The sequence below is a fragment of the Canis lupus genome, chromosome 26 (assembly GCF_048164855.1).
Source record: "Canis lupus baileyi chromosome 26, mCanLup2.hap1, whole genome shotgun sequence".
In the NCBI taxonomy this organism is placed as follows: Eukaryota; Metazoa; Chordata; class Mammalia; order Carnivora; family Canidae; genus Canis; species Canis lupus.
In genome coordinates this window covers 13,278,434-13,350,522 of record NC_132863.1, presented here as the reverse complement: position 1 = coordinate 13,350,522, position 72,089 = coordinate 13,278,434, and the positions used below count along the sequence as shown (strand labels likewise).

Sequence of the window (72,089 nt, the reverse complement as noted above, 5' to 3'; positions counted from 1 at the left end):
CACTTGGAGCAGCTGAGGGCAGGAGTAACAGTCTGATAAAGGTCATTGACTTGGATAGCAATAGTATCCATTAAAAGGCTCAGTAAATGGTTGTTAAAATTAGTTTAAGTCTTAGTTGTCAGATGTCCAGCTCAAGTCCTCTGCTGTGGAGGGTCAGTATATTCTGTTGCAGTGGTTTATGGCCCTCTCCAAATATAAGAGGGTAGATTAGTTATTTTAAAAGTCTATATTATTCTCTATAGCTCCCCTGTCCACCCAGGTTGAATTCATGGTCAGTTATGTGTGTGATTATTCACTGATGGGTATAAAAGCCATTCACTACAACTTACTGAAGGTTTCCGTAACTGGGAATAGGTAGGAGTCAATTCTCTAATCACTGTGTCTATACAGAGGTTTATGATTTAAATATCATAGTTAAAACTTCTTGGGGTACCTAGTTGACATTTTTAATCAACCCACCTTAGTGATCATGTATAGGACGGGTGGGGATTCACAGAAGATATTGTCTGAGTTTAGTTTTTATTCTATAAGCGTTAGCCATGTCAAAATATAAAACAAGAATCAGAAGAGCAATGACAACAGTAGTAAAAGCCTTTATAGTTCAACTATACCCATGACTATATCATCTAGTTCTACTAGTTTTTACAGAACCAGGGGTTAATTCTTCCCATCAGGGTTCTTTCCTTGGGGTTCTTCACAGCACTTTTATCAGTGCAATGTTATCTTTGCTCACATAAGATCCTAGCTGGTTCTTTTTAAAACTGGAAACACACTTAAGTTTGAGAAATATTTGTGCGAACATCCTTATTCTCTTTCCCATCAAATGCTAGTTTCTTCTGTTCCTCAAAATGGTGAATCAGTCTTTTCCCACTTAATGATAGAATTGTAAGATTGTATTTATTTTCCTCCTAACAAAACAGGTACCTATAATATAGCTTTTCTATGTATCACTCTTTACATCAAATTCTATTAAATGAAGAAAACATGAATTAAACTTCTACAAACAAAAATTATATCACACACTGCTATCTTACAAAATGTACATCTCTAAAGGAGACATAAGTGATTAATTAGCCTTATAGAAAATGAAAATGATTCTATGGTTAATTAACACCTAATGTTAGCATATGTGAAACATCCCAGCAACTTCAGATATGCCTCCTTCCTACATAAGACAATCAATTTTCCTTTGCCTTTTTGGAAGTTAGAATGATAGTTGATCCTAAAAATATTAAAATGTTGTCCCAAAGAAATGGCCTGAATTTGGTTTGTTACATAGTGCAATTCATGGAATAAATAAATTACATTGTCCTGTGATTCAGAATTCTATCTTGGCAAGATGGCTATTTTTTTCTGGAAATTGGGCAAAAGTAATGCTATCTTTTTGTTTGGGTGGTTCGAGAACAACCAAAGGCACTCTAACTATCTCTGGCTTGTTCTCCTTACATAAGTGAAATTAGTTAATGACAAAGTAATGTCAAAAAAAAAAAAGAATGATGACAAAGCCAAGAGCATGAAATGACTAAGGTTTTGTTGGTTGTGGCTTGAGGGGGTGGGAGGCACCACCCTCTGAGGTGTCCGAGTGGGTCACCCAGCAGACTTGCCAAGGACTGGGAGGGAAAAAATAAGTTGGACAATTCTTCTCTAGGGATGAGGCCTAAAGTTCCATTATCTGTAGTGATAAAAATATGTGTGGGAATTAGGGTATGTATTTAAGAGGAAAAGAAAGAAAGTAATGGATTGGAGTAGAAAAGAGGTAGAGAAGAAGATGTTTTATATGTGATGAGTCTTTGGCGTCCACTCTAATTAATACTTCTTATTTTTATAAAGATTCAAGATCCACTTTTCTGTTGGATAGTCTTCTAAGATGCCCACATATTAATGGAAAACTGAATTATTAGAATAAACCTACAGTTTTCTTCTTTGACACAAAATATATTCATAAACAAATTAAGCCACAAGTCATCTCACGGATTGATTTTGTCCTAAAAACTTAAAAGTTTTTTTTCTTTTTAGGGTTATGCTGAAAACTGGGAGAAAGCTTGGGGAAAAATACAAATTTCTAAGGCCACAGGTCAATTTAATTTTGGTTCTTGCATCCAGCATTGCAAACTATGTGAGGCTAAAACTATAGCCATTTTACAGATAAGAAAACTGACCCTAGTATAGTGAAGATCAATACTCTGGCACTCAGTAGAGCAGAGTTTTGACTCTGGGTAATGCTAATCAAGAAACTACACTGATAAGTATTGCTGTAAGCATTATAATAGGCCCTTAGCCTTCATCAGGCCTAGGTCTTGCCCTTGCCAATCTTTTCTTCAGGCTGTCTGTAGCCAACATAACTTACCAGTAATACGAATCTAGTTGTTTATCTCCCCTGCTTAAAATCCGGTATTGTCGTGGGTTAAATTGTGTGCTTCCCCCTACCTGCCCCCCCCCCCCCCCCCCCCGCCCCATATTGGTATGTTGAAGTCCTAGCCCTCAGGACTTCAGAATGTGATCTTATTTGGAAACAAGATCATTGCAGATGTAATTAGTTAAGATGAGGTCATTAGGGTGGGCCCTAATTCAATATGACTGGTGTCCTTATAAAAAGGGGAAATTTGGATACAGAGATGCATATAGTGAGAATGCCATGTAAATGTGAAAATGGTCATCTACAAGCCAAGGAGAGAGGCCTGGAACAGATGTTTCCTCACAGCCCTTAGAAGGACCTGACCCCACTGACACCCTGCTTTGAGATTTCTAGCTTCCAGAACTGTGAAGCAATACATTTCTGTTGTTTAAGCCACCCAGTTTGTGTATTTTGTTATAGCAGCCCTAGAAAACTAATATAGATACCTTTCCATTATTCTTAAGATGATGTTCAACATCCTATAAATGGAAACCAGTAGTAGAATATAAAAGCAAAAAGCAAATGTAACCCAAGCTAAATTTAATTACATTTTTGGAATTATCAAGAGTCGGTAAAAATTCATTTGAGTAATGACCATAATCTTACTTGCCAGGCATTGTTGTAGGTGGTGGGTATTTAGCTGTGAATTAAATTGACACAGTACCTGTTCTCAGGGAGCTTATACTGAGACAGGCAACTAATTGCACAGATATTTATTTATTTATTTATTTATTTATTTATTTATTTATTTATTTATGAATGATAGTCACAGAGAGAGAGAGAGAGAGAGAGAGAGGCAGAGACAGAAGCAGGCTCCATGCACTGGGAGCCCGATGTGGGATTCGATCCTAGGTGTCCAGGATCGCGCCCTGGGCCAAAGGCAGGCGCCAAACCGCTGCGCCACCCAGGGATCCCCTGCACAGATATTTTGTTAGAATCATAATAAAAGTTAGGAGCTTTGATGAGATTTCCTAAGAATGGAATATTAGGGGAACTAACCCTTTTCTTGGAGCAATCAGGAAAAGCAGGAATGGCTTCTTTGAGGCAGTTGTGTTTAAGCTTTTCTTTGAAGGATGAACAGAAATTAGTTAATGGAAGGACATGGTGGACAAAGTGGCTTTAAGGTTAAGAGGAGAGCAGTTATTAGTCCAGTGTCAGAGGCATCATGGCATTTTCCAGAACAAAAAAAGAGATAAGCATATGTGGAAAAAGAAAGGCTAGGTAGAAAGTATTGCTGGATGGGACAGGAGAGGCAGACAAGAGCCAGATCCCATGGGCTGTGACAATCTAAGTTGCATTGTTAAAAGCTCCCTCAGGCTATACTGTGAAGAACAGATCTGAGAAAACCACTTGGGTGCCATAGTAAGAGGTAAGAATGGGCCAGGAAATGGACAGGAATGGATGGATTTAAGGGATAAATCATTAATGGGATCCAATTGATAAGGTCCAATAATTAAATGAGGATTGCAGTGGCAGAAGAGAGAAAAGCATGTATCAAGGTTGACTGCTAGTTTTCCAGCTTGCCCAAATGAATGAAAGGCATTACTCACTGAGCTAGGAAATGTCAGATGAGGGCCATTTTTTTTCTTCTACAGGAAAAGAGGAACAGAAGATGAAGTTTGATGCCTGCCTAATCACTGTATTTGAGGCAACTGGGAGACGTCAGATATCATGTAGGCCATCAGCCTCATTGGTCAGGGTGTCTGAGCCACCAGATATAAATTTGTAAGTTGTTGGGATATAAATAGTAAGTGAAGCCTTAGGAATGGATGTGCTTACCCAGCAAGAGGGACTAAGATGAGAAGAGGAAAGGAAAGCACAACTGAGGGACCAAACATTTTTTTTTTTTTAAATCAAGAAACACTAATGCTTTTTAGTGTGGTGCCAATTTGGTGACACACAGAGGAGTCTCTTTCTCCACTTCCTTGTCAGAAGTGGAATTCATTTTCTTTCTTATTTATTTTTATTTTTTTATTGAAGTTCATTTTGCCAACATATAGTATAACACCCAGTGCTTATCCCATCAAGCACCTTCCTCAGTACCCCTCACCCAGTTACCCCATCTCCCGGGGGTAGCGGGGGACCACTTCCCCTTACACAACCCTTTGTTCATTTTCCAGAGTTAGGAATCTCTCATGGTTTAAGTTTGGGTGGAAGAAGATATGTCAGCAAGAATGAAAAGAAATGGCAGGAAAGAAAGGAGAATACTCAGATCAATGTGTTGTCATGGAGCTTCAAGAAGGAAGCAGCAGCTGATAGTCTTAAATTACTGGCTAACACATGAAGCAGTATAATTTCTGAAATAAGTTTAGACATTTTAGCCACACTGGCACTTCGTAAAAGCTCTTGCAGGGGCTTGAGAGGAAAAATGAACAGAAGTTGTAGTAGGTTTAATGTCCTGCCCATATCCCTTTGGTAGTTACTTCTGTATTCCAAAGGCTACTTTGCTTGAGGTCTTTTGTTCACATGTTCGTTCATTCATTCATTCATTCATTCATTCATCTATTACTTTGGCTAAAGAGCACTCTTAACCTAAACACAGAGCTCCAAAATGACAGAGTTAATGCCCCCCAAAATAGACCTCAATGATAGAGATTTGATAAACTAAATACCCTAGTCCTTTGCCCTTCAGTTGAGGTAACTCTATGCTGTCTCTCAGAGCTCCCCATGAAGGCTGAGCTCTAGCTGCCTACAGTGGTGACTGGTTGGATAACACCCTCTTCATGAACTTTCTGCCCTTCCTCACACTCTTTTACTCCCCTATCACTGTTTCTGGCATCATATGCTTGAATCCGTGTCTTAGAGGCTGCTTCGGGAGTACCTACACCATATAGAAGGTGAAGAGGTGGAGCAGTAAATGTAAACATAATGAAGATAGCTTAAGGGGGCATAGCAGAAGGAGAAACAGAGTCAAAGGTGGTTTATCATAATTGTGAGACTCCTGAGCTTGTTTGAATGTTGGTGGAAAGAATGTAGGAGAGAGAGAGAGAACTTTTAGGAACCCATGACAAATACTTTTTTTTTCTGATGCTGTTGGCTAAAATATGAAAGAAGAAGAGAATAAAAGGAAAGAAGAATATGATAAGGTTTGCATTATGAAACTTAGGAGACTCTTTGTACTATTTATAGGTGTTACTGAGACATAGAAGTTTCCTCTTTAAAAGAATAAAACAAGCTCTGATGTACTTGGACTTTTGTGGGTTTAGGAATTTCCAGCATCTCTAGAATCCACTTAACTACTCCATGACATATTTTTCCTTCCAGATGTGAACACTAAAGAGTCAGTTGTCAGTTGAACACTCTTGCATTATTTTCTCAGCAATTATTTTAAGGAATGCATTTGAATAAAATGCACTTTTGGCATCATTTTTAAGAATGGATGATGATTTATGCTTTTCTTACAGGGACAAGATGGCTATGGGCATGAGTCATGACTGTTTGCTGGGAAGATTCCGATGGGAACCTTGCTTTTTGCTGGTTGATCCATACCTTACATGGACTTGAAGCTGTGCGTGGCTTTTATTAACATGTGCATTTTGCTTGTTAAGGCTCAAGCTTCAGCCTTTTCTTCCCAATTCAAATCCTGTTTGTATTTCACGTGCACCTGATTCAGAGTCTATGCTTCAGACTCAGAGCAGCTTGTGAATTGTAATTTGGAAAATTTCTGATAATTTGTCAGCTGAGATCGATGATATGTTCCTAGCTATAGCTGGGAAATGGGCTATTTCTCTGCAAGGGAGTAGATTCAAATAACAGAAAAAGTTCTAATTCTTTCAGCATCTCTTATATGCATGGGGCAGATCTGATGCAAATCAAAACTGCCCATAGGCCAAAAAAGATACAAACCATAGCATAAATCGGGGCTTTTCTCAATTGTACAAAGATTTGCTTCCCATAGCCTTCAGATACAGTTTTTGTAGTGAAAACTCCTTATCTGAGAGCAGGTGTTCTTTGGAAATAATACCAGTTTTTTTTCAGAAGCCAGGGTGAATGAACCATAAAACTGATTCTTAAAGTTTCCCAGGTTAAAACCATTTCTGTCATTGTCTTTGACACTGGTTTTCAAAGTGTGTTTGCTTGCCTTGCTTCTCAGACTTTTATATATGAAAATCTCTTGAAGATTCTGTTAAAATTCAGACTCTGTTTCAGTAGTTCTGGAATTAAGGTTTGAGATTCTGCATTTCTGACCAGCTCTTGGGGGATGCTGATGTGGATCTGTATTGATTTTTGAATCCTACTTTGAGTATCTTTGAGACACAGAAAGTTGGGCTTAGAAGATGCTGTTCAACAGTCTCTGGTCCAATAAGTTCAGAAAAAAGACACTTGCATTTTTAGCTTCCTCTTCAAAACTCTGAAAACTAATAAAGACTAAGAAAATCTGCTCTGAAGAAGTCAGATACAAAATTAATGGGCTATAGAATCATATTTTAGTATACCATCTCTTAACAACCTGGGAATTTGATATTTGTGAAAGGAAAGGATGGTCTGAGGTGTGGTCTCCATTCAAATATTTGTTCAGGCACTTGAGCAGGTTGAAAGGGGGTTTTAGATCTTCTTTGACCTTCTTTTTGGTGACCCTGATAATCCTTCTTAGGTAAGTGTTACTGCTTCTTCAGCTGAGGAGGCTAGAAGTCAAAGTCAGGCTCTTAGTATTTCCAGTAGAATACTAAACTTCCCACCTAGAGTTTTGGTATTCAAAATGTATGGTGCTCTTTTCATTCAGCTCTAAAAATTGTTAGTGTTTTCGCTGCACCATGATCTTGCAAAGAGTCCAGCGGAGGAAAGCAATATACAGGAAAGCTAGACTCAGAGAATTTAAATCCTTCCAACCATCTTACATTGTTTGCAACTTTTAGTGTGTTTATCAATTCTCTTTTAAGTTCCTATAAAAATTCCTGGGCCACTGCCCTGGAAATGATCATCGTTTGGGGCATGAATATATTCTAAAAATCTTCACCTTAATAAGCACTCCCAGGGTTTTCTGATGCAGGTGCTCTGAGGAACACATTTTGAGATTAAGTTGTTTCCTTAAGAGTGAGAACACAGGCAACCTGGCCAAAAACAAGCTTCCCTGTTTTGCTTCTTGTAATATTCACCTTCATGAGTCATGTTTTAGTGTTCTGTCCTGGATTTTTATGGAGAATATATATGTTAGCATTTTCTCTAAAACTGTTATTTAGGAAATTGTCATTCAATCAGAACCTCAGAAAATTCTGCAAAAGTACCACACTGGCAGAGGAGTACAGCTTTGCTCCTGCAATTTGGGGTGTAGTCTATCTAGAACAGAACATTTCTAGACATGTTTTTATTGTAAAAGCAAATGAAAATTTTGCTCCTATTTAATAAGGCACATATTTCTGTTAATATAAACAGGTGAATTTTACCCCAGACTGTACACACATACACGCACATCTACTTTATCCATTCATATATCGATGGGATCCTTGGCCTGCTTCTGTAATTTGGCTCTTGTAAATAATGCTGCAATAAATGTAGGGGTGCATATATTTTTTAAAATTAGTGTTTTCATATTCTTTGGGTAAATACTCAGTAGTGGCATTACTAGATTACGTGGCAATTCTATTTTAAAATTTTTGAGAAACGCTCATTCTGTTTTACACAATAGCTGCGCCAGTTTGCATTCTGACCAATAGTGTAGGAGGGCCCCTTTTTCTTCACATCCTTGCCAACACTTGTTTCTTGTGTTTTTAATTTTAGCCATTCTGACAGGTGTGAGGTGATATCTCATTGTGGTTTTGATTTGCATGTCCCTATTTAGTGATGTAGTGATATTAAACATCTTTTCATGTATGTCTTTAAGTGTATGTCTTCTTTGGAGAAATGCCTGTTAATGTCTTCTGCCTGTTTTAAAATTGGATGATGGGGGGTGGGTGGTGTTGAGTTGTATCACTTTTTTTAAATATAGTCTGGTTACTAAACCCTAATCACATATATTATTTGCAAATATCTTCTCCCACTCAGTAAGATTGTCTTTTTGTTTTGATTATTTCCTTTGCTGTGCAGATTTCTATTTTGATGTAGATCCAATAGTTTATTTTTGCTTTTGTTTTTCTTGTATTGAAAGAACATATACAAAAATATGTTGCTACAGCCAATGTCAGAGAAATTGCTGCCTATGCTTTCTTCTAGGATTTTAATTATTTCAGGTCTCACATTTAGATCTTTAATCCATTTTGAGATTGTGTGTATGGTGAAAGAAAGTGGTCCAGTTTCATTTTTTTGCATGTAAATGTCCAGTTTTCCCAACACCACTTGAAGGGACTATTTTCCATTGCATATTGTTGCCTCTCTTGTCATAGGTTAATTGACCATATAATTATGGGTTAATTTTTGAGTTCTATCCTATTCTATTGATCCATGTGCCAGTACCATACTGGTTTAATCACTGCAGCTTTGTAGTATATCTTGAAATCTGGGATTATGATACCTCTAGTTTTGTTGTTCTTTTACAAGATTACTTTGCAGTTCAGGGTCTTTTGTTGTTGCATACAAGTTTTAGGACTGTTTGTTCTAGTTATGTGAAAAAAAATGCTTTTGGTCTTTTGATAAGGATTGCATTAAGTCTGTAGATTGCTTTCAGTAGCATAGACTTTTTAACAATGTTTGTTCTCCAAATCCATGAACATGGACTATCTTTCCATTTATTTGTATCATCTTCAATTTATTTTGTTGATATTTTATAGTTTTCAGAATAAAGGGTTTTCACCTCTTTGGTTAAGTTTATTCCTAGATATTTTATTATTTTTGGCCCAACTGTTAATGGGATTGTTTTCTTAATTTCTCCTTCTGCTGCTTCATTATGTGTGTATAGATATGCAAATGATTTTGATATGTTGATTTTGTATCCTATGACTTTACTGAGTTCATTTATTATTTCTAGTATTTTTTTGATACAGTCTGTAGGGTTTTCTATATATAGTATCACGTCATCTGCAAAGAGTGAAAGTTTTACTTCCTCCTTACTGATTCGGATGCTTTCTATTTCTTTATGTTGTCTAGTTGGCTATGACTTCTAGTACTAGGTTGAATAAAAATGGTGAGAGTGAAATCCTTGTCTTTTCCTGACCTTAGGAGGAAAACTCTCAGTTTTTCCCCATTGGGTGTTGTTGACTGTGGGTTTTTCGTATAAGGCCTTTGTTATGTTGAGGTATGTTCTTTCTAGACCTACCTTGCAGAAGGTTTTCATTGTGAATGGATATTGTACTTTGTTAAATGCTTTTTTTGCATCTGCTGAAATGACCATATGGTTTTTGTCCTTTCTCTTGTTGATGTGATATATAATGTTGATTGATTTGTAAATATTGAATCACCCTTGCATCCTGGGAATAAATCCCACTTGATCATAGTGAATGATCTTCTTAAATGTATTATTGGATTCAGCTTGCTAGTAATTTATTGAGGATTTTTGCATTTATGTTCATCAGAGATATTGGCTTGTGTTGTCTTTTTTAGTGGTGTCTTTATCTGGTTTTGGTATCAGAGTAATGCTGGCCTCATAGAATGAATTTGGAAACTTGCCGTCCTCTTCTATTTTTTGGAATAATTTGAGGTGAATAGGTATTAAATCTTCTTTAAGTGTTTGGTAGAATTCACCTGCAAAGGCCTCATTCCTGGACTTTTGTTTGTTGGAAGTTTTTTGATTATTGATATAATTTAATTGCTGGTAATTGGTCTATTCAAATTTTCTACTTCTTCCTGATTCAATTTTGGAAGATTATATGTTTCTAGGAATCTTTTTCTTCTAGATTGCCCAGTTTGTTGACATGTAAATTTTCATGATATTCTGTTACATTTGTTTTAATTCTGTGGTGCTTGTCATTTCTCTTCTTTCATTTCTGATTTTGTTTCAGTGCTATATGTATAGTGATTTTTATTAGTTTACTTGTTTAGTATACTTGCTAAAAAATTCCACCTTTTCTATGAACACTTAATTTCAGCCTTTCATGTTATTCCCTTATTATATATGTAATTTTAAAAATAAGGCACCTGGTAGTTTTAAGCTCATAGAGAGAATACTTATTGGTTTTTTTATTGATTTAAATTCTCTCAACCATCAATATTTTCATACTTTTTTAAAATCAGTAATACTCTTCAATTTTATTGTGATAGATATATGCTTTTCTTGAGGGTTTAGCAATAAAATTCCAAATGGTTCTGTCATTAGGGCAACTACAAGGTGAAGTGACTGACCAAGAACTAGCCATTAAGAGAGAACAAGGTTACTCTGAGTGATATCTTCAGAAGGCTTCTTGGGTGGTTCTACCCTCTTTTTATAGAGTTACAGAAGCCATAATGCAGTAGTATAGTATATAAAGCATTTCTTCATATCTTCTCTCATTAAACCCTCCTCATAACACTGCAAGCTTTATGTATCACCTTTATCTGAAAGACTGAATATTGATGCCCAGAAGACATTGAAAGGCCTATCCAATATCAATCAGGCAAGAAGCAGAACTGATATTGGAACTTGGTCTTAGATGTCAAATCCACAAGTGTTCTTCATAGACCTCAGCTGCCAACTCTCACTCACTTGAAGCCATACTGTAGGTGTGAATAGCCACATTTGTCAAAGTCTCTTGGTCCTGCAATCTGTTCAAATGGAAAAGTACTTGGGTGTATAAAACTAAGAGATGTGTATAAGAAAACAAAGTAAAAAACATGTTAGTTTTAACAAATCAACATTCTAGAGTTTGAAAAAGTACTGACTGAATGCTTCTCTTTGGTTCAAGAAATTTGATTGGTTTTGAAATGAGATACAGCGATGATTTTAGCACAAAGGAATTTTTTTAATTCCAATTCATTAGCTGAATAAAGCATCTTATTTTATTTAATTATTTATTTATTTATTTATTTATTTATTTATTTATTTATTTTTTTAAAGCATCTTATTTTAACAGGAATGAAGTCCACATGAGTATTGCACACAGATAAGTTTTGCATCAAAAACCACATTCTCTCCATGCCTAAGTGACATCCTGTACTGGGAATTAAATGACATCCATAGAATATTGTGACAACCAGTTAACACTGGAAAACAAAACTGAGCAAAACAAGTAACAACAAAAGTCAATTAACCTGTTGTTTGTTCAATGTTGTATCAAACATCCACTCTGATTTTTAATCCCTTAATTGTCCCCTTCCTTTGGTGAAGGAGACACCCAGTTATGGATCATTTGGGTGCTGTGCTGACCCTTTCAGATTACTATTATTAAGGTTCATGTTGAAGCTTTTTAAGTTAAATTTATCCCTTTTTCTTTCTTATGTGTGCGCACACACACAACACACTCAAGATAAAACAATTATTGATATACTGATGTTTGCAGTAGGACATGATGAGCACTTAATAAATAATTATTTAAAAAAGATAGATGAGATTACCCTGTATCTCAGTGTTTCTCACCATAGAAATCCAATAGGATCCACATTGACTATTGGCCACCATATGGCCAAGTGGGAGATTTTGATATAAATGACAAAATCTCAAGGCAGAGCCATTGTGGAGATGTGGACTATAAGCTGCTATAGATCAGGGACATGTCTTACACTTGCTTTTGATCTTCCATTCTATGTAGCACAGTGCAGAGCACTCAGAAGATGCCTACCAAAGACTTCTTAATTGGCAGAGTGAAAAAAAAAAAAAAAAAAAACAGTGTCTGCTTCTCTCATTGCCTGACTATGGGTTGGAAAAGGGAGAAAAGCTGTGTGGGAGATAATTATGGACTGAATAGAAGCCAGAAAAAGACAATCAATATTCCGTCTTTTTTAAAAATTTCAAATTGGTTGGTAGGAAGTTCAGAGAAAAATTAAATGTTTAATTACATATCCTTAAGACAATTATGTTTCCATAAGTTATACATATTAAGTTTTTAACTTAGAAACAAGCATTCTATAATATAAGGAGTTTTATCAAATGTAATATTGCAGGTCAGTATCAATAAAGAATATAACACAGTGTTGATCGTCTTTTAGAGGGAACTTTCTCTCTCTCCCTAGTGGAAGTAAAAGCTCTGACCTAATGAAAATGGTTAAAGAAACCCATGCTCACATCCATGTGCCAATAAGAAGGCCTACAATCTCAACACAGGAAGCTCAGTATTTACTTTGCATTATAAGGATATTTAAGCCATAAAGATTTTTTAAAATTTTTGATTATTAAAGACTCAAACAATGTTTACATACAAGATACCAGTCTGTATGACACTATATACTGGCACGGAGCCAGCCATACACATACAGCCCCTATTGTGTGCAGCAGACAGCAGCCATTGGGCTTTGGCTTTTATAAATTAAATTAACAAACATTTAATGGGAACCAGCTTTAACAGATAGTTTAGCCAAATTTAGGAGGAAGTTTTATGTTGATATTTTTTTTTAAATTCCTTCCCACTGACAGCTATTGATAGAATCTTTTATATTTAACTTTTTACTTTTTTTTTTTTTTTTTTTAACAATATTGGATTCTCTCAACCAGCCATTTGCTTCCTTTCTTCACAAACAGTGGGTTCTGATATTGGGGTTGCAGGCATTGTGTCTGGAGTCCCTAGAGAGAAATTCATCAATGGGAATCTACTCAGTGATGTCTCCTTGCCAGTATACACTAAAAGGCATTGAGAAAAAAATTACTGAAGCCACTGAATTCATATCTCCTTATTACATTCATTTTGGGGCAGCCTCTTTAACAGTGATTATGGAATCTAGAGAGTTCCTTCTCTGTGTTTTCACTTTTATACCCCATGAACAGTACAGCAAAAACTCCAGAATCTTAATTAACTTATTGTTCATTGATGAGTTTCAATTCCTTTGCATTCAAACCCTATCATGGAATCAACTGTCATATATGCATATGAAATCTTGATATGTATTCTTATTTATGTAATTTTATGGAAAAGCTTGTTTTAGAGGATATTAATATGCCAAATATGATAATTTTAATTACAAAGGTACCTTTATTATGAATACTTATAGTAATTCTCCTCTGAAAAAACTTTAGTAATGTTAGTAATGAATTCTTATTAACATATATGCATGTATATTACTCATTGTTACTTACGATTTGTGTCTACCTTTAATCTGCCAGTAGATTAACAATTTTTAGATAAAGTAGGGGATATTAAGTTAAATCTGAATTTTAGATAATTATTTATGCATAAGACATACTTATCTTAAAACATTAGTCATTGTTTATAAAATTCTTATTTAACCTAACATCTTGTATTTTTCTTTCCTAAATCTGGCAACTCTTAATAGGGTATGTTTCCAGCCTTCATAGTTTGTTTTTCCTTTTATTTTTTTAAAGATTTTATTCATTCATTTATTTACTTATTTATTTACTTTAGAGTGAGAAAGAATAATAAGGGAGGCACAGAGGGAGAGGGAAAGAATCTAAAGTAGACTCCGTGCTGAATATGGAACATGACAGGGGGCTTAATCCCATGACCCTGAGATCATGAATTGAGTTGAAATCAAGAATCTGATACTCAAAGGATTGAGCCACCAGGTGCCCCTATGTTTCTCTCCAATAGTTGCTTTGACTGCAATCTAATAGCATAAGATGTTAACTCCTAAAACAGGGAAATAAAGTTTTTCATATTTGGTTAATATATATTTCATAAATACAATATTCTTAAATATATATTCTTAGGTACTATTTTAGAGAGTATGGGTTTTATTTGATAATACTGAAACTGATTATGCAATACCTTTATCAGTCTTTCCTTGCTTTATAATAAAATAAAGGCAGTAAGTATCATAAAAAGAGGAGTAAGCCATAAGTTGAGAGACCTGGGTTCTGGTTTCATTTCTCTTTTTTTTCCATTTGTTTTTATTGAAGTTCAATTTGCCAACATATAGTATAACACCAGTGCTCATCCCATCAAGTGTCCACCCCAGTGCCCATTACTGAGTTACCCCAACCCTCGCCTACCTCCCCTTACATAACCTTTTGTTCATTTGCCAGAGTTAGAAGTCTCTCATGGTTTGTCTCCCTCTAATTTTTTCCACTCTGTTCCCCTCTTTCCCTTATAATCCCTTTCACTATATCTTCTTATATTCCTTGTATGAGTGAAACTATAGGATGAACGTCCTTCTCCGATTGACTTACTTCACTCAGCATAATACTCTCCAGTTCCATCCATGTCGAAGAAAATGGTGGGTATTTGTCCTTTCTGATAGCTGAGTAATATTCCATTGTGTCTTCTTTATCCATTCATCTGTCGAAGGACAATGTGGCTCCTTCCACAGTTTGGCTATTGTGGACATTGCTATGAATATTGGGGTGCAGGTGTCCCAGCGTTTCAATATATCTGTATCTTTGGGGTAAATCCCCAGTAGTGCAACTGCTAGGCCATAGGGTAGCTCTATTTTTAACATTTTGAGGAACCTCCACACTGTTCTCCAGAGTGGCTGCACAAGTTCACATTCCCACCAACAGTGCAAGAGGGTTCCCCTTTCTCCACATCCTCTCCAACATTTGTTGTTTTCTGTCTTCTTAATTTTTGCCATTCTCACTGGTATGAGGTGGGTATCTCATTATAGTTTTGATTTGTATTTCCCTCATGGCCAGTGTTGCAGAGTATTTTCTCATGTGCTTGTTGGCCATGTGTATGTCTTCTTCAGAGAAATTTCTGTTCATGTCTTCTGCCTGTTTCATGATCGAATTGTTTGTTTCTTTGTGTTGAGATTAATAAGTTCTTTATAGATCTTGGACACTAACCCTTTATCTGATATGTCATTTACAAATATCTTCTCCCAATGTGTAGGCTGCCTTTTAGTTTTGTTGTTTCTGTTGCTGTGCAGAAGGTTTTATCCTCATTAAGTCCCAATAGTTCATTTTTGCTTGTCTCCTTTGCCTTCATAGATGTATCGTGCAATAAGTTACTGTAGCCAAGTTCAAAAATATTGTTGCCTATGTTCTCCTCTAGGATTTTGATGGGTTCTTGTCTCACATTTAGACCATTTTGAGTTGATCTTTGTGTATGGTGTAAGATAATGGTCTAATTTCATTCTTCTGCACATGGCTGTCCAATTTTCCCAGCACCATTTATTGAAGAGACTGTCCTTTTTCCAATGGATAGTCTTTCCTGCTTTGTTTCCTGCTTTGTGAATTTTAGTTGACCATAGATTTGAGTGTCCATTTCTGGGTTCTCTATTTTGTTCCATTGATCTATGTGTCTGTTTTTGTGCCAGTACCATAGTGTCTTGATGATCACAGCTTTGTAATACAGCTTGAAATCCGGTATTGTGATGCCCCCTGCACTGGTTTTCTTTTTCAATATTCCTCTGGCTATTCTGGGTCTTTTCTGGTTCCATACAAATCTTAGGATTATTTGTTCCAACTTTCTGAAGAAAGTCCATGGTATTTTGATAGGGATTGTATTAAAGGTGTAAATTGCCCTGGTAACATAGACATTATCACAATATTAATTCTTCCAATCCATGAGCATGGAATGTTTTCCCATCTTTTTGTGTCTTCCTCAATTTCTTTCAGAAATGTTCTGTAGTGTTTAGGGTATACATTTATTCCTAAGTGTCTTAGTGTTTTGGGTGCAATTGTAAATGGGATTGACTCCTTAATTTCTCTTTCTTCAGTTTCATTGTTAGTGTATAGAAATGCCACTGATTTCTGGGCATTGATTTTATATCCTGCCACGTTGCCTAATTCCTGTATGAGTTCTAGCAGTCTTGGGGTGGAGTCTTTTGGGTTTTCTATGTACAGTATCATGTCATGTGTGAAGAGGGAGAGTTTGACTTCTTCTTTGCCAATTTGAATGCCTTTTATTTCTTTTTGTTGTCTGATTGCTGAGGCTAGGACTTCTAGTACTATGTTGAATAACAGTGGTGAGAGTGGACCTGCTTGTGGTGTTCCTGATCTTAGGAGAAAGGCTCTCAGTGTTTCTCCATTGAGAATGATATTCGCTGTGAGCTTTTCATAGATGGCTTTTAAGATGCTGAGGAGGGATCCCTGGGTGGCACAGCAGTTTGGTGCCTGCCTTTGGCCCAGGGCGCGATCGTAGAGATCCGGGATCGAATCCCACATCGGGCTCCCGGTGCATGGAGCCTGCTTCTCCCTCTGCCTATGTCTCTGCCCCCACCCCTCTCTGTGACTATCATAAAATAAAAAAAATAAATAAAAATTAAAAATTAAAAAAAAAAAGATGCTGAGGAATGTTCCCTCTATCCCTACACTCTGAAGAGTTTTGATCAGGAATGGATGCTGTATTTTGTCAAATGCTTTCTCTGCATCTACTGAGAGAATCATATGGTTCTTGTTTTTTCTCTTGTTGATGTGATCTATCACATTGATTGCTTTACAAGTGTTGAACCAGTCTTGCATCCCAGGGATAAATCCCACTTGGTCATGGTGAATAATCTTCTTATTGTACTGTGGGATCCTATTGGCTGGTTATCTTGTTGAGAATTTTTGCATCCATGTTCATCAGGGATATTGATCTATAATTCTCCTTTTTGGTGGGGTCTTTGTCTGGTTTTGGAATCAAGGTAATGCTGGCCTCATCAAACAGGTTTGGAAGTATTCCTCCCATTCTATCCTTCAAAACAGCTTTAGTAGAATAGGTATTATTTCTTTTTTAAACATTTGATAGAATTCCCCTGGGAATCCACCTGGCTCTGGACTTTTGTGTCTTGGGAGGTTTTTGATGACTGCTTCAATTTCCTCCCTGGTTATTGGCCTGTTCAGGTTTTATTTCTTCCTTTTCCAGTTGTGGTAATTTGTGGTTTTCCAGAAATGCATCCATTTCTTCTAGATTGCCTAATTTGTTAGCCTAGAGCTTCTCATAATATGTTTTTAAAATAATTTGTATTTCCTTGGTATTGGTTGTGATCTCTCTTCTTTCATTCATGATTTTATTAATTTGAGTCATTTCTCTTTTATTTTTAATAAGACTGGCTAGGGGTTTATCTATCTTATTATTTCTTTCAAAGAACCAACTCCTGGTTTTGTTTATCTGTTCTACTTTTTATTTCATTGAATTGTGCTCAATTCTTTATTATCTCTCCTTTTATGCTTGGTGTATGTTTTACTTGCTGTTCTTTCTCCAGTTCCTTTAGGTGTGAGGTTAGCTTGTGTATTTGAGTTTTTTCCAATTTTTTGAGGGAGGCATGTATTGCGATGTACTTCACTCTTTGGGCCGCTTTTGCCATATCCCAGGGTATTTTGAATGGTCGTATCTTCATTTTCATTAGTTTCCATGAAACTTTTTAATTCTTCTCTAATTTTCTGGTTGACCCATTCATCTTTTAGTAGGATGCTCTTTAACCTCCATGTGTTTGAGTTTCTTCCAAATTTCTTCTTGTGACTTAGTTCTAGTTTCAAAGCATTGTGGCCTGAAAATATGCAGGGGACAATCCTTATCTTTTGGTATCAGTTGAGACCTGATTTGTGACCCAGTATTTGGTCTGTTCTGGAGAAAGTTCCATGTGCACTTGAGAAGAATGTGTATTCAGTTGCATTTGGATGGAAAGTTCCGTATATGTCTGTGAAATCTATTTGGTTCAGTCTATCATTTAGGGCCCTTGTTTCTTTGGTGATGTTATGCTTTGAAGATCTGTCATTTGCTGAGAGTGCCATGTTGAAGCCTCCCAGTATTAGTGTATTATTATCTAAGTATGTCTTTACTTTGGTTATGAATTGATTGATATACTTGGCAGCTCCCACATTAGGGGCATAAATATTCATGATTGTTAGGTCCTATTCTTGGATAGATCCTTTAAGTATGATATAGTGTCCCTCTTCATCTCTTACTACAGTCTTTGGGATAAACTTTAATTTATCTGATATGAGCATTGCTACCCCAGCTTTCTTTTGAGGACCATTTGAATGGAAAATGGTTCTCCACCCCTTCATTTTCAGGCTGGAGGTGCCCTTAGGTCTCAAATAAGTCTCTCATAGACAGAATATAGATGGGTCTAATACCCTGGGTCTTTTTATGGGGTCATTTAAGCCCATTTACGTTCAGAGTAACTATTAAAAGATATTATGTGTCATCGTATTACCTATTTAGTCCCTATTTTTGTGGATAGTTTTTTGGGCTCCCTCTTTCTTTTACAGGGTCCCCATTAATATTTCTTGTAGAGCTGGTTTGGTGTTCACATATTCTTTGTTTTTGCCTATCCTGGAATCTCTTTCTCTCCTTCCATGGTAAATGACAGCCTTGCTGGTTAAAATATTCATGGCTTCATGTTCTTCTCATTTAGTACTCTGTATATATCATTCCAGGCCTTTCTGGCCTGCCAGGTCTCTGTGGAGGGGTCTGCTGTTAATCTGATATTTCTTCCCATATAAGTTAAGATTGTCTTGGGCTGCTTTCAAAATTTTTCTTTATCTTTGAAATTTCAAGTTTCACTATTAAATGTTGAGGTGTTGAATGGTTTTTATTGATTTTTTTGGGGGGTCCTCTCTATCTCTTGGATCTGAATGCCTGTTTCCTTCCCCAGATTTGGGAAGTTCTCAGCTATGATTTGTTCAAATATACTTTGTTGTCCTCTCTCTCTCAGCCTCTTCTGGAATCCCAATTAGACGTATGTTCTTCCTTCTCAAGCTATCATTTATTTCCCTAAGCCTTTCCTCATGGACTCTTGTTTTTCTCTTTTTTCCTCAGCTTCCTTCCTTACCATAAACTTGTCTTCTGTGTCACTCACTCTCTTTTCCACCTCATTAACCCTAGCAGTTAGGATGTCCAGTTTGGATTACATCTCATTTAATCTATTTTTAATTTCAGCCTGATTAGATCTCAATTCTGTGGTAACAACGTCTCTAGAGTCCTTTATGCTCTTTTCCAGAGCCACCAGTAGCTTTATAATTGTACTTTTGAATTGAATTTCTTACATTGTACTTAAATCCAAATTCTGTAACTCTGTGGCAGAGAGTACCATTTCTGGTTCTATCTTTTGTGGTGAGTTCTTCCTTTTAGTCATTTTGTCCAGTGTAGAGTGGCTGTATGAGTGGGCTGAGGTGAAAATATCAACCACGACCTAAGTAAACACACCCTAGATGATTCTGAAGAGGTCAAAGACCAGAAAATTAAAAAAGAAAGAAGAAGAAGAAGAAGAAGAAGAAGAAGAAGAAGAAGAAGAAGAAGAAAAGAAAATAAAATAATAGGATCACTAAAATGAAAAATTTTAAAACAAAGTAGTAAAAATAAAAAGCCAAAAACCGAATACAAAGAAGAAGAAAAAAGAGAAAAAAAAAGGAAAGAGGGAAAAGAAAAAACAAAGGGGGGAGGGATGGTGGTGGTGAGGAAGTGATTGTGGACAGAGAATGTAGTAGTCTACCTGAGGGGTCCTAGAGGGTGGGGCATAATGGGAAGGAAGAGAGGATATAATCTCACAGAATGAACCAACACGGTGTTCTACTTGATTCTGGGTATATGTTGGTCATGTTTTAGAAGGTACTAACTTCCACCATTGTAAAACAAAATGAAGCAGAAAAAAAGAACAAAAAACAAAACCCCATATCTCATATATCTACCAAAATTTAATTGAATACATTGAAGGGAATCCAGAAGTGAAAAATATATCTATGACATGTAATTGTAGAAATATGAAAGTGGAAAAGGAAAAAACTTAAAAATGAAGAGCTGGTAAAATATTGTAGTTTAGGTGGGGTAAAAGGACCCTCTAGTTTTATATAGTATTTTCCCTCAGTCCTGGAGCTTTTCAGTGCTGCTTGGTCAAGAACTTCTTCTTCCCCTGTTCTTCCAGCTGGTCTTCTGTGGGAGGGTCTGCTGTGCTGATTCTCAAGTGTGTGCACCTGGGCAGAGATGCCCTGCCCCCTGCCAGGTGTGGGGCTCAGTGGGAGCTGTTGACCCCATGAGGCCTTTGTTCCCCAGCAGCCTGGCCTCACTTAGGCACAAGGTGACACAAGGAGGAACAACAACACTGGTGGCGGCCAGATTTCCTGCTCTGGAATTGAGCTCCCTGCATGTAACTAACCACAGTCTCCCCATCCGCACTGGCCTGGATGCTCCGGGGGCTGCAGGGGCGCTGATCTGCACAGCTTGGGGGCACCTGACAGCAGGAGAGTCCTCACTGTCCTGTGCCCTCCCCACCTCCACCTGTCCCGGGGTGGGGAGGGGGCGGGGGGTGGATGGGAAAGTCAGGATTGCTGGCTTTGTCTGCTTGGGCGCCCTGGGATCCGGGGCCCTGTGCTTCTGCTTCCATTGGTGCACATCTGCCTTCACCAAGAGAACATGCCTAGGCTAAACTGTTGGAAGGATAGGAAAGTAAGATGGAGAAGAATGTTTAGCTTCTATGTATTTCTGTCTTTCACTCAAGAGAGGAAATAATCAGATTGAAATATTTTACTTTTCTTAAAGAATTATCATTAATCATTCATACTTAGATATCAGCAAGTTTTTTGAGAAGACATATTCATACATGAATGTCTTAAGCAAAATTTGACTTGGCCCTAGAATTCTGAGCACACCAAATAACTTAAGATAAATTTTATTTTTCATATTGTATCATCCCTTCGATGTTTAAGAAAACTAAAGAAAATAAGATAAAAAGCAAATAAAAATGAAGGGTGAGTGCTGAAGGCTGGTTGGTCTATAATGGAAAGAGTTGTGTGGGCAACTTAAGTTGAACATGTGAAGACAAAGTTTAGGTGTTCATTAGTGCAGGCATGGCCTTGGCTGAGGCTGGAAGTAGATATTGCATGGAACTTATTTCATCCAGTTGCATTCCATCAGTTTCTCTGACAGTTTGACTTTTTCTTTATGGCTGTTGAACAGCATAGGATGACATGAGTGCTTTTCTGTTTGTGCCATGGATGGTTGACAGAATGCTGAATTTTTGTCTCATCTCCACATGTTACCGAATTGAACTTTTTTTCTGACTTACAGTGAAAAGATCTGGCTTGTGTTCCATTTTTGGGTTAATTAACAAAGGAGTGTCATCCAGATCAAATAGGGATGGATGTCTACTAGCTCCTCTTCACCAGTAGGCTCCTGAATTTTGAGGGGCTATGAGAGAGGGAAAAGAAAGGAAGTATTTTAGGGTATCCCATTTCAAGCCTGAGTCCTTACTATGTCTCCATATATTCTTGTGCCAGTAAGTAAACTGAACCCTTAAAAAACATCCAAGTGTTTAACCTGAGCTTAAATAAAACATGGAAAGCATCATGTATCAAAATTCTCACCGGACTTTGACAAGGGTACAACAGTTTATACCTAGAAACTTACACAAATACTATAACAGCTAAGCAACCCTAGTCTATATGCCAGTGGAACTCAGGATAATAAAAGCAGTATGTATTCTCTTCAAAGTTTCTAACCTCAGAAGGAATTCCTAGATATAATAGGTATGTGGGAAAAAAAAAATCTGTTGACAGGACAACAATTCATTCACTTCCTAACATGACTAGTCATGTACTGTACTTCAGTATAAACAATAAGGTTATTGTTTGGATGGGAAAACAAGCAATTTGCTGGAAGGCGAAAAGGTGAAAATGTTCTATAAGCTGATTTTGTTTTGGCAGGCTGCACGTCATTTTCTAGGTAGTTTTAGAAGCTATATTTAATAGATACACATTTAATGATTTGGCCACTTGTAAAAGTTAGAATTCCTTCTAGTTTTCTTATTGCTTTGGTTTAGGATATCTTTAATTGCTTGTTTTTATGTATCGAGAGCCAGTGGCTCAATGTTTTCATTGAGTTAGGACAGTAGAGCTTCAGATAACATTGTTTTCTTTCTCTTCATCATTGAAGCATTGGGGATTTATGGCTGTAAATCCTTCAAAAGTGACATGCTAATTAGTTAATGTGACCCAGCATTGTGATTAATGCAACTTGGTAAATTATGCTCTACCCAGAAGACTTTGCCAGAGCAGCCTCGAGGTTCAGGTACTCTCCTTCCTTTATTTTGCATCAATTTCTTGGTGGATGGTGAGTCAATCAGGAAGGTGTAGGGAGGAGAAGAGAAAGAACTCCACACTCTGAGAGAAAGAATAGAAATTTGGAAGGCCCTATTCAAGGTCCAATACTGCATTTCAGGGTTCTACAGATTTAGAGGTTTCTTTAGTGGTTAATGGTGTTTGGATATTTATAAGTTGGGCTTGGGGTTACATACTGATCCCCAAATAGATACCGCTCATACAGCATTTGAATCTATTTTTACAATTTTCTTAATTAAAACATACCTTAACTGGCTAGATGTTTTTCTCTGAAATTCTGAACCTAAGGACCTATTTTTGTTTAATTGACTTTTAATTAAAAAAATTAATAAATATGGCCCAATTTGTATTTTCTCTCTAAGCACAAAATGGCAGGGATCCAACTATCTTCAGTTTTTCCAGGAGAAAAGAGAAGTCTTTTGGACACACACAGTGAATAAGCTTTCCCCAACCTGCTCCTGTCACTTTCTATCCTTCCTTCCCTAAGTATCTTTCTTTTTTTTTTTTAAGATTTTTATTTATTTTAGAGAGAAAAAACAGTGGTGAGGGGTAGAGGGAGAGGGAGAGAGTGTATCTCAAGCAGATTCCCATGTGGAGCTCAATCTCAGGACCCTGAGATCATGACCTGAGCTGAAATCAAGAGTTAGACACTCAACTAACTGAGTCACCCAGGCGCCCCTGAAGTAACTAAGTTTCTGAGAAAGATTTAGGCAAGTTCTCAAGTGGTAGGTGTTGGGAATCCAGCCTCTTCTATTCTGTCTACAGAAACTTTTATGGGCGCCATGGTCAGACTGGATGCTTCTTCCTGCATTTGTTTATAGGTTCCTCCCAAGTATTTGGATCTCTCTGGTTTCTATTTGAATGTCTGCGGCTGAGAGCAACCATATGAGCAAAAATAGTCTAGGGGCAAAACAACCTCAGACAGACTGCAGTGAATAGAGGACTGCAGCCTGAAATATCTGCATTGTCATCAGTCAGTGCAAAAAGGAGGTCAGTGAATGTTTCTGGATTTGCAGCATAGGCAGGATATGGAATCTTGGAAGGTTTTTTATTGTATTGATATCCATGTGATTTGAGGGGGGTGGGGGGGTTTGCTAATAGTTCTTGCTGCTGACTTGGAGTGCCAGAGTAAACAGTAGTGGCTAGGGGGAAAAAAAAAGCCCTCTGGAACTTATTTAAAGAATGCTAAAAGGAGATTTTTTTCTGCCAACCTGGGCTTCATCTTTCAATCCACAACTGAGCGACATGGAGACAGAGACAGATAGGCTGTAGTCTGGCGGATAATTCATAAAAGAAGAATCACCATTTTCAATTTAATTTTTAAATTTTTACAATTTAATTAATTTTCAATTTAATTTTGGTTTGATTATTGATCTGCTTATCATTCTCTTTACTATGTGCTCATCATGAATTATGTCATTATATTCCCTTGAACAATATTTGAAGTATGTACTATTATGACCCCAGTTTATAGATGGGGAAACTGATGCACAGACAGTAGGTGATTTGCTTATGGATATATGTCTGACAAGTGGATATGAACTCAGGAAGACTAGTTCTGAGCACCATGTCATGTAATTACTCAATATTTTTATAATACTAACCTTTGTTTCTTTATATCACTTGATGTTTTCCTTTTTCATGTAGGCTACCTTTGAAAATGCCTGGAATCTAGATCAGAGGGTAGTAAGAGATCAATCATCTGGCTGATCAGAGTCAAGTTTGCGGGATATTGGAGAATTTTAGTACTCCTGCTAACACTTTCACTAATTAATACAGATAATCAGGAATTTGCTCTATTCCAATTTGTAAAGTTAATTTACTATTTCTAAGAAATAATTCCCTTTAATGCTTTTCAATTCATAAAAATAATTCCTGGAATTTAGAGGTATACTCTGTTCCAAAGAACTGAAAATCTTGTCTAACATTTTTTTTTTTTTTGGTATAATAGGTAAAATTTTGGCACCTGTTTGAACTTAGAAATTCCCTGTAGGTTGGGATAGAGGTGTGTGTGGGAGGGATCTCAGCATAGTGATGATACTGATGGGCTATAACAACAGGAACTAGGTCTTGGCTTTGACACTCTTTTTTGTATATAAATGACCTTTACATGCCTCATTTTCCTCATCTGTGAAATGGAATAACAGAGCCTATTTCATGAGGTTGCTTTGAGGTTCATATAAGGCATTTTAAGCTTTGGAAAGCATGTTTTGTATTAGAAAGCGCTCAATAAATGTTAGATGTTTTTACTCATTCTTAAAGGTTCTCCATGTAAAGTTAACCTAGTGCAAACTGTGTGCACTTTCCAAATAAAATATCCTAGAGGATTATATTCCTCAATGATATAAGATTGTCTAAGTTTCAGGCATTTAACTTCACATATTGTTGATACTACCTTCCTGCAGTCTGGCAGGCTAGAAACAGAAGTGTCACCTTTAGTATCTCTCTCTTTTTCATTCTGTATATAAAATCTGTTGCTCAAACTTATAAATCATTCCTCCCTTATGACTCTGAAATTGCCTGATTAAGTGTCTCAAGTTAGAACTACTTGGTACCCTGTGTATAGAAGTTCTTCCAAACTCCCACCTCCCACCTCTACCTGGACCCACCCCTCACTCACAGCATCCCTGGCAGCTGTTCTATAGAAGGTTCCTTTTCAGGCAGCCCAGGTGGCTCAGTGGTTTAGCGCCGCTTTCAGCCCAGGGCCTGATTCTGGGGACCCAAGATCGAGTCCCACGTCAAGCTCCCTGCATGGAGCCTGCTTCTCCCTCTGCCTGTGTCTCTGCCTCTCTCTCTCCCTCTCTCTGTCTGTCTCATGAATAAATAAAATCTTAAAAAAAAGAAGTTTCCTTTTCTTCCTCAGTTGCCTTCTGGAATCTCTCCAGATATTCTGACTCCAAACACAACCTGGTCCTGCCTGCCCAGTTCGGTGGCTTTCATTTCTGAGCAAGTTCTTATATTTCATGTATACTTGGGTGCTTTGAATCTTTAAATAATCCCCCACTTCCAGAGTTTAGCCCTGACTAGTATAACAACTTCAGGTTTTGTTTTCCCCTCACACAAAGCTTTGGGCCAGTCCCAACTCTTTGAGAGTCAGCCTTGCCAAGCTGGGCATATGCAACATTGTCAATTAGAGTGCTGCTGCTTACAGTGGAGATTTCATTAAAACATGAGATTGTAGATTCGTAAGTCTCAGATAGAGCCTGAAATTTCGTATTTCTAGCAAACACCCAGGTTAAGCAGGTGCTGCTACAAATGCCAAGACTGTAGATCTCCTGAAGAAGCCCTTAACTCTTCCCCCTGCCTTTCATCCAGACTTCAACTGTCCTACTGCCAGAGCTAGTCCCTCAAATAATCCTGCTTCTTTATCTTTAATGGCTCCCCATAGCTGATAGAAAAATAATCCAGACATGTTTGCAGAGCATTTGGGGCACTCTATTTAAAATCCTGTTAAATATTCTGGGGCATCTGGGTGGCTTAGTTGGTTGAGCATCCAACTCTTTATTTTGGCTCAGGTCATGATTTCAGGGATGTGAGAGCGCGCCCTGCATCAAGCTGCACACTCAGCATGGAGTCTGCTTGAGACTCTCTCTCCCTCTGCCCCTCCCCCCCATAAATAAATAAATAACTTCCAAAAAACCTATTAAATATTGAAAGACTTAATTCCTCATATTCCCTCCACTCTTGGTAAGCTTTAGTCACCCCTTTGCACACTAGTTGGGACCTCTGATAAGCCCCTTTGGTCCTTTATAATCACGGAGAATAAGTGTTTGTACATCTCGCTGCTCTGAAGAGCTTTGTGAGGGTCCACTTGTGCAATCCTTGTCTAAATAGAGCCTGATCACATGGTTTGTGTTAGACTCTGAGTAACCAGGGCATGGCCACACTGGTGGAGTCAGAAGAATGATTGTGATGGATAGCTTTGTTGTAAACCATTTAAAAATATCTGGGGGAGGGGGTGGCAAGAGGCCATTTTGGGGGAAGAGGATGATTGTAAATAATAGAGCTAAGTCTACCAGATTCAGAACTGAGAAGAAAAAAAAAACACTAAGCCTCCCCACTGAGAATTTTAAAAATTAACTGAAGACTTCTGTCAGCTTTCCTCTGTTACAAACTTGAAAAAAGTGTTGTTTCTAGGACACCATGGATCTGAGAGAAATATATCCTTAATGGCTGGGTATTAGTGTTTGAAGATTGATAGAATTTTACTGATTCTGTCTTCATATGATGGCTCTATGATAATGTTTACACAATATTTTGAATTCCTTTCATTTTGTCTTTGATATAGTCCTTAGAACTCATCACTTGAAGATTATATGGGGATTCATTTTTTCCCATTATGATATGATTAAATTGCTTATTTTATTACGCTTTTAAAAACTTAAAGCTAAAATTTTATTAAAACATCACATTTCTGCATACCAGTGTCAGTGCCCACCTTTTTAAAAGGTTTAATTTTAATCACCCAGTGCTTATCATGACAAGTGTGCTCTTTAATCCCCATTACCTATTTCAGCCATTCCCCTACCTACCTCCACCAAGATAACCATCAGTTTGTTCTCTATAGTTAAGAGTCTGTTTCTTAGTTTATGTCTCTGTCCATTTTTCCCCTTTGCTCATTTTTCCCCTTTGTTTCTTAAATTCCACATATGTGTGAAATCACATGGTATTTGTCTTTCTCTGATGGACTTAAATTTTACTTAGAAGTATACTCTCCAGCTCCATCCATTTTGTTGCAAAGGGCAAGTTTTCATTCTTTTTTTGTGGATATATAGTATTCGTGTGTGTGTGTGTGTGTGTGTGTGTGTGTGTGCCATATCTTCTTTACCTCTTCATTAATCGATGGACACTCGGGCTGCTTCCATATTTTGGCCATTATAAGTCATTCTTTATTGCTACAGTAAACATAGGGGTGCATTTATCTCTTTGATTTCATGTTTTTGTATTCTTTCGGTAAAATCCCAGGAGGGCAATTGCTGGATCTTAGGTATAGGGTAGTTCTATTTTTAACTTTTTGGGGAACCTCCATACTGTTTTCCAGAGTGGTTGTACAAGTTTATATTCCCACCAGATATACAAGATGACTCATTTTCTCTATATCCTTACCAAAATTTGCGTTGTTGACTTTAGCAGTTCTACAGGTGTATGGTGATATTTCAGTGTAGTTTTGATTTGCATTTCACTGATGATAAGCAATGATGAGCATCTTTTCATATGTCTATTGGCCATCTGTATATCTTCTTTGAAGACATGTCTATTCATGTCTTTGACCCATTTTTAAATTGGGTTATTTGGTGTTGAATTGTTTAAGTTCTTTATGCATTTTGGATACTAACCCTTTATTGGAAATACCATCTGCAAAGCTCTTCTTCCAGTCCATAGGTGATCTTTTAGTTTTGTTGATTGTTTCCTTCACTGTATGGTACGTTTTTTTTTTACAGAGCTTTTTTTTTTTTATATATAGTCCCAATAGTTCATTATTTATAAAGATTTTATTTATTATTCATGAGACACAGACAGAAGGCAGAGACATTGACAGAGGGAGAAGCAAGCTCCCTGCAGGGAGCCTGATGTGAGACTTGATCCCAGAACTCCAGGATCACACCCTGAGCTGAAGGCAGACTCTCAATTGCTGAGCCACCCAAGTGTCCCCCAATAGTTCATTTTTGTCTTTGTTTCTCTTCCTCAGGGGACCTCTCTAAAAAAGTTGCTACAGCTAATGTCAAAGAAGTTACTGCTTGTGTTCTCTTCTAAGATTTTTATGGCTTCAGGTCCAACATATAGATCCTTAATCCTTTTGGAGTCAAGTCATGTGTATGCTGTAAAAAAGTGGTCCAGTTTCATTCTTTTGCATGTAGCTGCCCAGTTTTCCCAATATGGTTTGTTGAAGATATTGTCTTTGTCACATTGGATATTATTTCCTGCTTTGTCAAAGATTAATTGACCACATAATTGTGGATTTATTTCTGGGTTTCTATTCTGTTCTGCTAATCTATGTGTCTATTTTTGTAGCAGTACCATACTGTTTTGATTACTGCAGCTTTATAATATAACTTGAAATCTGGAATTGTGATGCCTCCAGCTTTGCTTTGTTTTTTCAAGATTACATTGGCTATTCAGGTTCTTTGGTAGTCCCATACAAATTTTAGGGCTATTTGTTCTAGTTCTGTGAAAAATACTGTTGGTATTTTGATAGAGATTGCTTTAAATCTGTAGATTGCTTTGCATATGGATATTTTAACAATATTTGTTCTTCCAATTCATAAGCTAGGAATATCTTTCCATTTCTATGTCATCTTCAGTTTCTCTCATCAGTGTGCTATAATTTTCAGAGTTCAGGTCTTCCACCTCCTTGGTTAGGTTTATTGCTGGGTATCTTGTTATTTTTGGTGGGACTATAAATGAGTTTATTTTCTTAATTTCTCTTTATCGTGCTTCATTATTAGAGTATAGAGATGCAACAGATTTCTACACATTGAATTTGTATCCTGCAACTTCAATGAATTCATTATCTGCTTTAGTAGTTTTTTGGAGTCTTTAGGGTTTTCCATATATAGTATCATATCATCTACAAATAGTGAAAGTTTTACTTTCTCTAACTGATTTGGATGCCATTTATTTCCTTTTGTTGTCTGATTGCTGTAGCTAGGACTTCCAGTACTACATTAAATAAAAGTGATGACAGTGGACATCCTTGTCTTGTTTGTGACCTTATGGGAAGGGCTCTCAGTTTTTTTTCCCATTGAAGATGATGTTCACTGTGGGTTTTTCACAGAAGGCCTTTGTTATGTTGAGGTATGTTCCTTCTAAACCTAATTTGCTGAGGCTTTTTATCATGAATGGATGTTGTACTTTGTCAAATGCTTTTTTTTTTTTTTGCATCTGTTGAAATAATCATATGGTTTTTATCCTTTCTCTTTATGTGATATATCACAATGATTGATTTGCAAACACTGAACTACCCTAGCAACTAAGGAATAAATCCCAATTGATCATGGTGAATGATTTTTTAAAGTATTATTGGATTCAGTTTGCTAGTTTTTGTTGAGAATTTTTGCATATATGTCCATCTGAGATACTGATACTGAGATACTAGTTTTTTGTTCGTGTGTTTGTTTGTTTTGTGGTGTCTTTATCTGGCTTTGGTATCAGGGTAATATTGGTCTCATAAAATGAATTTGGAAGTTTTCCTTCTTCTTCCTCCTTCTTCTTCTCCTTCTTCTTCTTTTCTTCTTCTTCTTCTTCTTCTTCTTCTTCTTCTTCTTCTTCTTCTTCTTCTTCTTCTTCTTCTTCTTTTCTTTCTTCTTCTTTTTTGAAACAGTTTGAGAAGAATAGATATTAACTCTTCTTTAAATGTTTGGTGGAATTCAACCATAAAGACATCTGGTCCCAGACTTTTGTTTGTCGGGAGTTTTTTGATTATTGATTTAGTATCTTTGAAGGTACTCAGTCTGCTCAAATTTCTATTTCTTCCTCTTTCAGGTTTGGTAGGTTCTGTTTCTAGGAATTTATCTATTTCTTCTAGGCTGTCCATATAATTTTTCAGAATATTCTCTTACATTGTTGTATTTCTGTGGTATTGGTTGTTATTTCTCCTCTTTCATTGGTGCTTTTGGTTATTTGTGTCCTTTCCCTTTTTTTTCTTGATAAATCTGGATAGAGTTTTATCAATTTTATTATACTTTCAAAGAACCAAATCCTGGTTTCATTGATCTATTCTATTGTCTAATTTCTATACCATTTATTTCTGTTCTGATTTTTATTATTTCCTTCATTCTGGTGGTTTGGGGTTTTGTTTGTTCTTTTTCTAACTCCTTTTGGTATAAGGTTTGGTTGTTTATTTGAGGTTTTTCTTGCTTCTTGAGGCAGGACTGTATTGTTCTAAATTTCCCTCTTAGAACAGTTTTTGCTGCATCCCAAAGGTTTTGAACCATTGTATTTTCATTTTCATTTGTTTCCATGTACTTTTAAAAATTTCTCTTTTAGGGGATCCCTGGGTGGCTTAGCGGTTTGGCGCCTGCCTTTGGCCCAGGGCGCGATCCTGGAGTCCCAGGATCGAGTCCCACGTCGGGCTCCTAGCATGGAGCCTGCTTCTCCCTCTGCCTGTGCCTCTCTCTCTCTCTCCATCTATGTCTATCATAAATAAATAAATAAAAATAAATAAATAATAAAAAAAATTTCTCTTTTAATTTCTTGGGTGACCCATTCATCATTTTTATTTGCATGTTATTTAACCTTCATGTATTTGTGATATTTCCAGATTTTTTTTTGTGTGTGTGTTTGACTTCTAGTTTCATAGTGTTTGGTCAGAAAAGATGCATGATATGACCTTGATCTTCCTGAATTGACTGAGGCCTTTTTTTTTTTTTTTTTTTGTTTTTTTGCAGTCTAATATGTGATCAGTTCTGGAGAATGTTCCATGTGCACTTGAAAATAATGTATATTCTGCTGTCTTAGGATGGAATGTTCTGAATATATCTGTTAAATCCATTTAGTCCAGTGTGTCATTCAAAGCCATTGTTTCCTTATTGATTTTCTGTTTATATGATCCATCCATTGATGTAGTATGGTGTTAAGTCCCCTACTATTATATTATTATTAACTATTTCCTTTATGTTCATTATTCACTATCTTATGTATTTGGATGTTGCCATGTTGAGTGCATAAATATTTACAATTCTTATATCTTTTTTTTTGATTGTCCCCTTTATTGTTATATAGTGTCCTTCGTTGTTTCTTGTTACAGTCTTTGTTTTAAAGTCTGTTTTTTCCAATATAAGTATTGCTACTCTGGCTTTCTTTTTACATTTATTTGCATGGTAAATGTTTCTCCATCCTCTCATATTCAATCTGTGTGTCTTTAAGTAGAAAACGAGTCTCTTGTAGGCAGCATATAGATGAGTCTTTTTCTTTTCTTTTTTCCTTTTTTTTTTTTTTTTTTTTTTTTTTTGCCAATTAACAAACTTAATTCACTGTTACCATGTCCAGTCACATATTCACAGGCTCTGGGGAGCATGGTGTGGAAATCTCTGGGGGACACTCTTTGCCTACTGCCGTCAGCTTCTAGTCTCTACCGTTAGGGCCTTTCCCATTCACCAAGCAGAGCAATATCACTAGAATAACATCATGAAAAATAAATCGTGTCTCTTCTGGAAAACAAATCAACCCATCAACAATACACAATCTCATAAGAGCCTTCTGATGGCATATAGAATAAGGCACAGAGTCCCTCATGTGGCACCCAAACCCCCTGCATGATGAGTCCCCAGGCACAGGTGCCCTGGCTTCTCAGGTTTGAGGGTAGGTGGGTGTGAGTAGGGAGGGTGGGTATCCAGGTTCTTTCATTTTGGATTATTATTATTATTATTATTTCCCATTTCTTTTTATTGTGTGGTGAGATCATGAAGACTCTAATCTCAGGATCATTGTCTCCCTAAAGACTGCCTTCTCCGTAGCTCTATAGCCTCATTTTGAATGATGCCTGTTCCCCTGACACCCATTCCCCTATATGTCCTCTCTTGAGCCAGGGTCCTTTTTCTGGGGCTTCAGATTCATCACTGTGCCTTCATCCCTGCCCATGTGTACCTGAGAGGGCAATCCCTGTAAGGAAGGTGTCTCAGGCCACCCATAGTTGGGGATGCCAGGGCTTCCTGCTCCCAAGTTGCATAGACTCCTAGATAAAGGGAAGCTCCACTCAACAAGCCCAGTGTGGCTACCGTGGCCCAGGACTTTGTGAAGGTCAAAAAGTGTGGGAAGAAATTATGTCTGGTCATGTGAACCCAAGGGTACCTTGGAGTCCAGAACACGGCCAGGCCCCAGAGCACTATCTGGCTCTCTTGAGTGAGGATGGTTGATATTCCAAGAAGTAGTTGCTCTTGTACCTTTTCCGGGACTCTGAAGCTTTACCCCCTCTGAGGGGTTCCCTTAATGCCTGTCCTAGGGCCTGAGAGTGGGAGGAACATCACCAGGAGACATGTTTTGTGCCCTTTGCACATGTGCTCTCCTCGTCCCAAACATCTGTTAATGCCATGAGTGACTCTCCTCTGCACTGCCAACTAGACACTTCACCTGTGGGCACTAATCCATTTAATATCTTCAGAAAAGGGAAAGGTTTTCTTAAATTCAAGGGAGCTTCAAAGGCCACACAGAACCCAGACTCAGAACTTCCCAACCTGCTCATCTAAGGTGTTTCCCTACCTATCATATCCTGCCCTCATTCTTCTTTTTTTAATGTGTATTTGTATTTGTATTTTTAATTTTAAAAATGTATTTTCAATAGGCTCTATGCAAGCATAGCAGCCAACAGGGGGCTCAAATACAAAACCCTGAGATCAAGACCTGATCAGAGCTCAAGATTTGGGTGCTTAAACAATTGAGCCCCCAGGAAACTCTATTTTTATTTTTTTAAAGTAAACTCCATGTGGGGGCTGAGCCCACCATCCTGAGACAAGAGTTTCATGCTCTAGGTATTGAGCGATTCAGGTGCTCCCTTTTCCTCTTTTTTCTTTTCTTTTTTCTTTTCTTTTCTTGTCTTTTCTTTTCTTTTTTTCTTTTCTTCTTTCTTCTTCTTCTTCTTCTTCTTCTTCTTCTTCTTCTTCTTCTTTCTTCTTCTTTCTTCTTCTTTCTTCTTCTTCTTCTTCTTCTTCTTCTTCTTCTTCTTCTTCTTCTTCTTCTTCTTCTTCTTCCTTTCTTCTCTTTCTCTCTCTGTCTTTCCTTCTATGTCAAATCTTAGACTCTGGCTGCCTTGAATCCTTGAGTCTTGTTTTTTAAACATTCTGTCACTCTGTGTCTGCTTGGAGTGCTTAGTCCATTTACATTCAAAATAAGTATTGATAGATATGCATTTACTGCCATTTTATTACTAGTTTTGTAGTTGTTTCTGAAGACTTTCTCTGATCCTTTCTTGTCTTCCATGATTTGCTATGGGTTTTTAGTAATATATTTATTTTTGTTTATTCTCTGCATATTTATTAGTGGTTTTCAATTTGTGGTTACCATTTAGTTTGTATATAACATCTTCTGCATATAACAGTCTATATGAAGTTGATAGTCATTGAAGTTTGACCCATTCTTTCCTTTTTTCTCCATGTTTCATACTTAACATCCTTTTACTTTGTGAGTTCCTTGAATGACTTTTTACAAAAATACTCATTTTTACTGCTATTTTCTACCTTTATATTGTCACTTTTGTTCTCTCATTTCTACTCAAAGAGTCTTCTTTAATATTTCTTGCAGGGCTGGTTTATTGGTCAGGATCTCCTTTAGTTTTTGTTGTCTGAGAAACTCTTTATCTCCTTCTATTCTGAATGGTAGCTTTGCTGGATAGAGTATTCTTGGCTACAGATTTTTACTACTCAACACTGAATAGATCATGCCATTTCTCTCTGGCTTGGAAGGATTCTGCTGAAAAACCTACTGATAGTCTTATGGGAGTTCCTTTGCATGTAACTGTGTTCTTCTGTCCTGCTGCTTTTATTTTATTTTATTTTATTTTAAAGATTTATTTTTATTTATGATAGAGAGAGAGAGAGAGAGAGACAGGCAGAGGGAGAAGCAAGCTCCACGCCAGGAGCCCAATGCAGGACTCCATCCCGGGACTCCAGGATTGCGCCCTGGGCCAAAGGCAGGCACAAAACCACTGAGTCACCCAGGGATCCCCTGTCCTGCTGCTTTTAATATTTTTCGTCTTTATCACTATATTTTCCCATTTTAATTACAACATGTCTTGGAATGGATCTGTTTTTTTCCTTTTATTTTGTTGGGGATTATTTATGCCTGGTGGATCTGGGTATTTGTTTCCTTTCTCCAGATAAGGGAAGTTTTCAGCTATTATTTCTTCAAATAAATTCTCTGTCCCCTTTTCTCTTCTTCTGGGACCTTATAAAATGAATATTACTGCCTTTAATGGAATCACTGACTTCCCTTTTTTCTCTCTTTTGTTCAACTTGATTAGAGAAGACTCTATCTTCTAGGTCATTAATTTTTTCCTCTGCTTCTTGCAGCCTGTTATTCATTCTAGCAAGTGTGTTTCTCATTTCATTTATTGAGCACTTTCTCTCCACTATGTTATTCCTTATCTCTGATTTCATGTCTCACTGATGTCTTCCACTTCTTCCTCAGGTCCAGTTAATATCCTTATGATCATTGCTTTAAATTTTCCAACAGAAACTTATACCTGTTTCACTTAAATCCCTGACTGTGGCCTTCTCTCATTCTTTCATTTGGGACAAATTCCTCTGTCTTCTCATTTTATCTGTCCCTGTGACTGTGTTAGGAAAGTCAGTTATGTCTCCTGTTCTTGAGGGTAATGGCGTTATGAAGAAGTAGTCCTGGAATACCTTGGACTGTGGGGTCCTCTGTTCCTCAGAGTTTGGTACTTCCAGGAGTGTCTCCAATGTGTGCTATGTGCATTCTGCTATTGTATCCTGAGTGCTTTATCCTTCAGACTAGTCATCTGCAGAGGCTCTCTGCCTGCTGTGGGCAGTGTTTGGTCCCTGGCCTGAATGTGATGCATTTAAACTAGGTATGTTCTGGTCTGCTTGTGAAATGAGATATATCACCACTGCCACCACCAGAACCGAGGCCTTGGAAAACTCCCAGGTCAGGAGACGTGGTATTGGCAAGGGTTTGGGCTGGTCTTCTGGGGGAAGGTGCCTGCTGCATTGGAACTGAGGCAAGCCTGACAGGGAAGGGCAGTTCTTTTGGAGCATGGGGAAATGGGTATATGTGTGTGTGTGTGTGTGTGTGTGTGTGTGTGTGTGTGTGTGATGAGAGAGAGAGAGAGAGAGAGAGAAATGTAGTCAAGTTAGATAGCTTGTGTTGGTGCTGTACTGGTTCCTGCAGGTGGCTCTGTGCTTATGCTGAGAGGTAGGGGAGGGAAATGGCACCCGCCAGTTCCTTTGTTCCTGGAGTGGTCTCTCTGGGAATGCTGCCTCTCTGCTCCCAGACAAGTGACTAACATGCCACTGTGTGCCCTAGGTGCTCTTCAGATTGCTCTTTCCATACTGAACATCCATGGCCTGTTTGCCTTTCCTTCTCTCCAAGAGCAGTCCCATTATCTTCCTAGGTCTCCCAGAGCCAAGTACACTGACCTTTAAAACTCTAGGATTTAAGCCCTGATGGTTGCAAGAACTCATGAGATTCAGGCCTTTTCACTTTCTAAGCCAGTTGCTATGGGGATTCATTTTTGAATGAATGTGTGCTCCCTTTTGTGTTAGTCTGTCTCTTGCCCTTCTTCACAACCATGGCTCCCTTCCCACTGCAGTGGCCATGATCTGTTTCTGTCCCAAACTGCATCTCTATATTTTTTACCTTCTTTGATATAACCTCTTCTTTACCTTTAGTTGTGGAGTTTGTTCTGCCAATCTTCAGATTGTGAAGGCTTCAGGTTGATTTCTAGGGTATTTGGGATGATTTGATAGTTATCCAGTTGTACTTGTGGATGAGGTGATCCTAGGGTCCTCTTTTTCCACCAGCTTCTTCCCTCACTGTCAGCCCAACTTCTAAAGATTGGCTTAGTTATTATAGTATTCCTGAATCATGGAGTCATTGGTTCAGATGCATTTTCTATGGTGAATTCAATAATGCCAGTAGCCAATACTTAAATCAAAATCCAAATACATTTTCCATTCCCAATATTCTTTGTATACATTCATGGAAAGCTGAAAAAAGTCCTACAATTCAGGATTTGAATGGCAGAGTTAGACATATCAGTGGCTCCCAAGATTGTTTTAATATCTTGTTTGGCCCCTAAGTTGTGTATGATTTTAGAATGTCCACTATATCTTTCTGGACCTCAGTTTCCTCAATGACAATAGGATGCAGCTGGAAAAAAATTCATTCAGAAGTATGTATTGAGAACCTACCACACAGTAAACCATGGGATATATTTTCAAACCATGTAGACATGACCCCTGTCAAAAAAGAACTCATAAGACACATATGTGTCCAGGATAGAGGGTGACAAAACATGAGAGACTCCTAACTCTGGGAAATGAACAAGGGGTAGTGGAAGGGGAGGTGGGGGGGGATGAGGTGACTGGGTGATGGGCACTGAGGAGGGCAGTTGATGGGATGAGTATTGGGTGTTATACTATATGTTGGCAAATCAAACTCCAATAAAAAATAAAAATATAAAATAGACAATAGAATAAAACAAGGAAAGATAACATGAAATAGGAATGTGTGGACTAAGAAGAAGTATTTTCTAAATTCATGAGTCCTGTGTTCATATCATATTGAACTCTGACAGTGTATCATCTCAGTAGCATCTCTGTAATCCTATGCTGTAGGGTTTGTGCCTTATGCATAAGGATCACAAAGTGAAGAAATGTGCAAGAAATGTACAAATATTATGCATAAGTAGGTGCCCCACCTTTTTTTTGCCTTTACCTTCTAATCATTTGAGACTTAACTCAGAAGTTACTTCACATGACCAGCCCTCTCTGGGGCAAGAGTTCTCCTTTGCATATTAATAGCCCTTGTCTTTGAATTTTAATTTAGCACCATATTACAGTATCTGTTCACTCATCTGCCATTCCTCTAGATATAAAATGCTTAGAATCATTAAAAAAATCTATTATACTTAAAACTACAATATAGTGGACAAAATACATATGAATTCATTAGTTAATGAACTAATTAATGAGGTCAATAATTAATTATTGATATCTGATGATGTCAGTACTTTATATCTCTTAGATCCTTATTAACAGAATTCAAACTATTCTATAGCAATGTGGTCAGTAATATTCATTTAGTCATATAAGACAATACTCATTTACTTATGTAAGCAGAAATGTCTCTATAACAAAAATTCAAATATGATGAGTTAGTTTGACAATCCATTTTCATTTTATCCACACATTTTACTTCTGACCTTCCTAGGCTTTTCTGATTTTGGACTCAGATTTCTGGCTGTATCTCTTATAGTTAAGTTGACCATTCTCATATCCTGCTTTGATTTTTCTTTTAATTTGTGTATGGCCCTTGCCAATGCTATTGTAAGCCTCCCAAAAGAGCACAGTTTAGTGGATTGTTTAGAAATTTACAGTGCCTATCCATAAAAATTAACTGAACTGGTCTGTTGGCTGGATGTAGCCAACCTAAGAGGCAATATATCAACCTGTGGTATGTAATCAGTGAATTTTGAGAAAGAGTAGACACTCAAGTTTGGTTTGGTTGAATCAGCCATTTGCCAATTACTTCTTTGTTAAATATTCATATATTTAAATGATCACAGAGAGGATGGTGAGAGCTGTGCTGTAGAGAAGCAATCAAACAGTCTTTTCCAACTGTGATTACACCAGAATCAGCCATGGGCTTTTAAAGTATTGAGATGCACAGACCCTGTCCCTAGAGAATCCAACTTGGGAGGTCTGGTATAGAGCCACAGGATCACAGTGCTGAAAGCCTTCTGTGGATAGGAAAGAAGTCAGGGTTGTGAATCTCTATAGTAAACCTCAAAGAATTATGAGATGCCCTCCTCCAGGACTTTGTGATCCCCTTAAGAAATGTGCAAATATTATTGTTTTTGAAAAGTAACCCTGAGTGCTTCAATTGTCTTAGTTGCTGGGAATATTTGTTGATTTTTTAGCCTATTCATGATGAGCTAAATAAATGGCTTTAGTGAACATAAAAACCATGAGTTAATTAATATCAACCATTAAGTAGAAGCAGAAATGTCAGTTCTGCTGACTTGTTGACTGTTGACAGATTGGAGTGGAAAGTATTGAGTCAGTTCATATCCTCTGTGTTGCACCAAAAGGACGTAAATAAGTCGATCTTTAAAACTTGTGAAAACAGATACTTTAAATGCATTCAAAGACTTTCTAAGAAGGTTTGGAAAACAAGGCGGCTGTGTGATCTAGAGAGAAAGGACCTTGGACCTTGGACCTCCTCTGAGGGCTGCTGCTAACCACACATGTGACCTTGGTCCTATTATTTAACCTCTTGAGGTCAGTTTTCTTATCTGTAAAATGCGTGGGCTATGTTATTCTCCAAGCCCCTCCCAACTTAAAATCCTATAACTTAATAGAATTTTTATTATAACTCAAAAATACCTAACAAATTAATGTTCTCCTTTCTCCCTCCCCCCACCCAATATTCTGTTGTTCTATTTTTCCCTAAATCTCATGAATCAATCATTTGTGTTGGTTCACCAGTGCTCCCCAGTGTAAACTAAAACAGGAGTCTTGTTAGCAGCTCATACTTAGTTTAGCCACTTGTCATTTGATTACTGGTATTCATGGAAGAAAAAGAAATCAAAATGACCCCAAATAATTGAACATTCAGTTCAACGGAACACACATACTTTTAATATTTTTGGAAGAATGACATACATAGAGGTATAAAAGTTGTACCTATACAGTTTGATTTTTTCCAAAGTGAACATTTTTGCTCTGTAGGATAATCTGTTGTATGCAGATATCACAATTGAATGTTGATTATTATTTTGGTAATTTCCAGGTTGGGGCTTTTAACAAATAATGCTGCTATGAACACTCTGACATGTATCTTTTGATAACATATATCCACATTTCTGTTGAGTGTATTCCTTTTTAAAAAAAAAAAAAGATTTATTTATTCATTCATGATAGACAGAGAGAGAGAGTGAGAGGCAGAGACACAGGCAGAGGGAGAACCAGGCTCCATGCCAGGAGCCTGACGCGGGACTCGATCCTGGGACTCCAGGATCGCGCCCTGGACCAAAGGCAGGAGCCAAACCACTGAGCCACCCAGGGATCCCCTGTTGAGTGTATTCCTAAAGCTGAATTGTTGGACTATTTTGTACAACACACTTCTCTTTGAGTGCTTCGTATGTAACTCGCCTATTGTTTGGTACTGGGGTCTCAAATACATTCCCACCCTCAAGGGGCCAAACCACTGCTTCTTGGATTAGAAATGCAGTTAAGTAACCATGCATGTATATTTGAGCTATAGATAAATTTCCTGCTTAAGCCTACTTAGGCCAATTTTAAAGCACATTTCTGTTCATTGAACAAAAACCACATATTGGCAGAGGGAGAGAGACCCCATTATACAACATAGTAGCAATAGGCACTACAATGTCACAATGAGTTTGAAGAATGCCCTTTTAAAAGAAAAAACAAAAACAGGAAAGAAAGAAAAACATCATGTTCTGTTAATACTCTGTGTGTATTCATTTAAAGTCATCTGGGGAGTATTAGGCACAGTGGGACTGCTTTGTTTTGCTTTGTTTTTAGTTTAACGGAGGGTTCAGGCAATGCACTTAGGCTGCGACAAGGCCTCCCACACATCAATCCCTTAAATTGATCCCGAGATTTGGTATATAAAAATTTTATGGCTCTTTTTTTCCAAGCCATCCTGCAAGATCCATTTTTAGACCTCTCAGAAAGTCACCTGCTCATTATTTCCACTGTGTGTGGGTGGGGTAGTTTGGCCCAAAGAACAGTTCCGATGTCTTTGTGCTACTATTATTGGAGATTTGTTTCTGCCAGAGGTCACGTCCACCTTATCAGTGAGTAGCCTGCTGGATCTTGAATGGATGGGGCCATTTTAGGCAGTGCATTCTGCTTAGGTTAGTAGCAGATTATAAGAAAGTCTGAGTGATTAAGTAGGTGGCTTCAAGAAGGTGGAATGTCATTCATCTTCTGTCGAGAACAAATAGGGGTCTGAGAAGGACTAAGTTAGCCATAAGGCCTTTCCCAGTGGGCTTATGAAGAAAATTCTTTGCTGTCAGATTCTTGAGACCTTAGATCGGGTTCCCAAGCAGAGCCTGAGTAAGCATTTAGTTGCATGTGATTTACTGAAGGTGTGCTTTCATGAATAGGGGGTGAGAGAAGCACCTGATCCTATCCCGGGTCCTGTCACCGTTCTCGGATCCTATCATCTTGCCTGATCCTACTACAGGGATTTTGGAATATGAGATGCACCATCTAGAGGGTTGGAGGTCCTGCATTTTGTGCCCCCTTGTCATTCTTGTCAGACAGTCATCTATTGCAGGAAGCCATCGTGGGGAGCACTGAGCAGTTTCCCAGGCCAAGAAGGCTCCCAATTAGCCAAGGATACTTCTTCAGAGAGAGAAGAAATGGAGAGCAATTAGTTACCAACAGGAGCAAGGGAATGGATACACCAGCTAGTAATATGGACCCAGGTGAGGACACCAATAATAAATATCCATTCCACACAAATTGCAACTCCTGGAGATTTGCTACAGGGGGGTGGGAGTAGAGGGCTCATTTCTTTCTAAATTGTAAACCTTTGGGTGGTCATACATGAAATAAAAGAGGACCCTTTATGGTGGTATCTTCTGCTTGCCATTAGGTATCTGATCAACTTTCATCAGACTTGTTCTAGAAAAAACCTGCTTCCCTTCAATTCCTCAAACATTCTGTGCTCTTACTGACCCCTGACATCTCTCACATCCAGCTGAAAAGCCACTATATATCCCCTAGAGTCTGGCAAAATATCTCATTTCCTCTCCAAAGTACAAAGTATATCTGTCATCTTCAGCCTAATTTATCCTCTTCTCCTTTCATTGAAATTAATTCCTGTCACATAGTCTAACATTTAATTGCTAGTGGTGTTTGCTTTCAAGATATATTGTCTTATCTTCATAAATAGACTGTAAATTTGTCTCAGGTTGGGATTCCCCAAAAGCAGAACATGACATGAGGATTTGAGTATTAAGGATGTGATTCTAGGGAACACTGACAGAGGAATGAAGAAGTGAGATAGGGAATGAGAGGCAGGCAGTTTGAGGCACATTACCAAGGTTAACTACGTTTAGCAAATGAAGCATAATTCTACTGAGGACCTCTGGAAGAATCTGCAGAGCACAGCTCAGAATTGTTCCACCCAGAGGTTGAGGAAATGGGACATTTATCCTTCAGCTCTTGTCCATCATCAAGGGGTGCCTCATGTGGGGCAGCCAACTCCCTGGTACTTCTGGCATGTACAGGCCAAGCATACTCTTTCTACCAGAGAATGCTTTCAGGCCAAGAGAGGTAGGTGACTATAATAAGAGGCTTTCAAGTAATTTGAGAACTGTGAGTGCTGGGGAGATAGGGGTGGAACATCAACCACCTCAGCTTCTGAAGACAAGAATCATGTATACATCTGAATCCACCATTCCAGTTTACAGGGAATATACAATAACATCTTTATTGGTTTCAGCGATCTGTTGTTTGCTTATGACTAAGAAGTGGTATGCAGGGTTGTTAAACACATATTTAGATTAGAGGTCCTGTAAAATTTGAGAAATAATTCAGCAGGTTTTCCTAAAACTAAATTTAATCAAGATTAAATGTCACTGTATTTGTGCTTTACCAATTGATAAAAGTTGTTCGGGATTCCAGATATTATTAAGAAGTTTCATGATTTTGGTAGGTCTGTGGATAGAGGGATATTAGAATTCTGTGCAATTTAGAACACCCACCACAAAGCCAGATTCCTAAGTTCAACCTCTAGCTGCCATGCCATCAACTCATGTTTCTCATATTCTTTATGATACTTCATGGAATTTTCTATTTGTTTCTCTAATGTTCGCCACTCTTCTGCAAAAGTAGGTTAACTCCAAGAGAAGGTATAATGTGGGGACTCTTTCCTTTATGTATCACTATCAAATGTACCTATTTTATAATGGGAAATCTCACAGTTCAAGTTCAGTATGTGACCTTCCCTCCTTGAATACTGTTTCTCATTCTTTCATGGATTCAACAAATGTGTTTCAAGTGCTTGCTGTATGCCAAGCAGTTCTAGAACTCTATCCTCAGTGAGCTTCCACTGTAGATGGGAAATTCTATCCAGTAAACAAAATAAGAGGCTAATACAGTACATGGGGAGGTACTGTACTAAGGGAAAAAATAGAGCAGGGCAAGGGGGATAAGGAATGTAAAGGGAAGGTGGCTGGGATGAGTGATAAATAGGATGGTCATTCTAAGGCAACTTTAAGAGGTAATATCTTGTAGAAAAGAAATTTTTCCATCTTTTTCCCCCAATCAGTTGGATGCTGCATTATTCTCTTTTGTGATATCCTATCCATTTTCTTATATGAGACTCCTAGTTCTTGAAATTAACTACCAACCTTCCCTGCTCCTGAGTCTATTGTTACCCATTTCTTTTCACATGTAATAATTATGAATCTCATGATATGTGCGTTTGGCTTCTTCTAACATGAATATCACTTTGCCCTTCAGAGAAGCAAACATTCTATATTTTCTCAGTTTTTAGAGTCAGTGTTATTACTACTTTTGAAGTGCTTAATGTACTAGTTTGAATAGTGACCTTGTTTTCTTTCCTTTAAGTTGCTTGGACTTTCTCCTTTGAAGAGTAGAATTTTTCCTCACTCATTTTCTCACAAAAAAAGAAAAACAGTGGTAAAACACAGTGGTAAAACACACTTTAGACATTTCAAGTTAATGTATTTTTTTCAAGTCTATTCTTTGTGCTTTGATTCATTCTACAAAACTTTTTCAAGTTTCATTCTATCTGCACACAGGACAGAATGACCAAATGCCACTGAGGACTTCTTTCCCATCTAAATTACTGCTCCAATGAGGAACATTTCTAAAATATGGCCACAGCTTATTCTCATGATTTTTAAAAATAGTCTCTAATAAGTATAAATGATGCAAAGGTATCATTTCTCTAATGATATGCATTCTCTAATGGAATGCCTTTTCCCACCTAATCATGATCTTTCAGCCTGTGGTAAGATGATGAGGACATTGAGTTTCTTCTTTTGGGATCCCTAATCAGATGTTGTTCTATTCAGTCTTGTATTTATCCTGTTCTGCCTTTGATAGATATAATGTACATTTATGGATAATAATCAATCCATTATTCAACAACCAAATATGAGGAAATTTCTCTCAGTCCAGATCAAGTTATTTTTGTTTTTCCCTTTTTTTTTTTTAATTTATGATAGTCACAGAGAGAGAGAGAGAGAGAGAGAGCGGGGCAGAGACACAGGCAGAGGGAGAAGCAGGCTCCATGCACCGGGAGCCCGACGTGGGATTCGATCCCGGGTGTCCAGGATCGCGCCCTGGGCCAATGGCAGGCGCTAAACCGCTGCGCCACCCAGGGATCCCAAGTTATTTTTGTTTTTAACAATAAACTGAAATCTATTTTTGCTTCCTGATTTCCAGACATATTTTGGAACAGGAATAAGTTTTATTGCATTTACAATTCATTGGAGCTTTACCTTTACAAGTTAAGTTAAAACAAATTATTTCCTCTAAGACCCAAAAGAAATTTGTGTTGCAGATCTTTTTTGTAAAGAATGCATATAACCATATCTAGACAAATCAAATCCTATATAAAATGTATATGGAATGGTTCAACATATAAGAAATTAATTCTTTTACAAATTAATTTACAATTTCTGTTTGAGTTAATTTTAAAAATTATTCTTCTGATTTCCATTTATGTTTAGGTTGCCTGGGACTGAAATGAAAATTCATTTTTTGACATATTTATGAGCAACACATTTAATTTACAATGAATTAACCAAAATATATAGCTCTGACATATTTTCTTTGTTCTTTGTCCTTTAATTGTCCAGTGGATATTATGGTCTGGTCTGGTTAGTGTCAGTACCCCGCCAATATGAAGGACTGGTGTTTGGCCACTAAAGCAACCCAAGCCTCTTAAGGATCATACATTAATGCAAACACCTCTAACAAGACATATTCACTTGGCAGGATGCTGACTCCAACTTGGACTCTGTGAAATAGTGGATACACCAACTTAATTTGCTTGGGCTGACTCTCCCCTTGGGACATCAAGCACAGTTGGATCAGCAAAAGAAACACTAAAGTTTTGTTGTTGTTGTTTGGCCTTGAAATCAGGAAACACTGGGAGTTTTTTCTTTTCCTTTCTTACATGAAGAGCCACTCCAAATATTCCATAAAGTTTTTTTCCTGTTACCTATCTTACCCCAAACAACAAAACCTGGAGGGGACAAGAAAGGCCTAAGTCTCATTTTAAATCACCTGATGTTGACATTTTTTTGTTATATCACAATTGGTAATCTGTTTTTTTTTTCCTTATGTTCTGGTAGCCTAGATTCATCAAGTGGCCATTAATTGATATTGTACAGTTACATTTTTATCTACCAGGGGATGTGGACTAGAGGAGGAACTGGGACAACAAGGAATGTTTGTTTGAATTTATGTCAGAGAAGCTCCCAGAATTTTGAGTATGGAATTGCTCTGTATTTGAGCCTCAAAAGTTTATAATGCTAGCATTATAGGAGCTTCTTTTCCTTGTATTTTAGTATTTCCTTGTATTTTAGTAGCTTTTAATAACTTTAAGAAGGTAATATGTTACTATTCCCCTATGAGTTTCTCCCACTGACTAACTGGGTATAAAAAATGGAATATTCTCCAAGGGCTTGTCTTTCTTCAGCTGTGAAATGGGAATAGCATAACTTGATCTGGACTCTAAAAAATGATTAAAATGTCTTTATTTTTTTAAAAGATTATTTATTTATTTATTCATGAGAGACACAGAGAGAGAGGGAGAGGCAGAGACACAGGCAGAGGGAGAAGCAGGCTCCATTCAGGGAGCCTGATGTGGGACTCGATCCTGGGTCTCCAGGATCAGACTCTGGGCTGAAGGCAGCGCTAAACCACTGAGCCACCCAGGCTGCCCCTAAAATGTATTAGCAGAACTATGTTGAGGGTAAAGAAAAGCATCTTGAGGGTAAAGAAAAGCATCTTGAGGCTGAGAAATCTTAAATCCTTGGTTCAAATCCCACATCCACTGTGGTAAACTAGACCTGGAGACTGCCTATGTGCAGGTAGTACCTGCACTTCTGAGCAGTTACAGGATCAGATGGCATGATGTATGTGTAGTCTGTGTAGCTCTCAAGTAACCAGAATGATGTGGATTAACAAAAATCAGATTCTCAGTTTAAAAGCAAAGACCTGAAGAACTGTTAGAATTATGTAGAATTATTTAAATCCTTAGAAACCACCCTAGTCAACACCAGCCTTTCACAGAAAGTACTAAGACCAAGAAGGTTGTTCGTTCTTCCACTCTCCCTCTGAACCCTCAACAATGCCTGCCTTTCTTGTTTTACTTTACTATCTTTCTTTTCTTTTTCTTGCTCTGCATTTCCCTCATCATTATCCATTCTCTAGTCATAGGTACCTACATTTGAAAAAGTATAACTAACCCACTTATATCAATGGAGAGATCATCCAAACAGAAAGTCAATAGGGAAAAAAATGCCTTTGAATTGCACACTGGACCAGACGGACTAAACATATACAGAACATTTTATTCTAAAACAGCAGAATATACATTCTTTTCAAGCACACATGGAACACTGTCCAGAAAAGACCACAATTAGGCCACATAACAAGTCTTAACCAATTCAAAACAGTCAAAGTCCTACCATGCAATTTTTCTGACTACAATGCTATAAAACTAGAAATCAACCACAGGAAAATAACTTGAAAGAGCACAAATATGAGGAAGTTAAATAAAATGCTACTAAACAATGAATGAATCAACTAAGAAATCAAAGAAGAAGTCAAAACTTACATGGCGATAGAATGAAAATGAAACACAATTTGGTCCAAAATCCTTGGGATACAGCAAAAGCCATCCTAAGAGGGCAGTTTAGAGCAATACAGGCCCACTGCAAGAAGCAAGAAAAATCCCAAATGAACAACCTAGCCTTACATGTAAAGAAAAAGAACAAACAAAACCCCAAAACCAGCAGAAGGAAGGAAATAATAAAGATTAGAGCAGAAATAAATGATACAGAAACTTAAAAAAAAAAAAAAAACAGAACAGATCCATGAAACTAGGAACTGTTTCTTTGAAAAGATCAACAAAACTGACAAACCTTCAGCCAGACTCTGAGAGAGAGAAGAAGAAGAAGAAAAAGAAAGAGAAATAAAACACCACAAAAATACAATTGTAATAGAATATTATGAAAAATTATATGCAAATAAATTGGACAAACTAGAAGAAATGGATAAATTCCTAGAAACACAGAACCTACCAAACCTGAAACAGGAAGAACTAGAAATCTGAACAGACTGATTACCAACAAAGAAATTGAATCAGTAACCAAAAAATTCCTAACAAACAAAAGTCCAGGACCAGATAACTTAACAGGTGAATTCAACCAAACATTTAAAGAAAGAGTTAATACCTATTCTTCTCAAACTATTCCAAAAACTGAAGAGGAAGGAAAACTTCCAAATTCATTTTATGAGGCTACTATTACCCTAGTACCAAAGCCAGATAAAGACACACCACACACACACACACACACACACACACACACACACACACACAGAACTGCAGGCCAATATCTCTGATGAAGATCTATGAAAAAATTCCCCGCAAAATACTAACAAATTGAATCCAATGATATATCAAAAAAAATCATTCACCATGATCAAATGGGATTTGTTCCCAGGATGCAATGGTGGTTCAATATTTGCAAATCAATCAACATTTGTAAATCAATCAATATTTGCAAATCAATCAACATGATACATCACAACAAGAGAAAGGATAAAAACCATATGATTATTTCAACAGATGCAAAAAAGCATTTGACAAAGTACAATATCCATAATGAAAACCCTCTGCAAAGTAGTAAGAACATACCTCAACATCACAGAGGTCTTTTATGAAAAAACCACAGTGAATATTATACTCAATGGAGAAAAACTGAGAGCCTTTCCCCTAAGATTACAAACAAGACACGGATGTCCACTCTCACCACTTTTATTTAACATAGTACTGGAAGTTCTAGCCACAGCAATCAGACAACAAAAGGAAATAAACGGCATCCGAATAAGTAAGAAGTAAAACTTTCACTATTTGTAGATGACATGATACTATATATGGAAAACCCTAAAGATTCCAAAAAACTACTAAAGCTGATAAAGGATTTAGTAAAGTTGCAAGATACGAATTCAATGTATAGAAATCTGTTGCATTTCCATACACTAATACAGTTGCACCAAAAATAATAAGACACCTAGCAATAAACCTAACCAAGGAAATGGAAGATCTATACCCTGAAAACTATAAAACACTGACAAAAGAAGTTGAAGATGATACAAAGCAATGAAAAGACATTCCATACTCATGGACTGGAAGAACAAATATTGTTAAAATGTCCATACTACCCGAAGCAAGCTACAGATTTAATGCAATCCCTATTGAAATACCAACAGCATTTATCACAAAACTAGAACAGCGCTAAAATTTGTATGGAACAACAAAAGACCCTGAATAGCCATGTGATCTTGAAAAAGAATAAAACTGGAAGTATCACAATTCCAGATTTCAAATCATACTACAAAGCTGTAGTAATCAAAACAGTATAGTACTGGCACAAAACAGACACATAAATCAATGGAACAGAATAGAAAACCAAGAATAAACCCACAATTACATGCTAAATTAATCTTTGACAAGGCAGGAAAGAATATCCACTGGGAAAAAGTCTCTTCAACAAACCATGTTGGGAAAATTGGATAGTTACATGCAAAAGAATGAAACTGGGCCACTTTCTTATACTATACACACAAATAAACTCCAGATGGATTAAGGACCTAAATGTGAGAACTGAAACTATAAAAATCCTAGAAGAGGACATAGGCAGTAATTTCTCTGACACCGGCCATAGCAACATATTATGTATATGCCTCCTGAGGCAAAGGAAATAAAAGCAAAAATAATCTATTGGCAGTGCATCAAAATAAAAAGCTTCTGTACAGCAAAGTAAACAACAAAACTAAGAGACAACCTACTGAATGGGAGAAAATATTTGCAAATGACATATCCAATAAAAGGCTACTATTCAAAATACATAAAAATCGATAAAAACACCCCAAACATAAATAATCCAACTAAAAATGAGTGGAAGAAATTGACAGATATTTCTCCAAAGAAGACCTACTGATAGCCAGCAGACACTTGAAAAGATGCACAATATCCCTCATTATCAGGGAAATGCAACTCTAAATTACAATGAAATGTGGCCTTATATCTGTCAGAATGACTAAAATTAAAGCCACAAGAAGTAACCAGTGTTGGAGAGGATGTGAAGAAAAATGAACCCTTGTGCACTTTCGGTGGGAATACAAACTGACACAGCCACTCTGGAAAACAATATAGAGGTTCTTCAAAAAGTTAAAAATCCAACTATCCTATGATCCAGTAATCACACTACTGAGTATTTCCCTCCCCCCCCCCCAAAAAAAAAACAAAAACACTAATTAAAAATGATAGCTGCACTCCTGTGTTTATTATAGCATTTAAAAGCCAAAATATGGAAGCAGTCCAAGTATCCATTGATAGATGAATGGATAAAGAAGATGTGATATATTCAGCAGCAAAAAGGAACGAAATCTTGCCATTTGCAACAACATGGATGCAGCTAGAGAGTATAACGCTAAGTGAAATAAGCAAGAGAAAGACAAATTCCATATAATTTCCCTCACATGTGGAATTTAAGAAACAAAACAAGAAGCAAAGGAAAAAAAAAACACAAAAGAGAGAAAAACCCAGAATCAGACCCTTAGCTATGAAGAAAAAACTGATGGTTACTAGAGGGGAGGTGGGTAGGGGGGTAGGGAAAATTGGTGACAGGGATTAAAGAGCACCCTTATCATGATGAGCACTGAGTATAGAATTGCTGAATCACTATATTGTATACCTGAAACTAAGATAACACTGTATGTTAACTATACTGGAATTAAGATTAAAAATTAAGAGAAGTATAATTTAAGTGTGGAGGGTATACATATAATTATCTTGTATCATTGTCTTTCAGTCAGCATCTCTCACAACTCATTCTAGGCCCACTTAGCGTTATCATCTCATTTCTTTAATTTGGGACACTTTTAATACGGTTCTATCATTTCAGAGGCATAAAGATTTCAAAAGTTAGTGGTAAGCTGGGGAATTTCACAGCTGAAATTTTTGTCTTTTCAGTCTTAACAATAAAACAATACAGAATTTACTCAAATCAGCAGGATAAGTCCAAGTTGCAAAATTATACCCATATTCAAATTACAATATTGGTGTTTATTTTTCTCTTAGAAAAGATGTTTTAACAATAGTTTAATGACAACAGAGTCTCTTATGTGTAACAGTGTCCATGCCATAAAGAAACTGAGAAAGTGACACTCAATATAGGATATCTTTCGATATTAATTGTCCCAATGCCACACTGGTAGATTTAAGCTAAGTTACTTTGGAAAGTATTCCCGGGCATGATGGTAGTCAGGAAATCATTCTACAATTTATAAATATTGCTGGAGGGCAAAATGTGGAAGTGGGAATAAACTGGATTTAAAGACACAAACAATTGTACCGTGTGTGTGTGCGAGAGCACGAGCAAGTGAGAGAGCAGGAGAGAGAGAGAGATACAGAGAAGCTTGCTCTGATCCACAGAGCATACAAGAGGAAGTCTGAATTTCAGAACAGACCAGAGGCAGAATGAAATCTAAATCTGGCGAGCTACTTTCTACAGTGTCTCCATCTGATGAGTTTGCAAATCTCCAGTGGAAAAAAACATCCCTCTGATTCCATTCTTATAGCTTTAGGGCATCACGTCTATAAGCACTATAATTGTTTGACCTTCATGGACAAGAGGGTGGTTTTAATTCTTTGCAAAGCTGTAGTTTGTGCAGCTGTGGACACTCCTTCAACATTTTGGGAGAAGGTACTGAGCGTATATAAAATAACAAGATTCTTTCTCACTTTCTCTGTCAACCAAAGTTGGTGGTTTCCTAAAGTGCTCTATGAAACCACATGAGGTTTCTCCTGGTGGGCTAAAAAAAGTGGTGTCCCTTCAATATGATACTCTTTACATATTCAATTATTATGCACTTTGTGGAGGCAGAGGAAAACTTTTTAAATTCATTTAAAATGTCCTTTTTCCTTAAAATAACAATTTCATAATTTTAACATAATTTTTACATAACTGATTAAGAGGCATATAAATCCACAGTCATTTAGCAAACAAATTACTAATTGTAGGTGAATAGCACTTTGTCATGTGTCATTAAGTTTTGGAATTTCTGCTTTTTGTTTTGTTTAGTTTTGTTGTGGTTTGGTTGGTTTTTGCTTTTTTTTTTTTTTTTTTTTAAGATTTATTTGACAGAGACAGAGACAGAGACAGAGACAGAGACAGAGAGGGAGAGTGAGTCCAGGGAGTGTGGGAGCAAGTTTTAAGCAGATTCTGTGCTGAGCACAGAGCCCAACATGGGGCTCGATCCCACGACCCTAAGATCATAACCTGAGATGAAACAAAGAGTTACTTAGCTGACTGCATCACCCAGGCACCCCAAGAATTTCTGCTCACTTTAAATCTATTCCTGGTGACACTCAGATACCTAAACTGTACCATGAAATCTATACTTAGTTGAGGTAAAAACATTTAAGAGACCTAGAGCATTCAAGCAAGAGGTGCTTTAAAAATTTCCACTGAGCATATTCCCTACTTTGGGGGATAAGGAAAATTTTACATTTCACCAGTTATGGAAGGACTCTCAGGTGGAAATTCAAGTGAACTGGTACCACAGATCCAGTTCATCACTGTGATAACTTAATATCATTCATGGATTGGTAATCAGGGTAACCGGTAGCTCACAGCCCTTTAACCTGGCTTGGTGATTTTATAGAAGAGACATATTAAATGTAGTAAGGCGTGGCTTTTACCTGTTGCGTCTTTTCTTCCATTGTCCTTTTTTTACACTAGAAAGAGTGGCTGGCTTCTCTTTAAATTTAAAGAGATTTAAATTTTCCAAATCTCTCTAGCTTATGCTTTCAATACTCTTCCCATAGCCTTGGCCCTTACCATTTCAGTACACACACTTGAATCCCAAAAGTCACAGTCTACATCTTGGCCTGAGGATTTGTTCTGAAGTCAGATTTGCCTGTGCAAGAAAGAGGCAGGCTGGAAGTACTTGGGAATGAATGTTCCCCCTGGAGCAGCCGTTAACCAATGACTGATGGGAGTTAGTGTTCCATAGTCTAGCTCCTGCTGCCTTTGAGGAAGGTTATCTTGAAGCATGTATTCTACACTGTCTCCCAGAGTTCCCCAGTTAGAGCTGAGCCCCAGGTGTCCACAATCCCACAATAGCTTCTCTGATAAAGCATCTTACTGGCTGCCTTCCATTGTTGCTCCCCTAACAGCGCTTCCTAAAATTCCTCCCAATTTACTTTTAAATCTTTGTCTCAGGGCTCCCTTCTGGGGGAATCCTGGAAAATTGTTAATAGACATGCCTTCAGCCTGACAATCCCTCAAACCCCCAAAGAACTAAATAAGCCACCTCCTATCCCCAATTATTAAAGGTCTAAATCTCTAATTTGGAGTATATTTTCATGGTTTTTGTTTGGGGCATACCATTACTTTGGAAAATCTGCAACAAAAAAAATATATTACACATATAATATTTTCCAATGTGTCTCTGTGCATATATTCTTAACAAGCACCTGCTTCAGACTGAAGTTCTGGTCAGCAGCCAGGAGAGGCCTGGCTCATAAAATCCTCAAGAGCTGTGTAGGTCAGCAGCTCTGGAAAATGAAGTTCACTCTTAAAATTAAAATGTTGCAGGAAAAAAAAAATGTTGCAGGGATAATTTCTGACATGCAGCTTTTCAGATAATTGGCCTCCATAGAATGAAAAGAACATTCATCTATCTTTCCTTTTCCTCCAAGCAATTTAAGGGCTTAAGCAAATGGAGTTTAATACAGTTTATAGGGGCCCAAGGCAGTGTTCACCTATATCAAAATCACTTGTGAAGCTTTCTTAAAATACATTTTTTCTGAATTCCATCTTGAGTCTATAGAATCAGAACTTCTGGAATTGAGGAATTCACATTTTACAATCCCTCTCCCCCTAAAATAATATCTATAAACTCTTAAGTTACATTGACTTGGTGCTTGATAAGTTTTTTTTCACTTTTCCTTTCTTCTAATCTCATAGTTAAGTTGAATCAGATTGCACCATTCTTTTGACAATCTAAAGGAAACATATTTGCATGTACACCCTGTAGAATAGTATTTACTTAAGCCTAGGCTTAACACAAAATAATAAACTTAATAATATGTCCAAATTCCTATAATAAAAATGAAACAATAAATGCATAGAAATAGGAGGAAGAAATTACACCCATTAAATGCATCTAGCCTGATGAGTGATAGGATGGCTGCCTATTCAAGCTGGAAATTTTACACATGATCGAAGCTTTATTTAGTCTAATGGAATGTGCTTCCTGAATTTGACTGTGACTAAGCCAGAGCACAATAGCAAGTATTATGTGATTGACCTGAGCTCATTCCCATCTCTAAGTCATTGTGATTCAGTCTTGACTGCCTCTTTCTCTCAGGTAGCTAATAACCTTGCTGTTCTCCTCTGGTTTTAAAATTCATTCAGGATATTACAGAAATCTACTTGGCAGTCTGTATGCATCATGGGTTCATCTTTGTAGCCTCTCTCTTAAAACTCCTGAAATCACTGAAGATTTAGCCTCATTCTACAGGGCAGGAAACACAATCTCAGTGATTTATGGAAACAAAATTCACAGCAAATGTTATTAGTGGCCAAGATTAATGAGCCTGTCTTACTGCTAGATAATCACATGGGTGTACTCATGCCATGCTTATTGCACCAGCCCAGTAGAGATAACCTCAAAATGTTTTTTGGGAAGAATTTAATATTTGAAATTTCCAAGAACGATATTATTCTCAGACGTTTCAGAACACTCATACATATCCTTACATTTATTTGTCTTTATATTAAGAGAGGCGGGGATGCACCAAAACCTGATTGGAATGTGTGGCTTTTGAACATTCTTAATCCAAACTTTTCCTGTCCTCATACATTGCTTAGCCACTGAGTATAAACCCATAAATATAGCATCAGATGTCAAAATGCTCATAAAGTCTGGGAAAAATGTTGTTATTCCCATAGTTACCCTGTGTTGTCCATGTCAGCATCCATAATGATACTCAAATTGTTTTGAGAGTTAGAATTAAACACAATTAAACATGTAGGGGACCTTGATTTTAGGGGAAATGTAGTTCATTCCCAAACAATCCCCCAAGGGTGGTACATTTCTAATGTAGATGTTAAGGTTATGATTGGCCAGAGGTGTTGTGAAGTGGACATCTCCAGATGGCCTCCATATAGGTCCATATAGGTCCATATAGGTCTTCAGACCTCCATATACATTAACACCCAGTGCTCATCCCATCAAGTGCCCCCCTCAGTACCTGTCACCCAGTCACCCCCACCCCCTGCCCACCTCCCCTTCCACCACCCCTAGTTCATTTCCAGAGTTAGGAGTCTTTCATGTTCTGTCTCCTTTTCTGATATTTCCCACTCATTTTTTCTCTAAGACCTCTCTTTACATACCATGCCTCTGAGTCTATCCCCACATAGTAAGGAGATGTGACCTTTACCATCAATTAAAGAAAATCCTATGTTTTTCCTGTGATTTTTTTTTCAGAGATTCAGTGTGGATTTACTCTGGACCACTGGCCTGCCTATGAATTCTAGGAAGTGTGCAGTTATCTGATAGTAATCTAGAATTCATATTGACCTATGAAAGACATACAGCTTATAATAACTTAAACCGCATCTCAAGTTTCCCCTTCTCTAGAGTCAAGAGAAGACAAAACATCATCAGGCAATATCCCTCATAGAAACACTAGATGTTGATTCTGGATCTTCAGCATTATAATCCCAAGCACTTCAATCTTGTTGACAGCATTTCTTGTATTCTTTACATTATGGAATTTTGAACATTCATGAACTAACATGGTTAGTTCAAGCTGACTTCCATCTATTTCCTACTTGGGGTCCTGGACCTCTTCCACTTTGTTGTCACATTGCTAAGTTAAGGTAAGGGAAGGGAGACTACTCGCCCCAGCGTGATAGTGTTATCACATTGGTTAGGTCCTGACAGATGAACTGACGACTTAATGTCGTATACGTTCTTTTAGTATAGCCACTCATATTTGACTTATGTTTCCATTTTTTATGGTCACTCTCTTTGTGAATGTATGTTAGCTGCTCTTGGAGATAGTTCCAGAGATGATATAAGTAAAAATATATTGATGAACACATCAAACAATTCCTTGCTACTTAAAAATCCCTGGACTAATCTCAGTCCCTCTTAAATCTAGAATGTATGTTCTCAGGGAGCAAAAATGGGGAAAGATACTGATTGACTGAAAGAAATCCACTCATCAAGCAACCAATCTGCTGAAAGCCAACCTGGCTACCATTTGCATATAAACATTGGTCATTCAAGAAATATTGAGGACTCTTAAGGTAAGAAAACTATTTTTGTTTTATCTAGTATCATTGTTATTAAATCAAGGCAATTTCATTGTATTTTTTTCTATAATATAAATAGTAATATGTATTACTTATTAAGTATTATTTATATCATTACCTAACTTTCCACTGTGATGTGATCTGCATATAATAAAAAAAAGAGCAAATGAGTAAATAAATAAATCCTTCCAAGAAATGGTTAGAAAAAGTCAGCATTGAAAAGTAAAGAAACAATGGGATCATACAATGAATTTCTCTCTCTCACACATACACACACATCATCTTAAATCCAAGTCATTGACCTTCTATATATTTTTAATAGATAACAGTGCAGGTTGTTTGAATGTAGATTCATAAAGACTTTTTTAAAAATATACTTTTAATTTTAATTTTTTTTTGAGAGAAAGACAGAGCAAGGAGTAGGGGTAGAGGAAGAGAGAGTATCTTAAGCAGTCTCCATGCCCAGTGCAAAGTCTGACATGGGGCTCAATCTCATGACCTGAGATCATGGCCTGAGCCAAAATAAAGAGTTGGATGCTTCACTGACCAAGCCACCCAGGTACCCCAATAATTGCCCATTTTAACTAAGGATTTGAACCAGCTTGGCCTACATTGTCCACATAAGTAGAAGTATTAAAAAAAAAAACAAATGATACCAATGATAGTAACAGTTACAAGAGTTTGTTAAGCTAGACTGTCTGGAGGTAAGAGACTATTTTGATTAATTATTCTGTGTGCAAAAATCTGTTAATTTTTCAGAATAAAATTGTTTAGGTTTCCATGGAAACTGAGATGCCAAGCCATATTGTTGTACTATGCTTCATAGAATCTAGGGTAACTTCCTTGACTTCCCCTTACCAGCTCATGGTCAGAGGACAAGACTCACTCCCTGAATATCAGTTTCTCAGTTTAAAAATGAGAATGAAAGTACCTGCTTCATTTCTTTCTAAGTGGGACAAAGCTGGACTCAGATATTGGCCAATGATATAGGCATACCAGTTGGAGAGCTGAAATATGTTATATAATTTTTGTGGTGGCAAAACAAGTAATATGCAAGGGACAGAGGGTTTTCCATGGTTTACTAATGACTGAGTATTTAAGTAGAATATTCAATCTGCTGGCTATTAATACAAACAACTCTAGGTAGCCTGAATCTAATAAACTCTGGGCAAATATTTAATCAATATATTGTGGTTTGACTAAGGGAGACTGTAAATCCTTTAGCCTAAGGCTCAATTCAATCATGCTTACTGCAGTTCTGAGAGCTTGTCCTGAGAGAATGATGATCAGTGTTGCCTAGACTTATCCATCTAACACTAAATCCACCTATTTGACCAGCCCCACTAAAGCCTTATCAGTCACAGGAAACTGTATTCCTAGATGGTGTTATTTAATATGCTACTTAAAAAAGGAGCATTTTCTATCATGCTAAATATCTCATCCCATCAGTTCCACAAAGCAATGTTTTTATCGGTTTATTTCAGGTGGAGAAAATCTGTCCATGTAAGTCTAGAAGGCATGCTAATTATTATTTTCCTTTTAACTTTAGGAAAAAAAATCAGACTAATGCAGTCTATTGTCTTATTATATCCAATTGCTCAGCCCCTCTTGTAAGAGAATTATAAATCTCTTATGTGTTGCCATGTGAACTGCAGTGACTTCCTTTGGAGAAGAGACTTCTTGGTTCAATGATACCACTCTGCCTATGTGATTGCTTTCATCAGTGGAATGTGAACAAAGTAACACATGTCATGTCTGAAGCTGTGAGTCATGTATGATTCAACCATCTCCATTTTTTTTCTGAGAAAGATAAGCATCAAAGAAAGGCTACTGCTTCTCCTTATGTTCTGGGATAAATGTACGTGGAACAGAGTCATAGTTAATGGGCAGCTACTACAGCCTAATGTAAAGTAAACAGAAAATAAACTTTTGTAAACCTTTGTTGCTGGGTTTCAGAAGCTGTTGGTTTTTGAAGCATAATGTAGTAAATATTGTCTTATACATTTAGCAAGGGTTCTGAACATAGTGAAAAAAATTTCATCTCCAGCACTAATAGTACTCAAAATCCTTCTCAAGCCAGATTTTTCTTTTTATTACAAACATACAAGACATTTCCACTTTGTGGAACTTACTCCTTTAAAAACTAGTATTTATGGCACATAAGTTGAGACTTTATTTTTATATTTACTTTGTGTAATATATTATGCCTGGTCCTTACAAATATATTCCAAATCTTCAAAATAATAGTATAGTGAGAAATTACTCTGTGGCTCTGAGAAGGACACTGGGGCTTGGAGGTTGACATTAACAGGCCATAAAGACACAGCACTGCAACTTGTGCCATGGTTCTCATCCATCCACATTTTTTAAACCATCTCTTAATCATCCTTCAAATTAAATGATGTTTTTGAAAAAGCAGAAAGAATAGGTTCAAGAGATGTACAATTCAACAGAGAAGACACAGTTACACACCAAAGCCCCCATGTTCTTCCCCAGAACTCCACTTCAGGAATAAATTGATCTTGAATGGTTTTTTATTCAGTGACAACCTCATGGTGGCACATTGCCTCTTCCCCATTTACCTTAGACATTGAATCTTTTCCATTGTCTAGTGTAACTACACAGATTTCAAGGACATAATTTAGATAACTACAGAGAAAAATTTTTAGCAGGATGGGATTTCCTTTTAACATTTGCATTTCTCTTACTTCTATCAACAAAAGTACCCATTTTTTTTTGTAAATTGAAAAACACATTAAAGCTTTAAAAATGAAAACATACCATGATGCATTTATCCAAATGTAGTTTACAGATCAATTAAAAATTGTCATGCACTCAAAACAGTTATACTACAGGATTGGCCTACTTTAAATTGATAGATTCATTTATTAAGTCATGTATTCAGTAGCTTCTGTGTACTAGACTGGGCATTTGAATACAGTGCATCCCACAGACAAGGATCTACCCTCACATCACTTACATTCTATATGAAAGAAAGACAATGAACGGGCTTAAAAAGGGGCAAATCCACACTGTTAAATATAAAGGAAGCCTATAAAGGAAGTCATCAAGGCTAAGAAGATGGAGATGCCTACTTTGGATAAAGTGGCCAGTTGGGGAAGTAATAATTAAGTTGAAACCTAAAGGATGAGAATGAGTCAGCTAAACAAAGAACTGGTTTCCACTGCCTGAGAGGGAAGAATGAGGAAAAAGTGTGGAGCATGAACAGAAAGAAGGCCAGTGGGCTGAAGTGTAATGAACAAGGTTAAGAGTGATCAGAGGTGGTAGAGATGGGGAGAAAGTGCAGTTTGTCTCAGGCAGAACCTTGAAGAATTTAATTAGGAGCTTGGATAATTTTTCAAGGCATTTTTAAAGCCACCAGAGATATTTTATGACTAATAATTTAGCAAGTTTACCTCAGATGTTGTACAGCAAAACGCACTGAGAGAGGGTAGGAATGGAGACTTCTGGTTTGCCTATACATATTGTCAATATTGATCACACAGTTTCTATATACCTCACAAGCAATGAAAGTAACTCATTTTGTAATGACTTAGCTAATAGGAAAGACAGAAAAGGGGAGATTTCAATTAGGAAGTTATTAAAGGAATGCACGTAACAGGTGAGAGTAGCTTTGGCCAGATGGAGAGAGTTAAGCAGATCTGAGGCATGTTGTGGAAGAACAATGCACAGAATTTGGTGATGAGTTGGATGTGGAGTGTAGTAAAAGAGCACTCAAGAATTGTTACCAATTTTCTAGCTGTTGATGTTAAAGTATTTTATTTCAGCTAGAAAACACCTGGGCAAAAAAAGCACAGGGTAAAGAGAATCAAAACTTCCACTCTGGACACTTAAGGTATTTGAGGGACAGACACAGAGATATTAATTGTGGGGCTCAAAAGGTAAGTACTGCCCTGAGACCTAAATATGAAGTACTAATCATTTAGATCAGGGGTTAGCACACTACTGCATATGGGCCAGATCTAGCCACTGTCTGTTTTGTATGGCCCCAAAAGCTATGAATGCTTTTTCATATTTAAATTGTTGGAAAATGGGCAGCCTGGGTGGCTCAGCAGTTTAGTGAGGCCTTCGGCCCAGGGTGTGATCCCAGAAACCCGGGATCGAGTCCCACGGCTGGCTCCCTGCATGGAGCCTGCTTCTCCCTCTGCCTGTGTCTCTACCTCTGTGTGTGTGTGTATCTCTCATGAATAAATAAATAAAATCTTAAAAAAAATTGTTGGAAAAAAATCAACACAAGAAGAATGTTTTATGACACATGAAAATTATAGGAAACTCAATTTGTAGTGTCCATAAATAAAGCTTTATTGGAATATAGCCACATTCATTCATTTATGTATTATCTATGGCTGCTTTCATGCTATGACCGCAGAGTTGAGTAATTGTGACAGAGACCATATGGCCTGCAAAACCAAAAACATACACTATCTGGCTATTTACAGAAAATGTTTGCCTACCACTAATTTAGATATTAAACGTATGGGGTTGGGTGGTAGAAATCCTAGAAAGTTTTGCATCCAGCTACCCAGATGTCCTGGAAGAATGTGGGAACGTGGAAAGAGGACCATCTATTCAGTTGCCTGCTGTGAGTTCCACTTGTGGACTCTCTAAGGATGAAATAACATCAGAAGGGAATGATGAATTAGAAGAGCCAGACAGAGTTCCTGCATTGCAAGCTCCAAATTAACTGTACAGTGAACAGATTTACAAAGTTAAAAAAAACACATGGGAAAAGGGCCTTCTGTTTATTTTTTCTCCTTATTAATTCACCACAACCACCATCAAGTGTCCCAGTTTTTGTCTGGGAAGAGAGGCTGGCAGAGCCAGTGATCAAAAAGCAGCTGGAAAACCCCAAGAAATTATGGAACCCTCATAAAAGAATCAAAGGACAATGTTTTTCAAACCACTTGAAAAACTGAAGAGTCCATTCTGGTCATGTTATTGTGTTTTTCGTGATGTGTTAACAACTGTAATGAAGGACATCAGCAGTTGTGGACTGGAGTGGAATGTTGGCAATGAAATCCCAAGCCTCCTAAATGACAGGATTCACAGGGTCTTTTAGGGAAGCCCATGATTAGCATGAAAATAATGCCCATGATGTATCTTAAAGAACGAACCCAGACAAGTAATTGTTCAGTAAAATTTCAAACAAATGAATGTTTAAAATAAATTTTAAAACATACTGCTTATTAAATATAGTTATGCTTAGCTCCTATTTGAGCTACATAAATTGTCAGTATTTATAACATAGTTTCTGTATATTTCAGAAATAATGATAATATCTCTTTCTGGAAAGGTTTAACTAATAACAGAAGAGAGAAAGAGGATGTTTCACTTACTTACCTCAGGAGTGCAACTTGAAAGTGAATGTCAAGGAAACCACTAAATCTTAAAAACAAAATGAAACAAAACCCTTTTTAGTTCAATATATCCACCAACCATTTGAGTATACGTGGTATTTTATTAGTGTTTTTGAAATATTGACTGTGACGCAAAGAAGGCTAGAAGATGCCACATCCATTCATATTTTTTTTCTAGAATTTTACTGCTTCTAATTGTGGTGAACCAGCCTTATTCTACCAGTCATGCCTGCTTACAGTGACATGTCAGCTTTTCCATTTCCTGGTCACTTCAGTTATCCATCTATTTACTTACCTCTGATACTGCCAAAAACTACAGTGAGGAAAAACCTTATCCAAGCCATTATATGTTGAATCATTATTATAAAAAAATGGAATTTATGTATAAATAGTTCCAGGTGTAGAACTAAGTGCATATATTAAACTTTCTGGAAACAGTCTTCTAGAAAATTTTATCAAAAAATATGTTCATAAAATTATTTTGTCATAGTACATATCATAACCTAATATCTGCTTATTTGTGCATATGTACACACAGGCCAGCCATTCTGTATATTTCTTAAGGCAGTGATTATTAAAGAAAAGTTGGAATAAAGGAATAGAGTCACATGCATACATATATGGTAGCTTTGATCTAGACCAATGTAACATTCCAGTGGTCATGACCATGTCGTATTCTATTTAGAGGGCACCAGTGTTGCTAGCAGAGCACCTTGCATATAAAGAGTACCCAATAAACAGTGGCTTAATGTGGAATAAAAGCAGTAATGCCATTTTCTTTTTCAATTCTGAAGGGCATGACATAGCTTTCAATAAATGCTAGGTTGTTTTCAGATGAAAATAATAGCATTTTATAGTTTACAAAGTGCTCTTATATCCATTTTTTCATTTAATCTTATTATATCCCCACAAACTAGATATTCTTACGTTTTAAGGTAAGAAAATTAAGAGAAGTTATATGACTTGCTCAAGATCATCACAAAATATATTACCATGTTAGGAATCAAACCAAGTCTTGATCTCTTTGCACCATATTGGCTATAAATTTCTGTGTAGCCTTCATAAGCCAAAAGTCCTTTACAAGTGGGGATTCTAACAGACAATCTGCATCGTCACCATTTTAGATCAGCATTTATGGTACCTACACCTATAAAACCACCTTCTTTTTTCTTTATAAGTTTAAGAGCTGAGTATTTGCCCTGTGAAAATTCACTGAAATGAGAAACATCTTGTGCATTGTGTCTCATATAATGTCAGGCTTAGATTCTTGGCTTTACTGCCTGCTTATGTCTTTCATGCTATCAAACTCAAAGAGCTTCCCAAGTTCCAGAATGTCTCAAGCCACCTCTTCACCTTTCTTATCTTCTATAGAATTTGTCTATTCAAATGTATTCCATTGAAAGCTTTAATAAACGATCGTTTGCATTGATAATCTTATGCTGCCAGTCACTTATCCTCCTTTCTTTATTTTTCCCATGAGCTCCTTTTAAAAAAAAATCTAGTTTGATTAGTAAGAGAGAATTATTTTTCCACTTTGGTGTTCGGTGTTTTGGTCTTTGTCTTTTTCAGTGTCAAGTTTCAGTGTCAGTCCTGTAAAAATTTAGACTAAAATTGCATACGTGTACAAAATTATAACTCCGTACTTTCAAAGTTACAATTAACAAAATGACATTTGGAAAGAAAGAAGGTAGAAAAGTTTGGTAAACTGAAGAATGCATGTTTTGAGGTGTTTGAAGGCCAGATTTGAGGCCCCTGCTATGGCACTTTCTATCACTTTCTTTTGACCTAAGCCAAATCACCTTGCGTGGCTTCATCTCAGTTTCTTTATTCTAGGCTACGGGCATGATAAGGACTCTTTGAGTGGCGTTTAGGGTCTTGAGAGAACAGACAGAAGCACGGTTTAAATTCTGGGGCACTTTATTATTGCCAGGTAGCATTATGCATACAAACATAAAAAGAGGGCATTAAATGTCATCAAAGAGAAAGGCAAATGTCCAGAGTTCATCTCTGCTCCCCTGTTGCTAGGGAAAGAGGCTCTTTGTCCCTTTAAGAGCTCTCAGACACATTTCCAATTACATCCTAAAAGCCTTCCTGGTTGTGTAGTTTAGGTGCATCCGGTAGCACAGCCGTGTTCCGATCTTCCTGGCAGATGTCATAATTTACTGTCACCCTCATACAGGAATGCAGTGCAAGGGGCCCCATGCTGGCTCTGTGATCCATTGCCTGACAAGTTCTGGGTGTCAACCTTAGGCAGGCCCAGCGGAGGTGGAACGCCATTTACCTGATAGTGCCTGTGATAAAGTGGGCAATTAGATGCACTTGGAAAATCCTGGCTGGAAACTGGCTGGCATTTAAGAAACATTACAGCCAAGTCAGGCTTCATAAAAATTAATGGGGAAAAATTAAGTCTTTCAAGAACTACCTTGGTCTCTAAGGAAGTCAGGAACACAGGATTCTATAGCTTTATCTCTTTTTGTTTCTCTCCCACCTTCTCACTCTATATCTCCCAGACAGGGTAATATATTCTCATTGGAGAGGGGAGTAAAGGGGCGAGAAATGAGAGTTAAGGTTTCAAGTTTTTGATCTCAGAGCCGTGGTATTTCTTTACTCTTCAATCCCTTCTTTCCCCCTCCCTGCCAGTCACAGTGCTAGGATTTAATCTGGCACATTAGCTTGCATTTTGTCTCTCACTGGAGTTTCTTGAGTTTGGTGCCAGCTTGGGGATGTGATTTGTTTGACATGTATTCAACAGCCCCCTCTTCATTTCCTCCTAACTGGATAGGTTCAGCTTGTCAATGATTAATGAGTCTGGAAGGTGAGCGACAGTTATCTTAAAGGGCTCTCAAAAGTTTGTTTCAAGAGACTAGCTAAAATCTCCCGCTGCATTAGCTACAGTTAGATTTCCTGTTGATAACAGCCCATGGAAAATAACTGCTCGCCCCCCAAGCTGCCATGAGTAGAACTCTGTTTATCAGCCAACATTGTGCATGTTCTCTGTTGTCCTGTGCATTTGCCATTTCCCTTCAGGCTGATAAACATTTTACCTATGAGAAGTAGGAAGTACATTATGAGGCTGGTCCAACACTGGGCCTCATTTGGAGTGGAGGCTTTCTGAAATTGAAGAGTCAGGAATGATCTGGAAAATGTGCTTACAGACAGTGGAACAGGAAAACAACTCCCTCCCCAAGGCTAGTTCCTCCTCTTCTGTTGGGTGGAAAAGGTGGGAGGAAGGGACAGGGTGTTCTCTGTGTGATTGGAATTCCCCTCTAGAGTCATAGGGGATGAGCAAGCCTTTGGTTTTCATTTTTTATACTTTATTTTGTACCTAGAATAATATGCTCACAGAGAGGAGACAGAAATATCCACATGAGATTTTTCCTTTCTAAATAATGAAGAGTTCTACACTAAGCCGAGGACTACTAGGGAATGCTGATGGCTAGATGGTGGGGCCTGTTTGGGTTCTGGCCTGATTGTAAGGATACCAGGAGGACATCCAGGATGTGCCCTGATACCAGCCACTTCTCTGGAGTGGGGAAAGAACGATTGGGTCTTCTCTCCAAAGTTTTGAGAGGACATCTGAGAATCTGGGTCAATATACTCACATTCTCTTTAACAAATAAATAAGCTTTTTTTAGGCTGTTGGAGGTTTAGAAGTGGGAAGCTGAAGAGGAAAGCAAATGCTTCTAGACCCCAGAAGAGTTCTGGAGACTAAGATGGTAGAATGTCCTGCACTCAAATGTATCTTTGTCCCTCATGTCATTCTGTGGTGCTGCTAGAATAGATCCAAGTTACATTTTCCTTATGAAGCCATTTCACTGAGCTTGAAGCCCACTCAGCATCTTTGGAGAGTACACTTAAATGAGGTGTCTATAAGACAGTATTAAAAGGAAATTAAGTTAAGTGTGTATGTATGCATAAAATGCTCCCCAGGGGACTTGGTTTTTGAAAACTCTGTTTCTACATGCATATTTAGTTGAATATACATATGTAGAAACAGGGTTTTCAAAAATCCAGGTCCCCAAGGGAGCATTCCCACTCTTGAGGACAGGCACTGTAGAGAACCAGAGACTTTCATGCTCTGTGCTACAAGATCTCCAAGGTTACCATGGTAAACTGCAATCAAGACATAATTCTTTACCTCTCCCTCTATGCATACTGCTTGAAGCTCCTTCTGTCAAGAGGTGGAGCAATATCCCTGCCCCTTGATTCTGTCCCTATTACTTTCTTGGGTCAATTGTGGAAGTTATGCTGTGCCAGCTCTATCTAAACCCTATGTGCCCCGTGGGTTTCCTTTTGCTCACTCAGCAAGCACTCTTCTATCACAGCCATGACAACATGCCTTGAATAACCTGCTAGAGGTTGAAACAGGGGGGATAGAGTCATTTTATTACAGTTGCCCTGAGACCATCTTAAGTCAGCCAACAGCTAACTGACCTCTGGAAATATTAATGGGTTCACCTGAGTCTAGCCTCAATAAATCTGTTTTGAGCCAGAGTTTAGGGATGGTTTGTTATACAGCATGATTGCAGGAATACACAGATGGTACAGTTGCCCTCTGTTTAATATTCTATTTCCATGTCTCTGTTCTTTGCTCACCCATTCAGATCTTTGCTAGTGAGACAGTCCGATATCTTCTTTTACCTTACAAGGTTTTTTATTCTTCCCTTTTGCTTTGCCTTCTCTCTTTCCCCACACCTACCCACTTCTCATCAGAATTCTTTGTTTTTGTACAGTATTTTTTAAAAACTTATTTTTAGAGAGAGACAGACAGACAGACAGACAGAGTACATACATGCAAACAGGAAGAAGGGGAGAGGGAGAGAGAAAATCTAAAGCAGATTCCCTGCTGAGCATGGAGCCCCATATGGGGCTCAATCCCATGACCCCAAGATAATTACTTGAGCTGAAACCAAGAGTCAGACACTCAACCATCTGAGCCACCCATGCATCCCTCTACAGTATTTTATTTTATTTTATTTTATTTTTAATTTTTTTATTTATTTATGATAGTCACAGAGAGAGAGAGAGAGGCAGAGACACAGGCAGAGGGAGAAGCAGGCTCCATGCACTGGGAGCCTGATGTGGGATTCGATCCCGGGTCTCCAGGATCGAGCCCTGGGCCAAAGGCAGGCGCCAAACCGCTGCGCCACCCAGGGATCCCCCTCTACAGTATTTTAAATCAACAGCAGACAACCCTAGAATTAGTAGGAAAATTTTCTCAGTTCTTGACAAGTATCTTCGCTATTTTGGGTTCCTTCTATCATTTAATAAAAAAATAAACAAATCTGTGATACATCAGGTGATATTAGTGCTACGAAGAAAAAGTAAGCAGCATAAGTCAATTATTGAGTGTCAAGTGGATGAGGACTGGGTGGAGGAAGAACACTGCTGTTTCAGAAGATTCATTAGACAGGGCTTCTCTGAGAGGCAGACACTTGAACATATTCTGGGTGAATTTAATCTTTCTAGACCATATTAAAGAGGGATAAGGGACACAAAGACATTACTTTCCCAGTTATCCCACTTCAAGGATTGATAGGGAGACTTATGAAAAGTCACCATGGCTTACCCAATAAAGTGCTATTCATCCATAGTCACTGTGGAAAGGAGACAGTATTTCAGGGCCTGAAAGCCCTCACATGCTTAATCCTTCTGATATCAGACCTATAACAAGCACCTGTTGGGCTTGGAGTCAAGAGCTAGATTCTCACATCTGCACTGCCATGAGGAAATCATGTGATTTTGGCAAAGTCATTTATTTTCTCTGGGCTGGATTTTTTTCTTATTTGTCAAGTAGGGAGTTGAATTAGATGCACTCTAAGGAAACCAGCAGGTCTAACATCCCATGGTTTTATGAGATTATACAGCTGGTGCTGCACTACCCTTTACAGGAAAAAAAGAAAAAAAATAATAATGATAATAATATTGCCCTTCACATAGTCACTTACCATCTTCTTGAATTTTTCAACATGATTAAAGAGAAAGAATAGTGCAGGGTGGTAGAAAACAATGCATGCTACAGGATCCTGAGCAATACCTTTTCTTTCTTCTATCAAGTCCTCCTACCCTCTGCCCAGATCGAAAAGTAGCTAGTCTGTTTTTCATGCACTATCCAAAACTTACAAGGTTTTGATCCTTTGGGCATCTGCCAAGTCCCACTCTGAAAGAATAGTGTAGGACTTGGACATCCAAGTTGCTATACTGTCCCTAGTTTGGGTTCTAGAGTGTCCCTCAATTAGAGGGACACTGCTAGTGGTGATTTGGGATGAGAGAGCACCCACAGTAACCTTCCATTCATTCTCTGCCCAACCAGTGTCTCACTGAAATGTGCCTGTGGTCAAGAAAAATCATGGCAAACCTTGGCTTGTGCGTGTGCAATAAAATGGTACTATGATGTTTGTAGAGAGGGGCAGGCTGCCGTCTCCTAACCTTCCTGGAGTGGCAGAACTTGTAACATGGCTGATGTCAAGAATAGCACAAGCTTAGTAAACGTTTATATGATGTGTGAGCAGAGGGGAGGGCTCACTGGCACGGAGGAATGAGGCCAGGAAGGGGAAGAATGCCTAAGCCAGAAAGAGGCCATCTTCTAGAGGAAGTGCTGGTAGCCAAAACCCGCCTGCTTGGGTCTGGCTCAGCATACTCCCTCAATTCTTGACGTCAGTGCTGTCAAGGTTAGAGCATGCTGAAGGGCTGGAACAGCACTGAAAAACCAGGGAGGGAGAGGAAGTGGGACGGCAGCAGCAAGGGAGGGGCATTTGGTCTTCCTGCATGACTATTTTCACATGGTGAGGACAAGGGAGTGAGGAAACATAATTTTGCAAAGAAAAATTGTTAAATGCAAAGAAACAAAACATAACCATCAACACACACACATACACACACACACACACACACACACACAGAACAGAGTACTGACTGCAAGGAATAAATGATTCTGTTTTTGTACTGTTGCCAAAAGAGGGTTGGTTCCTTCCAGATCATGACTACTCACTCACTGTCTTTTCATATTTCTTTTTTGATTATCCTGAAATTATCTGTAAGCTGTTTATCACTTTTTATAATATCATATGATTTGGTGGTTACAAATAGGAGTCCTGGAGTTGACATCCTGTGACCAAACCCAGGTTCTACCACTTCCTAATTTTGGTCTGGGTATGTTATCTCCATGTTCCTTAATTTTCTTATCCATCAGATGGAAATAATAACAACTTAGAGCTCATAAAATTATTATAAGGATTATATGAAATAATGCATGTAAAGCATATTGAAATCAATGTCTTAATTATTTACTATAAATTTTTCAACTGAAATAAAATTGATCAATTTCTAGAGATCTAATAACATACAAGAGAAAATGGAGAGAGGTTTGGAGATCTTTAAAAAGGTATGTGCAAAGCCATTCCTTATTTACAAAAATAGCTAAGGAGAAAGCCTTATAAATGTAAAAAACTTAAATAAGACAAATATTCAAAAAATAATAAATAAAATGAAACCGACCTATTGATTAAGTAGAGGAGTAATAGGTAGATCCTTTTTCAGAATGGTTAATAAGAAAACACAATTTATTGAAAATACATTTTAAGGGAGAAAAGAGAATCCCCATGTTCTTTGATTTAGACAGCACTGTAGACAGTATGTCATTTAGTTCAATCTTTTATTATAGGAATTTTTAAATAATCTTTCTGAAAGCTTATTAGTCAATGGGTGATTATTTCATGTGCTTCACAGTTCATTCACTCAGGAAGCGGTGATCTATTCCACTGTTAAAGAACTATAGAAGGAAACAAGGACAAAAAAACTACCTGGAGAAATATTTATGGCAAGAGGACAAAAGATTAATAATGTTAACTTAGGAAGAACAGAATTGTAGTAGTTGTTTCTAGTATCAGGTTAAGGTTATACTTATATAGGTCCTTCTGATGAGTAGAAAAATTATGGATAAGATATTTAAAGATAATTTTTTATAAACTTTGAAAGAATTAATAAAATACAGTAAAAATATATCAGACCAAAATAGTAGGAAAAGATGTAACCCAAGAGATAGGCAAAAAGAAAAGTTTGATTTTATTCTTAAGGCAATTGCCAAAACTGACAAATGGTGAATTTTCATTTTGAGAACTTTAGCCTTGAAGGAAAAGAGAGGAAAAAAATCAAATCCAGAGCCTTCAGAGATTATAGAGTCATCAATTTCAGTTAGGAATCCAAGGAATGCACTATCAGAAAAGAGTAAAGCAAAAATAACTTAGCTCTTGCTTAGATTTGCCAATAGACTTGCAATTCCTGGGTGCCCACACAAGAGGTTATGCTACTTCAAGTAGTACTAACTTTGGTAAGAACCATAGACAGATGGGAGAAGTAATGCAAATCCTTATTAGAGAAATATATCATCATCATAGGCCTAAAATAAAATGCCTCTAGAAAATAATTTTCAAGTAAAATGAGAAACACAAAGATTTCTGGGCATCCAAGGAAACTAGGAATTAGGAGCAAGAACAAGCAAAAAATTAAAAATAAAAATAGAGAAAGAAAAAGAAAAAATGACAAAAATATTACTGGAATTACTGGAAACAGACTATAAAACAATTATATTGGCTTAATTAAATAAGTAAAATGTGTGGAAATATCTGTTAGGAATAGAAAATTTTAAGTGATGCAGCATATTTTTTTAAATTAACATTTCTAGAATTTGAAAATATAATAAATAAAGTGTAGATTTGCTATGTGTTGGCAAATTGAACTCCAATAAAAAATATACAAAAAATAATAAATAAATAAAATAAAGTGTAGATTTAAAAATAGATTAGATATAATCGAGGACAGAATTAGAACCAGAAGAAACTTTAGAGGAAACTCTCTAGAATGGAGCATGGAGAGACAGCAGATGAAATACAGAAGGGAAGCCAAGAGGCAAGACAGACATTGAGAAGGTCTACTATAGGAGTTCTTCAAGTTGAAAATGAATGGGAGTATGAGAGAGCAATAATATTTGAATAGACGGTAAATAGGAATTTTCCTGAACTGGTGGCAGTTGAAATTTAGAGATTAGAGAAACCTAAAAAATCTATACCAAGGTAAATAAAAAGGCATTTACATTTCATCATTCCAAAAGGGGGAAAAAAATCTTGAAAACAGACAATAGAAAGGGCCAACAGCTGAATTCACAGTAACAATGAAAGCCAATAGCAATGGTATGATGTCTTTAATGTACTGAAGAAGGTAACTGTTAACCTGAAAATCTATACCGGGGAAAATATCTTCCATAAGAAGAAGAAATTAAGATAATTTAGACAAGAAAAAACTCAGACCATTTTCCACTAGCAAACTCACAATAAAGGAACTACTAAGGAACGTTCTTGAGGCAGAAGTTAGCTGAATCCAGAGACATCTAAAGTGCATGAGGCAATGAAGAGCAGAGAACATAGTAAATATGCAGATAAATCTAACAAAATAACAATAATTGAACATAGTAAGAAGGTATTAAATATCAAATAGAATTAAAATACAAAATAGCATTAACAGATTAACTTGAAATGAGATAAAAGGGGGATAAAATATTTTAAGGGCCTGTGTTTTTTAGGACATAACAGAAGTATTAACTAATTTATACTTTAATGACTATCACATTTTATTTTCTAGGGTAGAATTTTCAAATTAATATAAGGAAAAATAATAAAAAGTAAGCCAAAAGATTCCAAGCAGGGAAAGAAATGAAGTAGAACAAGTGGGAAAGAAAAAAAATTAAGATGGGATACTTTAAACACAAGTACATTAGGAATTATTTAAATGTAAATGGATTGATTAAACAATCAAAAGTAAAGAACATTAACATGGGTTAAAGGAAATCCCAATGAAACCCGGTGCATAGCATAATTCCCAGAGGAGAGGCATTCACACTGGAGTTTATGAGGATGGCCTCTCCTAAAGTTGTACAGTGTGCATCTTATGTGGTCCTGGATTCAACAATATAAAAGAGATGGAAATGAAAAGATGAAAAACTATATATTATGTGAGTAAGAAGCAAAAGATAGCTGGTCTAGCTATTTTAATATTAAACAATAGATATTTTTAAAAGATATTATTTATTCGTGAGATATATATAGAGAGAGGTAGAGACATAGGCAGAGGGAAAAGCAGGCTTCTCGCAGGGACCCTGATGCAGGATTTGATCCCAGGACCCTAGGATCACGAGCCAAAGGATCTGAGGATCTCAGGATCTGAGCCAAAGGCAGACGCTCAACCACTGAGCCACCCAGGTGCCCCATTAAACAACAAATTTAAGGCAAAAGGCATAGTTAGCCTATACTTCATAACAAGTTCAATTTATAGGAAGATGAAATTATTTTGCATATCCATGTGCCTGATGATAAAGATTCAAAATACATAAATTAGAAATTAATAGAACTACAAGAAGATGTAGACAATAAGAGAACTAAAAGAAGATCCAGATAAAACTATGGTCATATAGAAGCTTGAATACACCTCTCTGAGGAATGGGAAGAACAAGCCACACCAAAATAGCTTACTCTGGATTTTATATCTCTCTCAGTAACTCCTAGAACTACGGGCAGAAAAACAATCAATAAAAAAAGAGGCTGAAAATTAATGAACAAGTCATTCATTACAAGGAGTTAATAAACTTTCACAAAGTAAAGGAAAGCAATGAAAATGAAAACAGGAAGGAAGAGATCAACACTGCTGAAATTTGGTTCCTTTAAAAGACAAAATTTAAAAGTGTCTGCAAATTAACAGAAAAATTAGAAGAAAAGGAAACAAGGCACCAATAGCTAACATCATCAAAGAGTAAGGAGGCACTGCACACATAGTATAGATGCATGGTTAAGGAATTATGAATACTTAAAAAAAGAAATTATGAACACTCTTGTCAATGAATTATTTTACTTTATTATTTTATTTTTGAGAGTGAGTGCACACATGTGAGAGCAGTGGGGGGATGGTGGGAGGCCAGAGAGAGAGAGAGTAAATCTTAAGTAGTCTCCATGCCCAGCATGGAGCCTGACATGGGGCTCGATCTCAAAACCCTGAGATCATAACCTGAGCTGAAATCAAGAGGTGGGATGCTTAATCAACTGTGCTACTGAGGCACCCTTGAAACGGAAGTTTTAAATAAGATTCTTAAAATCTTAGAAAAAAAATGTAACCTAGAAATAAAATCTCTCAAGAACAAATACAAAACCTTACTCATTTCACAGCTTGCATATACTTTTTTTTTTTTTTAAGATTTTATTTATTTGCTCATGATAGTCACAGAGAGAGAGAGAGAGAGAGGCAGAGACACAGGCAGAGGGAGAAGCAGGCTCCATGCAGGGAGCCCGACGTGGGATTCGATCCCGAGTCTCCAGGATCGCGCCCTGGGCCAAAGGCAGGCGCCAAACCACTGCGCCACCCAGGGATCCCACTCGCATATACTCTTAACGGAGATCAAGAGTGGTTTAAATTTTAGAAGCAATTGTGAAATGTCTTAAAAATGTTCGTACACTTTACCTAGTAGTCTTAATTCTTGGAAACTTCCCTAAGAAACTGCGCCTAAATGTACAACCTTGTGGTACAAACATATTCCAGAGTTATTTATACAAAAAAAGAAAAACCAGATCTAACATGAAACTACTGTTGACATCTAAGAAGATACAGTCAAGTGAGCCAAAAATGCATGTTTTTTCCACATATTTTTCCATTTATATTTTATTTGAGCATACACTATAAATGCCCAGCAACACAAGCATTAGTTCAACAAATTAATGTGTTTTATAATAACTTGTTATATATATATGCATATATATATACACATATATATGTGTATATTTTAAAAAAGGAGGGGGAGAGCTTATAAAATACTATGTACAGTGTGCTGCCATTTGGAAAAATATATTTTCTGTAATTACATGGAGACACATTCCTATAAATAGAGAATAAAATCAAAGCACATAACAACAAAAAATTGATTATTTCTGGACAGTAGGATCACAGGTCATTTTTTCTTTTCTCACTGGCTAGAGCAAACCAAAAGGCCAGCCTAGAGTCAAAGGGTAGGGAAACAGATCCCATCTTCTG

At 37.3% G+C, this 72,089-nt stretch overlaps 1 long non-coding RNA gene across 1 annotated transcript; it reads left to right on the top strand.

Moving 5' to 3' along the window:
• The first annotated feature begins 41,747 nt into the window (after positions 1-41,747).
• On the top strand, positions 41,748-56,583 carry LOC140618076 (uncharacterized). The gene is made up of 3 exons (XR_012018256.1): positions 41,748-41,871; positions 54,489-54,636; positions 56,192-56,583. It is a non-coding gene; the product is annotated as an uncharacterized lncRNA (long non-coding RNA).
• The last annotated feature ends 15,506 nt before the right edge of the window (positions 56,584-72,089 follow it).